We start from the raw sequence: 72089 nt of genomic DNA on the forward strand, positions 1-72089 counted from the left end.
TTCATGGGTGAATCCTCTCCCCTTCATTTAATTCAGTGGCTGACAGCAAGACTCAATTACTCCTGAGTAGTTCCCACTGAAATTATTGGGATACATTGGTAATGACTAAATTGTCCCATTCATTTTGATGGGACTATGTTTTGACGCTTTTGAACTTTGGTGCTAGAAAAGACTTTTGAGGATAACATGTACAGCCAGGAAAACAAACCAATGGATCATAGAACAAATCAATCCAGAATTTTCAATGGAGGCACAAATGACCAGGCTCAAACTATCATACTTTGGACATATTATGCGGAAAGCCAGCTCCCTTGAGAAGTCCATAATGCTGGGGAAAGTTGAAGGAAAGAGAAGAGGACAACCAGCGGCAAGGTGGATGGACTCAATTACAACAGCAATGAATACACCACTGAGAGTCCTTAAAGGCCAAGTTGAAGACAGATCATCCTGGAGAGAATCTATCTATGCGGTCGCTAAAAGTTGACACTGACTTGACAGCACTTAATCAATGTGTGAGTAGTTTAATCTGGCTGCCAGCCAATGATAATATGATTAAAGCATTAGATTTTGACAAGGAAAGGGGACTTTTTTTATTTTATTGTCATTGCTATCTGCCTTGCCCTAGCTTCAAAATGGATGACTAGCAGCCTACAGGATTAATCCTCAATCTTGCCTGCAAAGGTCCCACCACCTAAAAAGAACAGCAACAATTTTGTATAGCTGCCCCATTACAAATTGTTCTTTGAGAGGCTTACAAAATAAAAGAATAAAACAGGTAAAGTAAACATACAATTAATTATGTATTAAAACCTAGTGACTAGGATAGACTTCAGTCCCAGCTTCCCCCATTATATATCTCAGCCTCTTTCTGTGTGCCCACTGAGACCCAAGCAGAGGATTCTTTTAACTATTGTTATCCTCAGTGTGAACAACAAAAGAGACATTGGCATCCATTCCTTTATTATGTCTTCTGGTGCTCAGTCTGATTGCCCTGGGATTATCTTGGTATGTAGACAGGAGTCAGTAGCTGAATTGAGTTGCATAAGGAAATAGCTATAAGAAAGCCTTTGTTGCTGTCTGCAAGGTGGTGGGGAGTTGGTCATGAAAGTTGGTCTCTCAGTTTATATGGGAGTTAATTGACAGAGCCCATGTCATTGTCCTTGCTCAGTTCAAAAGATGGATTGAGAGTTTTGTTTCGCTTTCACCAGGCTTTGCGGGAATTGTTGGAGCCCTCTTTGTGTGGGACCTGTTTTGGTCTCTGATGCTCTATGGAGTACATTTACTGTTGTGGATGGGGGTGATTGCTCTTCTTCGGATTTGTCTTGAGACTTGCCCACTTTTTGTTTTTCTTGGCTTGATGTGTAGTTCTGCTCATTCTGATGAGGGATTCGGGAGCGTCGTTTGGTGCTGCATGTTCTGCTTCTTATTCAACATTATATAATTCATTTCCCCCATGAAAGTTGTATGGTTCCCATCTAATATTATACAATTTATTTTTTCATGAGGAAAAAGAGAGAGTTGTCAGTCAGGGCCATCAGTTTAATGAGTGTAAAAACCGCCAATATTTTCCTGTGAATTTTTCATTGCATGTGCAGTTAACTATGATCTGTTTTCCATGCCAGCAGACATTTAAATGGATATTGTAGAGCAGCTAGGACTTGAGTCATTTTCAAATAAGAATTCCTAATTCACCATTTATTATTTTATTTTTTAAAAAATGGTCTTATCCCCCATCTCTCCCCACCCCACCCCCAGTGCCCTGTGGGTCTCTGAATCTGATGCTACAGAAATGATTCCACCATTTGGTTACTTCACCCCTATCTTTGTAACAGCTGCATTTCAATAATACATCAAAGGCAGCTTTCATTAACTGAATTTAAAGCTGGCCGCCACATATGTTCAAAAGTGCATACTTTAACTTCCTTAAGAAGCTGAAAATATTACATGCAAACATATACAGATGTTGTAACGCATCTGTGGCTTTGTCTGCAATCAGGAACTAGGGACTGGCATTCAGCATTGTGACTCACTGCTGCCGATTTATGTATGGAGAACAAATAGCACATTTTCAGTGTGTGATTTTAGCATTAAGGGGGAAAAATTACACACTTATTTCTGTTGCCTAAAGCTCTGTGGGAAGATCCATTCCAAGTTAATATTCATGATTTCAATAGATAAGAATAAGGATGTGCTTAATCATCCATTGAAATAAATATAACTTAAACATGCTTTGCTTTGGATGGATCACAATATAGATTTCCTATATTAACAGATGCCCTTCCAAAGTGGTGCTTTATATTGGTCAGTCTTTTTCTTACCCCAAATTTCCAGGCTAGTGCAATCTTTAGAAATCTGGCATCATGAGCCAGTGCTGAGGACCATACGTGCTGAGAAGCAGGCTTTCTCATGGGTATTCTGAATTGGATGGGGATCATGCATACAAACTGATGCTGAGTGGGTGCAGTTTCCCAGTCTGGTCCAGCATCAGGGTCTGTGCATGCACAGCTTGTTGAGATAATCAGTAATAACATTTATCAGCTGTTCCTAAGGAGTAATGAGGAGCTGAATTGAATCTTCTCTGCTCCCCTTCCTTATCAAAGAGCTATAGGAAGACTTCATTGAAGTCTGTCAGGAAAGAGCTTTTTACAGATGGTAGAATGGATAAAGTAGGATCCATTTTAAGGTTACATGTTAATGTAAGAAAAACTTGATAATGTATTAAGGCCCACTGGGAGTTTCTTGCTCTCTTTCTCTCATTTTTACTGTCTTTCTGAAATACTAGAATATATTCCAAGCAGTGACACAGTTTATGCTGCATATCGTTTAATGATTTTCAGAATATCTGGGAAAAGTCAAATTCTCCATTTATTTTTAAAACTTAAGTAATAGTGATGCTACAATGCATAGTAGAGAATTAGACATTAGTTTTCCAAGTACACCTCCACATAGTATTTGGGTATTTCATGAGCCCCAGCATACTGAAATTTGTAGTTTTCCAGCACTTTTTGGTCTTGCTACGTCCACAGCTAAATAGTTTTTGAAATATTAAAAGATTAACAAGCTTGACTTGTATTTTTCAGCTGATATTATGGTAAAGTTATCTGAAAGGTGGGTGTCAGATGTTTGGACAGGGGGCGCAATTTCAGTGCTTACCCTAGGCGCTATTTTCCCTAGATACGCCTCTGGGGTGGACCCTGCTCAGCTAAGGGGACTAGTCATGCCTTCTACCACCAGATCAGCTCTCCTCTGTGCATAACTGTCTTCCTGAGGGTTGTGCACTGCAGCCCTCAGAAATATATGTATACAAGTGGAAAGGAGTTTTGGAGGGAGGGGAGAGAGGCAAAATCCCTTCACCTCCTCATCCATTTATACCTGGTTCTCTGCACAAATAAGCCTTCAGTGCAAGCTGAAGAGGGCTTCACAAAGAGCCTTCAGTCCTCCTCCCATCACTAGAGGACTGTGGAGAATATTAGCCTCTGCTTTTTTACCTAATTACTGGAGTTCGTCATTTTTAGTCCCCTAAGGGGTTTTTTGTAGTTCAGCATTAAGAAGGTCAGTTCCTATAGGAGCTTCAGAAGTTCTTGTCCTCTAGGAGGTTCAAAATGTTATTTCCCCTAGGAAGTTCAGAAGGTCAGCCTGGGAAACAAAAACTTAAGATACCAGACAAAGAGATAATTAAGATACTACAGTTTAAGCAACAAACTTCTGATTGGTCAAAATCTTGGAGGGGGGGGGGTCAGAATCAGACTATTTAAACCAGAATGAGGCAGAGGAAAGACAGAAAGAACAAGAAAATCCAAGAGAAAGAGAGTGACGAGAGGCCGCTAAAACCAAAACAAAAACAAAAACAAAACAAGGCATCATCAGAGGAAAAAAGAACATATATAAGTTGGAAGAAACTGATACATAAGGTATCAGTTCAGTATAGCCAGGTTTAGCTAGATGCATTTCACTGTTGTTATGTTGAAACCGTTATGCTCTTATGGTTTGCTGCAAAAGATGCTTCAGAATTTTTCTTGTACAAATCAGCTTATTCATTTGCTTTTCTTTGATAAAAACCTAACTTTGGACCAGTTCAGGCAATACCTTACCAGACCACACAATTAGAAAGGGGATGTGCTGAGAGTGTGTCCATCATGACATCATCCGCAAAATTTCCAATTCTCCCCCCCCAACCCATTTCATTTCATTTATTTATTACAGTCTACGACCAACCAGCAATTACAATAATCAACGGTTACAGGCAATATAACTTAAAATACTCCGATACTAAATAATAATGAATAATGATGAATAACTTGAAGACTACCAACTATCTATCAAAGACTATCAAGGACTACTATCCCAATGGCCTCCCAGTCGGGCCCTTTATTACGTGGAAGGGTCTGCTCATCTGAATGGCAACTCTACATGCAACCCAGACACTTGTTTAAATATTTAGATAGTCTGTAGAACTGCTGTTTGGATGAGTAGCACCCCCATGCAATAAAGGGATGAGCTGGGAGAGCACTGGGACATCCACATATGACATCATGATGGGCACGCTCCTGGTGCATCTCCTTTCTACTTGTATGGGCATGGACTTCATCTTCCATAACAACCCTTTGTTATGCTACCTTAGTCATGCAGTTTGTCCACTACATGTCTGTCTGCCATCCCATGCTACTTGGTACAAGTAAATTGGCTGAGTTATTAAAAAAACCCAACAACTATCAAGGGTTGGAGTGACAGAGAAATATTTGATGAAAAATGACATCTAACCAAATGCACAAAGAATTATATGTGATGTGCAGTAGTTAAGGGGGTAAACTAAACAAGAAGTTGGTTATTTGGGGGGCTTTCCACTCTGGAGCTGAGGCATTTATGAGCCTTGCTTTCAAAATATGGTAGCCTAAATGCCTTGAACTATTCAACAGTAAACCTTAACCATGCTTAAAGTGACAACCAGTAGACATTCTTAAGAGACAGACAGATTATAGAGATTCCAAAATCATTACAGAAAATCCCCAGTGTCTTTCCTGTTCAGGAAATCCTGAAAATCTACAAGGATTTATTTCTGTGTTTAAGCTCTTGACAATCAGTTCTAGTTGCTGCCTCACATCGTTCCAGCGAATGTATAGTTTTAATGTCTATATTGGCAGGATTAAGAATGAATGACATCTACCATGTATGAAGCACTAATGGAGGAAAAGGCAGAGTGTAAATATGAATGGGAGTTATTTCTGAAAAGATGTCAGGCAGAGAATGTCATATAGAACACCAAGAATTTCAAAAACTCTGTCATTATTTTCACTTAAGAACTTTGTAGAGGAGGTACAGGATTGTGGTGCCACTTTTTAGTGTTTCATATACATTCCCAGCATATCCTAGAAACTATCTTTGCTGCCAGTCCATGGAAATGGGTTTATTGGTCATCAGTAAAGCCTACCTCCGGTTTCACATTATGTGCAAATGTGGCCATTGGCAAATTTGGCCTCTAATGGCACAGCGGGGAAGTAACTTGCTTAGGAAGCAAGAGGTTGCCAGTTCAAATCCCTGCTGGTTTCCCAGACTATAGGAAACACCTATATCCGGCAGCAGAGATATAGGAAGATGCTGAAAGGCATCGTTTTGTACTGTGTGGAAGATGGCAATGGCAAACCCCTCCTGTATTCTACCAAAGACAACCACAGGGCTCTGTGGTCGCCAGGAGTCGACACCAACTCGATGGCACAACTTTTCTTTATGAATATTTATATAACACTTTTCAACACAGTTTACACAGAAAAATATATAGTAAATAAATGGTTTACTGTCCTAAAAGGGAGGACAACCCTCTTCATGTGTGGACCTCTCTTCTCCATTAAAATGAATGGGAATACGGTTGCCATGGAGAAGGCAGACTTAAAAAAAATTAGGCTCCATTTCTATGCACACTAAATTGGGAGTACTTCCTGTTGAACTCAGGGGACCTTACTTCCTTGTAAACATCTTTATGATTAGGCTGCTAGTCTGCAATGTGGAAAATGCTAACAACCTGATCCTCTGCTATTTCAAAAGTTTTCCAACTATGTAATAACAACCGAGCACAAAACCCCCAATATTCATAACCAAAATGTCTTGATCATAGATCAAGTTCTAGACATAAACCATGCCCATAATGAGGAAAGATTGGAATGAGAGAGAAGGGTTGCCACTGAATTTTTGTTAATAGTGGGATTTGGATTGAAAGATGTACCGTATTTTACGGACTATAAGACGCTACAGACTATAAGACGCACCTTAATTTTAATCCAGTTTTTCAGAGTTTTAACATATTAAACTGTTAAAACATATAAGACACACCTGAATTTTGGCGGATATTTTTCGAGGAAAAAAGTGAGTCTTATAGTCCATAAAATACGGTAATTCTTGGAATATTGCTCCAAACCTGCAGGGAGCTTTACTAAAATCCACAATACTTTCATCAAATCTGATGCAAATTTATTCAGGAAGCATGCTAGTATTTAAAGTAACACAGCAATAAGCATTTTGTATGATCACATCTGTATTCTTACAATATTTTAACCCTTTCACAGCAAACCACCTACTATTAACTTGTCAAATCACTCAATACTATATTTTCATGTCAGGAAGACCCATTTAACATTTTGAACTTTTGCAGACACATATACACACAACAGTGAATAATTATAAGTAATTTTCATTTGTACTAAAAAAAAGTAACGTTCTCATATTATTTTATTTGTTATTCATTTTTACATTTATATCTCACTCTTCTTCCAAGGAGCCCAGAGTAGTATACATGGTTATGTTTATCCTCACAACAACCCTGTGAGGTAGGTTAGTCTGAGAGATGATACATGACTGGCCCAGAATCACCCAGTGAGTTTCATGGCTGAATGGGGATTTGAACTCGGTTCTTCCTGGTCCTAGTTCCAACACTACACCATTCTCGTGAATTAGCTTGTATACAAAATTTCTTTATTTCCTATATTTATGTTCTGTCTTCCTTTAAATAAAGATCAAGGTGGTTTCTGACATTAAAAGCAATCAACATATACAGAATTTTAAAAGTCATCATAAACCTCACCAATTATTAATAAAACACACAGGGAGGCATTAGATCGGTTCATGATTTCCCTTCCCCAGGCAACAGAAGTTTCAGGGGCAGTACTAAGTTTCCTTTGGATAAGACAGCTTCAGAGACTTCTGCTAACTGGGCAAAGAGGCACCACCCAAAGTGGCGTTTCTCTTTATATTTAGCAGTGGGGAGAGCAACTGGCCCTGTCCAAAAGCAGCACAGCATCCCTCCAGTGGCTGTTTCTGGTGTCTACCATGCATTTCTTTTTAGAATGTGAGCCCTTTGGGGACAGCCCTTCTCATTATTATTATTCTCCACCCCCCTCCCTATGTAAACCACTTTGAGAAAAATTTTGGTGAAAAATGTTATATAGATAAATAAATACTTATAGCATCTTTTTGATTTATTTTTTTTAAATTATACTAGTAAACTGGGCTTGCAGTTTGCAAGCAGTCCTCTTGTACTACAAAAGGACCATGCACTATAATTGAGAGGATGGGTACAAAGAACCTGAGGCTCCCCCCACCGCTCCTCCTCTCCCTATTTTCTTCGTTATCTCCCTCTCTCCGGGGGTCTGCTGGGGAAAGGGGTGAACACGGGCCCTCTCTCACCTAGCTATGATGTCCCTGCATGCACTTTCCTTCCACTCATTGCTAGCTGATGCCCAGGAGGGTTGATGTGTTTAGTGAAATGTATTGATGTCTCTAGCACTTAAACTCATTTGTGGTTTTCGATTTATTAAGTGTGTTTTGTGGAAATCTGACATGAATTGAAATGCAGTGAGCTGAAACAATATAGCTGGTTTGTTTCTTCTTCATTCTGCAAAAGTTACGACTTCCTTTTTGTAAAAATACCTGGGAAAACCAACAAAGTTTTTTGGAAAACATCATTTCGCATGCTTTTCCGATGGGAGAGTTTTTCCTACATTTTCCGGGAAATTAAGGATTTTTTTCCTTGGTTTTTTTTTTTTTTTATTTTTATTTTTCTGGAAGTGTGGGTGAGGTCTGGAACCTACCTGCAAAATGGCATGTTTCTATCTTTTGTGATTTGGTCTGGGAGTTTCATGTCAGCCAGTGAGTGAAGCCCAAGCAGCTGTATATTATAGACACAAATATACAAACAGAGCAGAAGTGGAGGGAAATAGATGTTCTTACAAGCGAAAATGTTTCTTAGTGTGGAGTTCAATAGAGACAGGATTGCTTTAAAAATGCCTCCTTTTCCTTTCCTCTGCAGATTTGACTTGGTGTGGTGAAGAACTTAAGCAGGGGCACCAGGAAAAAAACAGAGGGGGGGCACAGAAGGGGCAAGTACAAGTTGTACCCCTCATGTTAGATTTCTGAAACAGGAATGTGGGGACCAATGGGAGAGGGCAAAATTGAGAGACACCGCTTGCCCACCCTTGCCTTTCCTTTGGAGCTGCCCTTGGCAAACACACATTCTCAGCACATTTTCTCCTATTGATTTTGATAGGATTAACTTTCAAGTCAGCAAACTTAGAGGAATGCTGTCTTATTTTAGTTTCCAGTTTATGATTCAGTTATAATTTCCAGGTGCTGGCAGACAGAACTGTATTTTTTCCCCTGAGTAGTGAATCATTCCCATTGTCTTTAGTAGTTTCATAACAGATAGAAATTTGACATCTCCAGCTACAATAGATCATTACTTAATACAATTGCCAACAAGCAGTTTAAAATCAATAAATTATAAATAATATATTTATCTTTTTATTGGCCAATATAACCCCTCTACCCACTTTCTCTGAATGACCCCCTTCCCTGCCCTGAATGCTCACATTTCCCACCGATATCTAGGGCCACTAATTCTCTTTTGTAGGACTTCTTTACCAGGAGGCTTTACAGACAGGGCTTTTAATTCGAATCCACTCCGGAGAGGAGTATGCCAGTGCACATATTAGGTTTTTTTTACCCCGACGTCCCTGCAGACTATCAGGGACAAGTACACACCCAACTCTGCATTCCCCCAAATTACTGTTAAGAATTACTGCAAATTCTTGCTTGGCCCGAATTATGTCCAGGGTAAAAAAAAATCCTCTATTTGCAGCAGCTTTTCTTTTTTTTTTTTTTTTAGGCCGAGCTTTCTGGTATTCGCCACTGCTTCTCCCGAGATGTCTGGAGTGGCCATTGGCAGTAATTCAGCTTTTTCCAAAACACAATAAAGGGGAGTTTGACAGCTGTGTTGTCTGCTCTGAGTGACTTGCAATTGCAAGCACTGGGGGTGGGGGTGGACACAGACTTCAGTATGGGTGCCAGCTATCATTACTTCCTATCTCCCAAGCACTGAGCAAAACGCCGTCTAAATCCAACCGAAAGCCAAGCGAGGGGGCTGGCAAGGGGAGGGGGAAACGCCCCCCTCCCTCCTTAGAGGATCCACCGCCGCCAGGGAACAAGAGGAGGAGCGAAGGAGCATGCAGGGTGCTGGTTCTGCATCACTAGGCAGTATGTGATCACTGGGGTGGGGGAGGTTTTTTTGGAGACACCAGGAAAAATGCAAGCTTTCTGCAAAGGCTTCTGTGGGGGAGCAGCTGCTTCTTCCCACTAAAGTCTCTGAGCCGGGATGCACGCCTATGCTGGATTCTCAGCTCACAAGCAGAAAGTTCCTTCATGAAGCTGCTTCTTCCCCCTTCTCCTCCTCCTCCTCCTCTCCCCAGCCACATTCTGCTCCCCTTGTAGTAGCACAGGGGGAGAGAGGCAAAAAGAGAGAAAGCTGCACAAAAGCTTCAGTGAATTTCAGCAGCCCCTTCTCTCCGTGACAAGCCACCTGGGATGACTGCTTCTTAACCCTCTGGTTCCCGCTCTTCCGGCAAGAAGTTGCTGTGGTTCATTCCCACAGGGAGGGCGAAGGCTCAGAAGCAGCAGCAGCAGTAACGAACAGGTGCCTAGCTAAGTGTCACACTGTCTCCCATTCTCCATTCTCGAGGGACACATTTCTTCTCCAGAGACATTTGTCAGCAATTTCACTCCGCAAACGCTCCCTCTTGCTCCCTCTGTGAAACTAACGATGACAAAAAGGTCTCTTGCCTGTGATTGGTTGGAGAAAAAACCTGGAGCAAGCTGTAGGAACACACACAGGAAAAAGATTGCAGGGATTGTGGAGAGGAGCTGACCCCATGTGGACTTTCCCATTTAATCCCCAAATTAAACACCTTGCAAATCTGCTGCGAAGATTTAGTAGACAGGCTTCAGATTTAGTAGACATTAGTAGCCAGGCTTCAGACCAAAGGTAGACCAGAAGTGCCCACCCCTTAAAATAAATAACAGTCATGGGGGGCCTAATTGAGTTTGGGACATGGGGAGGGTGGTTAACAGTTTCTCCCTGTGCTATCTTCTCCAAGAAAAAATTGGGTACTATTTGTCTGCTATGGAGGGAAAGGGCTGTTTGGGGAGATATATTTGGCAGGAAAGTGGTGCAGGGGAAAATACTAATTCTCCTTCCCATGCACTGTGGACCCAAGCAGCATCAGGCCCCCAGAGGCTTTTTGATGGCCTTAGCATAATGCATAATTTGGTCCTGACTCAAAAGCTGGATGGCTAGTTGCCATAACAAAGACGTGCAAGCCATGGTGGAAGCCATGTTTTCCTGGAGAGGAGAATGTTTTCCTGGAGAGGAGGCTCCAGGGGATGCGAGCCAAGGACTGGTGGTAGAGAGCAGCGTTCTCTCTAATTTTTTTCATCTGTGTGAGGAATGAGTTTTGTTCTGGGTGGCAGTATCAAGGCAGTGTGCATGCACATGCATTCAGATTGGGGCCTTCCTGATTCAACTTGAGTGGGATTTAAAATTCTCTGAGCAGACATTAAAAAAAAATTGTGAGCATGAACATGTGAGCATGCCTTAGAGGGAGGATTCCCTCTAAGTGAGCATGCCTCCTCTGGCAGGGAGGATTGCTATGGATCCTCCATTGCAAAAACAGATGGGAGGCTATGGGGGAGAGCTAAATGTCAGTGCATTTGAAGGAGGGGCACCCAGCAATGATTCAGAGTGGAGTAGAGGCCTCAGGTGGTGGAGCCATGCAAGTGTGCCACACCCACTGGCCTGCCTCCTCCAGTGCCTGCCTTATTAACATCAACATTAGAAGGTTACCGTACTGCTCCTGTTCTCCCTGCAAAGCAGGAAGCAGGACACAAAAGGGAGAAAGTGTGTGGGCTGCCCCACACTTCCTTCTGCTTCGTGTCCTGCCCCTTGCCTTTGCAAATGGCAGGGAGAGCAGAACTCGGGGCGGGGGAGCAGCTGCCACCAGTTAAGTGTTGGATAAGGGTTTCCTAGGGCACACAGGAAGTGCGGTAAGGGTTGGAGGATCTTGCAAGAAGTGGTGACGTGCAAGGGCATGCAGGGGCAAGAAGGTCACATGGGGTGTGAGGAGGATTGGGGGAAGCTTGTGAGGGCACACATGGTGTGGGGAAGCATTGGGGAGGCAGGGGGCTGTGCATGGGAATGTGTGGAAGCTTGTGAGGGTGCATGGGAAGGGTGGTTGCAAGGTCACGTGGGTGCATCCTGGAGTCCACTACACTTTGCACAGCATGGAGTTCACAGTGGGGACAGTGGTTCACTAAACTACCTCAGGCACTGCTGAGTTTGGGACAGGCCTGCTTGGAAGGGAACCTATCATCTACCTTCCAGCCCCAAAGTTCTCTTCCCCACTCCAGTTCTGTCACCAACAGACAGAAATGATCCCATAAGAACATAAGAACAGCCCTGCTGGATCAGGCCCAAGGTCCATCTAGTCCAGCATCCTGCTTCACATAGTGGCCCACCAGATGCCACCAGAGAGGGAGAAGAATTTCTCTCTGTCCACTTTCTCCACCCATGCATGATTTTATAAACCTCTACCATGTCTCCCCGCAATTGTCTTTTTTCTAAACTAAATAGCCCCAGGTGTTGTGGTCTTGCCTCATAAGAAAGGTGCTCAAGGCAGAAAGGTGCTCATAGGAAACTGAGAGAGAGAGAGAGAGAGAGAGAGAGAGAGAGAGAGAGAGAGAGAGAGTGTCACTCTGAGTGTAAGTGAAAAGTGTTTTTCCTTCAAGTAACCATGGAGATCCAATAATAGGTACTTGGTAAGAGCAAGTGACCGGAGGTGGGGTGGGCGGGTGGGAGGGGAGGTGCTTGCCCTCTCTCTCCTGCCCCCTGGTGCCTCCTATGAGGAACTGGAAACAGGACATCACCTTGTGGTCCAAGATAAGTGAGTTCACACAGGGAGAGGCATTCATCACTGAAAATACATATTGCTCCCTGTCCCTGTATGCTTGAAAGCTTGATCGAACACAGACCGAAAAATGTTTGAAGCACTGTACATTCATCTCACTCAGCAAAAGCAGACTGTGGGTTGGCATCATTTGAAGCATTCCCTTCCTCCCTCCCCTTTCACCCTCCAAACTAAACAATGGTTGGTCATATTGCAAGCCATGCCTTTGACCAAAAATGAGCACATGACTCTGAAGTAATAATATTTCCATAGTACATCTGGGCATGGAGAAACGGATTCATATGTCCTCCATACAACAGGCCCACACCCTCATTCCTGTCCCTCAGTGGCTAAGCAAACAAAATGGATAACCTCTACTAAGCTTATATTAGATTCCTTATTGGGCTATTCAGCCAAAAAGTTAAATGAGCTGAGGAAAGAGGGGAGCAAACATTTTCCACATGGTGATGATGATGATGTGGATTGAGGGTTGGTCCAAGCATGGTTGCTGTTGATTCATAAGTAACCTAAAGTACTTGTGCCACTACCAAAACAAAACTAATTTATCAGATTTATTGGACTTCAAGAAACAGTCAGTTAGGAATAACCTCTGGTTATGTAGCTGTCTATGTTCTACTAGAAAAAACTGACAGCCAAAGAACTAGCATGTTAGTTCAAATCTAAGTGTAGAAAAAATGCTGCTCATCCCCAGTTTTTTGGGCCTCTGCTGCCCTCTTAGGAGAGGCAAGTGACAACGCTGCACTGACAGCAGAAGCCACAGCTGGTAGAATTCCCATGTCAAAATTCAGACTTTAGACCTGGCAAACCTAGGCCTTCTTAGCTTCCTGGCACACAGCCCCACAGCCCTCCAAGCTTCCTTTTCCTACCAGCTCTCTTCCTGCCAGCATATCCCTAAGACTTCTGTTAGGTTTTGCCCCAGACTTGCTTTCATCTTAGCTCCTTTTCCCAACTTTACATCTGTTGGAGCTAGGACCCTGGCAACATCAGCTCTCAGGGCAATGTCTCATAGTGACCACTGGGGAGTTTTAGGGCCATGAATAAAAGTGCTGGACATTTCCCCTCTTTATTCTTCCAGAGTTAGTCTCCATTTTGTCTCTCCAGAAATGGCTGTTTGTTTTGGCCTCTCTCTTCAGCCATGAGCTACAGCTAAAATTAGGCTGTAGGCTTTTCCACATTTGTTTGTAACCTTTTCTTTAAATAAATCCATAGAATTTAAATCTTCTACGAGGAATATTTCCCATTTTTATCAGATTTCTGGTTGTACTAAAGAACTGTCTCAAGACCTCTTGCTTTGCTGCTTTCTCACCAAACTGGTTTTGCTTTGCTATTTGGGGACTGAATGGCCATTCTTCCCCTACAACATCACCACCCAGGGTTTTTTCAGCTTCTTGCTTGTCAGGTCTCTGCCTGTTTTGTTCCACATCTTTCAGTGGCCCTTGTACTCCACTCTCTCCCCATCCTACACCACAGTAGCCACTAGGTCTGTGCACCCCCTAAAATATATGATCAAATTGGATCCAATCCGATAAGTATAGGAATTAGATTTAGTGATCCTTGCCAATATTGTATATCATATCATTATCAGATTTCCAATCAGAAATCTGATAAAAATTGGAAATATTCCCCATAGAATATTTGAATTCCATATTTTAAAATTGGGAATGGCTGGGCAGAGAGCTCTGAAATTTGGCACACATATATGCAAGAGGATTACAACACTCTGTGTACTGAATTGTAAGTAAATCAGTCAATCTTTGATTTTTAATGGGTTTTTTTTAATTAATGCCAAAATTTCACTAGCATCAGAGAATTGCAGCAGAAAAGTGATATCACATCTGAGAATCCACCATTTGCTTTTTAAATTGGTAAAATAAATTAAATTGGCTATATAAGTGAATAAATACACAGGTAGGTAGGCAGCTGGCAGAAGACTGGAGTCATTTTTTGAACTGTAATTGGGAAAAACCTTGCTCTAACTGCCAAATACAGGCTGCAGAACTATTTTGTAGTTCTGATGCTATTTTGTCTCCCAATATTCCAGTATTTTCACCAATATTCCAAGAGAGGCTCGAATAATTCCAATATGATATAGGCTTCTAAGTAACATCTTTATATATAATTCTCTTAAATGTCACTAATCCCATGCGCGGCAGCTCTTATGAGAGCCAGCAAGCAGCTGCCGGATAGGATAGCATTGGGGACAGGGGAGAAAATAGGGATGCCAACTGGTGATGGGCTGGCCCAGCTGCCGGGAGCAGGAGGCAGCAGTGGGCCGGGCCGGCCAGTGGGAGCAGGAGGTGGTGGCTGGCCCGACCCAGCTGGTGGAAGGAGGCAGCTGCTGCCGGGAGTTGGCAGGCAGGCAGGCGGGAGGAGGAGGAGGCGGGCCAGCTTTCTGGCCAGCCCGCCAGCCAGAAAACACCAGGGGGAGAAGGGGGGGAGAAGAAGCAGGCCACCTGCCTGGCCTGCCAGCCTGAAAGTGCAGGGGGGTGAGAAGAAGGCAGTGAGGAGAAGTGGGCCGGCCAGCCAGCCAGAAAGCCGGGCAGGGAGTGTGGGGAGAAAAAGGCAGCGGCGGGGGGTGGGACGGCCAGAGGCACAGATGCTCTGTGCCCGGCCCAGGAAGTATTTGAATTATTTCGGTTATATCTGATATTGCCGATATTGTTCCAATATCGATACTGGATATATCTGACTGCACAAACCCAGTAGCCACCTCCTCGGTCTTCATCCCCAGCTGTTACACAGTACATTTACATGCATTTGATCACAGCTGTCCCTTGTTACAATGGGCTGTCCCATCTCTTCCCTCTCAGAAGGGTGGCAAATCACATGGATTCAACCTGCATGTGGCAGGCTCTCTGCATATACCCTCACTTTGAATGTGACATCTAACTGGTTGGCTTCAGGCAGCTGGAGAGTTGGAGAACTGGGAGTGGGGCAGTGCAATTGCCCCACTCTGTCCTCCCACCATATTTGGGCTTTATGTAGTTACAGGCACATCTTCAACCTTGCCTAAGATGGAAGATATAGCATGTAAGAAACACATAAGCCATGAACAATATCTTTGAGCCACATTAGCCCTATTTAGATGTTATGAAGCACCGTAGTGCTCACACGTACAACTTGATTAGTGGGGAGGAAGTCCCACCCCACAGCTGTCATTCATGTTGAGAATACTCTCTGGTAAGAGAAATCCTTTTTCATTATAGCAGAGTGCACAGAGGCACAACACAGCGGAATTTAGTTAGGCATGTGTGTATGCTGCGAGTAAAGTAACTTGGAGCCAGTTCATAGTTTCAAATCAATATAAGTAGTATTTATTAGAGAACTCCATTCTAGATAGGAAAGTGAGGAGATGGAATCTCTAATCTATCTATCTAGCTGGATGCAGATGGATTCTACATCTCTGCACACATGGTGCAGGGGAGAGGAGCTTGCATGTTGCAAGGTAGAAGGAAGGGTAGAAGAAGGGGAAGGGGAAGGGGAAGGGGAAGAGGAAGAGGAAGGAAGGAAGGAAGGAAGGAAGGAAGGAAGGAAGGAAGGAAGGAAGGAAGGAAGGAAATCCCTGAGATTAGCAATCTACATATCAAAGGGATAGTGTCAGAGTAGTAGAGAAGAGATGACCAATGCCTTGACCCTCTAGCCCTCTGACTCACTAGTCTGTCCTCCTATGTCATTGAGACAAGAGACAGCGCATAGTCCTTCACCTCCACCAATTCACCCCCTTGAGCCTGGCATTCATGCTTATTGCACTGCCAGTCTGAAAAGGGAAGCATGATGGCTGATGTCTCTATGAGCAGCAACCTTGATCCCCTGATTGTAAGAATGAACGCTGGACTTGAGGGGATGAGTTCCAGTGGTGGGGCAGGACTTCCTCCCCACATTTGAAATTGTAAGCATGAGCACCAGAGTGCTCCATAACAGCTGAATGCACCTTATGCAATGTACACATTAAATATTGATAGATTGGTTCATAGATCTATCAGTGCTTATCTATCTATCTATCTACTGAGACATTTCATATCACGTTTTTCCTCTGAGGAGCCCAGAGAGGTGTACATGGTTATGTTTCTCTTCACAACAACTGGTGAGGCATGTTAGGCAGAGAGCGAAGTGACTGGCCTGAGTCACCCAGTGAATTGGGCTGAATGGGGATTTGAACTTGGGTATCCATTATCCTAGTCCAGCACTCTAACCACTACCCCACACAAGCTCTCATTTTGGGGGGATATGCATAAAAGACAGGTGCCTGACTTATAATCTAAAGGACCTTGCCATCTAAAATTTCACATTGAGGAAAGAGCACCAATAGGGCAGGCAAAGTAGATGTCAGAGTAACAAGCTATGACTGTAGCAAATGCAGTTTCACATACTTAGGCTCCATTTTACGTGGGGAAGCAGACTGAGAGGTTTCTAATTAATGATGGCGCTCCTAGGCATAACATTTTCCTGCCCTTGAGAGAGAAGGATGTGAGATCACCGCTGCTGAAGTTGCAAACAATTTCTCCTTTCCTGTTCACATATGGAAATGGCTACCTATCGTAAAGTCCCCAAAAACCACTTCTTTATTTGCTGCAGTCTTCAGTAAGCAACATCCAACACTGGCCTAGAATAATTTCAGACCTAACAGTGAATGTTTGTCCTCCTCAACCTTCTCATTCCATTGTCTTATAACTGCTTGGCCTGTGCACAAACAAGAAGGCTTAAGGGCCATGGCCTTAGCCATTAATTATTCATTTCATTTGTCAATCAGGTATCAATAAACTAGACTTCAGGGTGGTCTAGTAACAACTGAACCTCCTCATGCTGTTTAATATTTAAGGTAAGGGTAAAGTGTGCTGTCAAGTCCATTTCGACTCCTGGCACCCACAGAGCCCTGTGGTTTTCTTTGGTAGAATACAGGAAGGGTTTTCCATTGCCTCCTCCTACACAGTATGAAATGATGCCTCTCAGCATCAATATTTAGAGGTGTCTGAAACCTAAGCTCGCTAAAATCTAGCTGCCAATTCAATACCCCCTCCTCTCCTGGGAAGACTTGCATGGACCTAAAGGAGATTTGGACGCTCTGTGTATCAGAGCCTTGCCGTATGTGCAGACTTGGAAAACACCAGGTACAGGGATGGATCTTTACTCTCATTCAAAATTCCTGAGTCTGGACTGGTGTTGCACCATATGCAGATCTTCCACCATGTGGAATCATGAGAGAGGGGAGCCCCAGTTTCAGGGGTGTATCTAGCATGGGGCAGGCAGGGTACATGCCCCAGGTGCCACTTGAAGTGGGGGTGCCATTTTTTAAAATAAAAAAAATTAAAAATGGCCACCAAAAACAAAATGGCCACAATGCATGCTCAAATGGCCTCTGTGAGGCCCTTGGCCATCCTCGCAGAGGCCATTTGAGCATGTGCAGTGGCCATTTTGTTTTCAGTGGTCAATTTAAAAAAAATTCTTAATGGCCACTGCACATGCTCAAATGGTCCCTGCGAGGCCCTAGAGACCAGAGGGGGGAGGGGAAACCTTTGCAGGACACCCCCCCCCCAGCCTTTAGGAAGCCCCCCAAAGGGGCTACAGGTAAAAAAAATTAAAAATTTTAATTTAAGTCACTGTACACATAATCAGTTTGGCACTATGTACATAGAATCAGGGCTTGTGAATACTGAGCTGAAGCTTATGAGCTAGGATCGTATTCATTTGCTCTTACTTTGCTTCTTGTGATAAGTGAGTTAAATGTGATGTCTTAATAATATGGCTATTAATGGTGAGTTTGTCTTTCAATCAGTGTGAAATCCTTAGTATTAGGGCCCACTGGGAGTTTCTTGCTCTCTTTCTCTCATTTTAACTGTCTTTCTGAAATACTAGAATATATTCCAAGCAGTGACACAGTTTACTCTGCATATCCTTTGATTATTTTCAGAGTATCTGGGAAAAGTCAAATTCTCCATTTATTTTTAAAACTTAAGTAATACTGATGCTACAATGCATAGTAGAGAATTAGACAGGCACTTCTGTTTAGTTTTCCAAGTACACCTCCACATAGTATTTAGGTATTTCATGAGCCCCAGCATACTGAAATTTGTAGTTTTCCAGCACTTTTTGGTCTGGCTACGTACACAGCTAAATAGTTTTTGAAATATTAAAAGATTAACGAGCTTGACTTGTATTTTTCAGCTGATATTATGGTAATGTTATCTGAAAGTTGGGTGTCAGATGTTTAGACAGGGGGCACAATTTCAGTGCTTGCCCTAGGTGCTATTTTCCCTAGATACGCCTTTGCCCAGTTTCCAGCAACCACATGAGAGTGGGGTCACAGTTTCAGGGCACAAGCAAGTGTGGACATGTCCAAATGTGTAGACAGGCTGGCAGAGGGGAGGGCACATTTTGATAGCTTCTTGGTGACAGTCACCAGGTCAGGGAGAGCTGTTGGTGGTAATTCAGTAACCCCTGTTTGGGGCTGCTATTTAAATCCAACCCCGGGTATCACTGCCCTGCTATATGTTTCTGACCCAGCACTCTAGTGCAGTGCCCTACTTAGGTTGCCATCTGGAGTCCTTGTGCTTGTGAACATACATCATTGTAGGTTCTTTTTCAGGGAGCAAGGCACTTAGTGCCCATGCTGTCATCCCATTCCCTTTATCTCTTTCTTACCAGGAGGGGAGAGCAAGGGACAGAGTGGGGAGAGGTAATATCCCTACATGACTTTGCCATTTGACAGGCTGACATGCTAGGGCTGGGGTGTGGTGGTGTCCCTGTTGCCAGGCAACTGCTTTGTTGGATCGGTGACAGGAGGGGTGGAATAAGTGCTTGGAGAGGCAGCCAACGAGAGGTGCCTCAGTTATGGAGCAGTCGTGATTCCAGGCAGGTCTGCACCATCTCTATGGTTGCAGTTCCAGAAACTGCATGGAACCGTGGTTATGGCACCATCCATGTTCAGACATAACAGTGAAGCGGCCAAACCTCAGGTTTTGGCAGCGAACCTTACTGTGAACTGAATATTCAAATTGGAGTTTGGTGAGGCAAACTGCAGGTCACTTTCAGCTCGAAACCGCGGTTGCACAAATTTGAACATAATGGAGTTCCATCCTCTACCCCATTTAAATCTGATTTCATGTTACATCTGAATGCGGCCAGTATAGTCACCAATTCTGATTCCAAAAAAGCAACTAAACCCCAAGGATGCTTTGGTTTTAGCCAACTCTGGATAGAAACACTCAGCTCTCCAGTTCTCTGTGTATCTGAATTCAGACTTGCTTAAAACGCTGCTAACTGAACAAAGAAGTACCTTTTAAAGTGGTGACTCTCTCATGTTTAACAGTGGGAAGCAGCTGCCACTATCCAACCCCAGCACAGCATCCCTCCAGTGATTGTTGTTGGTGTCTACCTTATATTTCTTTTTAGATCGTGAGCCCCTTTGGGACAGGGGGACCGTTTTATTTCTTTTTCTATGCAAACCACTTTATGAACTTTTTTTTTGTTAAAAGGTGATATGGACATACAGTGGTCCCTCAACTTACGAAGCACTCGACATCCGAAGATTTCGACATACGAACGACAAAAAATACCGGAAGTCGTTGCCGGTTTAGATGCGGCTTCCTCGACCTACGAATTTTTAGATGCGGTTTCCTTGACTTACGAGTGTTCCGGACCTCCGTGGATGCGCTTTTCGACTTACGAAAATTCCGACCTATGAACGTGCGTTCGGATCGGATTATCTTCGTAAGTCGAGAGACCACTGTATTAAATAATGATGATGATGATAATGATGATTTTTATACTCCTCCCACTGGGTGAAGGGCATCACTTTCAGGCAGGAGAGAGATATCCAGACATCAGTTAGTACTAGTGCATTTTTGTTAAGTCCCTAACAATCCATTAATAGCCTGGTAATATGCCCATTTGCTATTAATGAGAGATTCATAACATTATATTATAAGAGTTTTCCTATTTATCTTCACAGCAACCATGTGCAGTAGGTGATAGTGACTCTTATTTCATAGATGAGGACCTGAGACAAATTGCTATTTACAGCAAGTCATTGAATGAGTGCAGTAAGCAGGGATTCAAAATCAGCCCCCCACCCCCTGCAGTGATCCCAGTCCAACTCCAGTGCTCTGTTACTATGAATATATACATACCACTTTTCAATGAAAGTTCTTAAAGTGTTTAGATAGCTAAATAGACAGATAAATAAATAAATAGATAGATAGCTAAATAAATAGATAAGATGGTCCCCTGTCCCCAAAGGATTCACAGTCTAAAAAGAAATGCAAGGTAGTCAGCAGCAACAGCCACTGGCGAGACAGTGCACTGGGGTTGGGTAAGGACAGTTGCTCTGCCCCTGCTAAATTTAAGAGAACCACTGTTTTTAAAGATGCTTCTTTGCTCAGTCAGCTGGGTTAGTGTCCTATGTGCTGGACTATATTTTGCTCCTTTATAGCATGGATATTGCTATAACCAACAATTACTTGTTGTGATGTTTTTAATGAGTTCTTTGTGGACAAAATCTCTCATATTCGGGCTGACTTAGATTCAAACTCCATAATTGTTACAGAGTCTGATGCCAAGGAGTCCAGCAGTTCCTCTTATGTGATGACCTTGGATCAGTTTCAGTTACCACCTGCCCTCTTGATCCTTGCCTGACATGGCTTATACTATCTGGCAGGGAGGCTGTTGTAGAGGGTCTGGTAGAGATTATAAATGCTTCTCTGAGGGAGGGCAGGATGCCTCCTTGTCTTAAGGAGGCAATCATTAGACTGCTTCTGAAGAAGCCTGCCTTGGATCACTCAGAGTAAAATAATTACAGGCCTGTCTCCAACCTTCCATGGTTGGGCAGGGTGATTGAGAAGGTGGTGGCCTCCCAGCTTCAGGCGGTCCTGGAGGAAACTGATTATCTAGACCCATTTCAAACTGGCTTTTGGGTGGGCAATGGGGTGGAGACTGCAATGGACGGCCTGATAGATGATCTCCAATTGGGAATTGACAGATGCAGTGTTGGTCCTTTTGGATCTCTTGGCAGCTTTCCATACTATTGACCATAGTATCCTTCTGGAACGTCTGAGGGGATTTGGGGTGGGAGGCATTGCTTTGCAGTGGTTCTGCTCCTACCTCACAGTCAGATTCCAGATGGCCAGTATATACCTATGGCTCTCCAAATTTTTCGAGCAAAGATTGTAGCTCAATTACTTTATGGGGTCCCACTTTGGATTCAGGGAGTAACAACAGAGATGGAGATGGTTCAATCAATATTCCTTAGGGCTATCTTTGGGATACCCAGATGTGTACCTTATTCAGCATTATGTTTGGAATCTGGATCTCTTCCTATTTTCTTTAAAGCATGAGAGCTCACTTTTATCAGATGGATTAAACTTTGCTTGGATATTCGGGAGCCCTCCTATTTTTGTTTCTATGGAGGGACTCCTTTCCTAGCCCCTGGCTGTCATATGTCAACAATAAAATATTGCAAATGGGTCCATCTCCTTCTGAAATTCTACTCATGGGAAATGAGAGGGCGGAGGTTATACTTATCCAACACCCCCACAACATTGAGCACCAGAATCTTGTTTCTAGGGGAAATAGGACCTGTTCTCCTCTACTTTTTGGTATCATGCCCCCTTTGGGGAATAGAGATGCTAAATATTTAGCTTCCCTACACTTTTTAAAGTTTAGGATAGCATTCACTAGGGCCCGTATGAATGTGTTGTCCTCAGCCCTTTTGGAAAAAAGATTCGATAAGGGATTGTCAGATTTTGGCCTATGCCCTTGTGATGCAGGCCTCCTGAAACAGTTTTGCATGTCCTGTTATATTGCTCCCTTTACTTTGATACTAGGAAAGAGCTCATATTTCCTTTGTTAGAGCAATTTCCAGGAAGCACTGACTCCTTTTATTTGAATTTCTGTCTTGAGGATCAAAATAATGAGGTTACCAAGGTGGTAGCAAAATTATTTTATGTTGCTATTAGACTAAGATCTTGTTTAAGGTCTAATTCATAGGAGCTATTGCTTTGTTCTGTTTATTATATTATTATTCACATATTGTGTTTTTAATCCTGTTTTTATCTTTGTATGTTCTCTATACGGCCTATGGCTGTAATAAATTGTTATTATGGTGTCCCTCAGGGCTCCGTATTGTCTCTGATGTTGTTTAACATCTACATGAAACCGCTGGGAGAGATCATCAGGGGATTTGGTGCATGGTGTTATCAATATGCTGATGACACCGAAATCTATTTATCCATGTCAACATCATCAGGAGGGGGCATAACCTCCCCAAATGCCTGTCTGGAGGAGGTAATGGGCTGGATGAGTGATAACAAACTGATGATGAATCCAGATAAGACAGAGGTACTTATTGTGTGGGATTGAAACTCGGGAGATGATTTTGATCTGCCAATTCTGGATGGGGTCATGCTCCTCCAGAAGGATCAGGTATGCAGTCTGGGGGTGCTCCTGGTGTCCCAGGTTGAGGCAGTTGCTAGAGGTGCTTTTTATCAGCTTTGGCTGATACGCCAGCTGTGTCCATTTGTTGAGATGAACAACTTCAAAACTGTGATGCATTTGCTGGTAACCTCTAGGCTGGATTACTGCAATGCACTCTATGTGGGGCTGCCTTTGTACATAATCCGGAAACTGCAGTTGGTTCAGAACGCGGCAGCCAGGTTGCTCTGGTTCATCTATGAGAGAACAGATTGACTTTTATTAGAGAATGTTTAACACATGGTTTACAAGAGCAGTAGTGAATAGAGTTTCCCGATAAAACACGGCCGCGTACTAACGAATGTGTGGTTGCAAAGGCAGAGAGAATACATCACTGTATGCAAGTCCCTATGGGTTTGGGTAGAGTCCAGTTAAAGGAGTTCAGTAAGAGGAGTGTCCAAAAGGTCCAAGGGAGGGACGAATCCCAGCCTGACCTTGCGTGTGGCTGGCAGGGCCGTGCCAGTCTTCTTCTGCCAATTGCAGCCTCTGGGCATGGGTCCTTGATGGCGAAGGGTCTTCTCCAGGTCCAGGGGGTCCTCCAGGGGCGTTGTCAGCAGGAGTTCCTGGCATGGTCAGCCGCTGTGCTGGCATGGTTCGTTTAGCATGCAGATATGCTATAGATCACGTTCCCAAAGCGGGAGGTTACATACATACATACATACATACATGCAGGTCAAGACAGCCATAAGAAAATAAGTGTCCATCTGAGATAGTCGCGAGCTGCAAAGCATTGCAAATGTATGTTAAGTCCTCCTTCGGTTCTGCGCGTATGTGGATCTGGACAGAGTCCAGGATAGAGTCCAAGCCAGGAGAGCGGGGGAATCCGGTCTCAACTTGTGGGTGGGGGGTGGCACATCATCCGGGGTGTCCTCTGGGGGTCTCCAGGTGGTCTGGCATCCTCCTGCAGGGGAAAAAAGAAACCTCGCTGGGCTTGTCCGCAGCTCTGGTGGAGCTCCTCTCTACCAAGGTAGGGTGGAGTGTATGGTGGCTTGCCCCCCCGTGGGCGTGGCAGGGCAAACCGTAGGTGGCTCCCCTCCTCTGGGTTTTAGGAGGGCAGGCCGTTCCCCCGTGGGATGCAGTAGCTTGGCTTGCCCCCCGTGGGCATAGCGGGGCAAGCCGTGTGGGTGGCTCCCCTCCTCTGGGATTTAGGAGGGCAAGCCGTTCCTTTGAGCGCTCAGTGGCCCCTCCCCTCTTGGGTTAGGGGAGCGGACTGGCCCAGTTCCCCCCCTGGGATGTTAGGGGGGCAAACTGGCTCCTGGTACTGGCGGTGTCCCGAGATGTGTTCTATGTAGATGTCTCGGGACCACCAGATGGCGTCAGACACCATCAGTTTGCGCATGAGCTTTGCGTAGCGCTTGCCCACGCCGCAGGCTCTCAGGACTGGCTCGTTGGCGGTGTCCCAGCCCCCCAGGGCCCCGACCAGCAGGGCGTGGACAGAGACCTCATAGCCTCGCTCCCTGAGTGCCTGTGCGAGTGGGGCATACTTCTGGTGCTTCTTCTCTCTGGCCTCCGTCATGGCTACTTTCTGGTTTTCAAAGAGGATGGTGACATCAACCATGACGATTGTCTTCTTCTCCTCATTTCGGACCACAATGTCAGGCCGCAGCTGGCTGCCTGTCCCGGGCACGGCTCGGTTGACAGAAAGAGTGCCTTTGGAGGCAGGGATGGCCTTGGCCAGGCGGTACAGCACTGCATTGTGCCGGTGCTGCCAAGCAGCTGAGTGGGGTGGGCAGCAGCACAGCACGTGGGGAAGAGTCTCATTGGGGTGGCCGCAGCAACGGCAGCGCTTGTCTCCTATGCCTCCTGTCTTGATTGCTCCGTTCAGGGGGACCACGTTGAGGCGGGTGCGATATATAAAGCGCCAGTCTGCAAAGCGCGTGAAGTCACCGCGGGGCATGAAATGGTTGCTGGCGTCCCACTGCGAGGTGACCTCAAACACCTTACCCTGGTCTGGTTTCCGCTTCAGGTCATTGCAGTATTTTTTGCGGATCGTCGATCTGAGGGTGCTCTCCAGGTACCTCCTGTCCCGGGCGGCAAACATCTTCAGTTCTGGGGGGTCTCCACGGATCAGCGCCACCTTCAGCTCTCTCTCCCCTCGATCCCAGGCCCACTGGAAGCCGATGCGTTTGTGCAGCCTCCTGGTAGCATTCCTGGCGCGGGTCCAGAGGGTGGCAAAGTCTCCTCCATCACGGCCAAACTCTCCCTCCAGGCATCCGCTCAGGTATGTGGCCAGGTCTTCCTCGGAAGGGTCTCTGGCCAGTCTCTTTCGTGCTACAGTGTTGAGGACACCCAAGGCCACAGACCTGACGGTGTCATCGGGGCAGGTCAGCAGGCGGAAGGCGTTTCTCTCATGTTGAAAGAACTACACTGGCTGCCGATATGTTTCTGAGCAAAATACAAGGTGCTGGTATTACCTATAAAGCCCTAAATGACTTAGGGCCTGGGTATTTAAGAGAACGTCTTCTTCGCCATGAACTGCACCGCCTGTTAGATCATCTGGAGAGGTTCACCTGTGGCTGCCGCCAACTCGTGTTGCAGCTACTCAAGAATGGGCCTTCTCTGTTGCAGCCCCTGGACTTTGGAATGCATTCCCTGTTGAAATAAGAGCCTCCCCATCTCTGAATTTAATTGTTAATTGATTTAATATTTTAAATGATTTTTAATTGTAAACTGCCCAGAGACGCAAGTTTTGGGCAGCATAGAAATATTTTAAATAAATAAAATAAAATAAATATTGCTTTTTTCCTTTTTGTCCCAAGCCTCATCATTTGTTTGCATTTCTGTTCATCTAGTGCAAAGGTTTTCTAGCAGAACTAGAAAGGTGCGAAGCAGAGCAACAAAAACAAGTAGAATGCCTTTCCTAGGAGAAAAGGTTTAAGAGATTCAGCTTAGAAGAGAGAGAGCTGAGAGTTGACATTGTGGATGTACAGAAGCTCATGAGTGGACTGGAAAAACAGGGGTAATGTTCTGAATATTTCATGTTTGTTGTCACCTAATGGCCACAAGACAGAAAAATTGTTTTGCCAAAGAGTGAGTATGCCCAGGAGCTGGAATTCTTGGATACCTCAGACTAAAATAAAACCCAGTTTTCTGTATTGTATTTCAGCCATAGACTCCACTACGTACAGTTGTCTTTATTCTTTGATGTGAAAGTAACACACAGCACATTAAAACAACTGAAAGAACACCATTTTCACTCTGCACTTTCATGACGTGAAACTCTTTGCCACCAGAAGTAGTGCTGACACAGACTTTCCTAAATCAAAGGACATCACCGGCACATTCAGGTGTATTTTCTTTTCACTTTGCCACCAAGTACATATGATTTCTGAAAATGCACCCTAGTCTACAAAACATTTAAGGAACTGGTTTGCAGTATGCAGGAATTATCTGAGTTCGAGAAAAAGAACATTCTTAAAATCAGTGGTGAACATTCTGCACAGTGAAACCTCGGCAGACACACAAGCACTTCCACAGTTCTCCTGTTTAACAAGCATCAGATTGCTTATCAATTGGCAGGAACTGGTTTGCAAAGCAAAACAACCATTAAAGTGATATGCCTTTGAAAAAGGCTCACAGGGATTTTCAATGTAAAAAATTGCTTTAGAGCATGTGTGCTTCAAAGATATCATTTTAATTACACCCCCAGAGTGTTTGGGAGTCTTGAAGGGCCTTTGTCCGTCTTTGGCAATGCCAGTTAGCCAACCTAGATTTTCCTTAAGTCACATCTGTTTTCAAATTGTAGTTTTATGAGGAAACGGTGGAGTATTTAATGACTAGTTTAATGAGTGGCTTGAAAAGAATCTCTGTAACTGAATGCATTCTTGTGAGTCCATTTGGAAATGTTCCTTTGTTCCTGCCTCACCACCTACCTGCCAATTTTGAACCACATGAAAAGAATGCAATAGAGGAGCGGCCATCTTTGCCAAAAACCAACCCACCTAATCCTCCAAACATATTGCTTGGCAACACTAGAATGAAGCAAACGAGAAGATAATGGAATAGACAACTCTGTGCTGAAAACAGGGCACCCTCTGTGTATGTATATTGCACAATGAATTTGTCTTCCACGAGTCTGGTTTCTGAGATCCTTTGAGATCTGTGTGGGCACACACCTGCAAGGGCAGATCTAAGGGCAAACACCTGCACATGCCAATCTTTATAATGGTACAAGGACTCAGGGGAAAGGATGCAGGAAAGGAGAGAAGTCAAGAGGAACTGACCAGCCCAATCTATTTTGCTTGATGGTGCAAGTTTCATAGACTGCACTTTTCATGCATGGGATATTAGCAGTGGAGGGAACTATTCAGTGTCGTTGTTTTGAGATCTGTGCCAAGGCTTGGTGAAACTGAAGGCTGCAGAAAGTCTCTGCCTATTTTATTACTGACCAACCCCTTGTCTTGACCTTAGAATAAAGAAAAAATGACTGGAGAAGCCCTTCAAACCTTGTGTGCAAAACTGACAAGGCGTTTTAATTTATGTTTTAATATTTGCAAATCACTTAGGCCAATTAAAGCATCCGATGCCAGTCTCATACCATGAATCACTTCCTTTCAGCTATTTCAGTTCTTTTCTTGCAGTTATTTTGAACAACTAATCTGCTGTCTTTAAGCTCCCAGTGGGAGTTCTGCACAAGTAGAAATAGACAAAGCGGGATTAAGAATAAAAGGATTCTGGATTCATAAAAATACAGTATAAAGCAGCAGCAGGGCTTTCACTCTAGCACTCTAGTACTTTCAGAGTCAATTTGCTGTCTCTATGAAGACAAAAAGCAAATCTGATGCCCTCAATATTGTCCCTATTTATAGTGCCTTAACCACCTAAATTTGATACTCTGACACATTCTGCAATATGGAATCAATTTGCTAAATGATGAGACTTGACCTATGTATTTTTATTCTCCAAAATTCTGAATCTGGTTTGTTGAGGGTTTCAGGGACAGAACCTTCATAATTTAAGACATAAACACTTCCTTACTTTCTGCTATAAAAGGAAGAGAAAGCTGACATGATTCATTTCTTCTCAGAGTTTCACTTAATATGATTTCTCTTTAGAGACAAAAAGTATTAGAAAGTACAGTAGTATCCTTCCTAAGTCCTGTGTTGATACTATAATCAGTGTAAAGGGATACTGCTTTATACTTCCACCCACGTTCTTCACATCAATATTTTTTCAATGCAAGTTGAGTTCTTGGCATTATTTGGTCCTTCTCAATCTCTTTCCATCTATGCTATTCTGCTCTATACTATAAGTACCATGTTTTTTGCCAGATGATGTACTGATACTTTCTAATTGGTCCGGCAGGTACAATCCTCCTCCTTGTCATCAGTAACAGCTACTCTGAGATATGTCTCCTCCATTGTTCATATTTTGGGAGACACTGACTGAGGAAGATGGTTAAAACATTAGAAGCATATCTGACTGTCTGCCTACTGCTATTTTCATATAATGAGGATGGCTGGATTGCTCCTGGGCTTAGACAACAGATGTTCATGATGCACCTGCCAAAACATTGCATGAGCACAAAATAATGCATCTGCACTATTGTTTAGCACTGGAAAATTAATGAAACTCAGAATCTTCTTTCTTCTCCACTTCAACCAAGGGTTACAAGGAATGATTTAAAAAGAACTCAAGGGTTTCACATTGGTTTCTTGAACATCAACAACAGCAGTCCTTTTCCAACCGAGCTTCTTGCCCTAGACACTATCAGTTTGAGCATGGCTTCAGAGTAACATGCATGAAAGGACTTTCCTAATTAAAGTTGCAATTAGTTTAAAGGATACTCTACAAGATGGGTTCTCTTGTTCCATATACTGAACATGGACTCATTGAAAATAGTGTAGTCTCTTCTTTATGGAGTGAAGAAAAGGAACAGAAGGATAGCCTTCTGAATGTTTTATCATAGGCCCAATACTGGCTTTATTCTGGTGGAATGGGAACAGCTGCTGTGCTGCTCCTATCTGTGCTGCTTGTGAGGAGCCTGAGCAGGTGGTAGGCTCCTCCACACATTAAAGTCAAACCTCTGGTTGAAAACTGTCATAGGGAGGACCACCACAGGTTCCAAATTCACCCAACCACAAATCCAGGGTGTGTGATGGAAGACAGGGTACACCATTTTTCAAAGTGCACATGATATAATATGGAACAGGAAAGCTACCAGAGTAGGCCCATACTACAGCTGGCACTAGTTCTTGAAGCTTCTTGAGCAACAAAGTATCCTTGTCCCCATCATTGGCCCTGTCGCTTTTCATATAACCACATCCCTTCCCCCTTTAACCCTCTTCCCTTTAAATTATAAATGACTCTCAATTCCAACATCTCTCTCATAATTTCTGACAATGCCAAAAGCTCTCAGCATTAAGGTAAACAAAAATATATCTTATCTTTTCTCTCTCCCCTGCTCTGTAAACATATCAAGACAATACAGCTGTGTTCTGAAGAAATTGGAAGCAGGGGTTCAAATGTAAGCTAACAACTTTGGCTTTTCTACTGTAGCTGAACAATAAATCAAATGGGCCCTTCCTTATAGACAAGATTTATTACTCCCAAGGCACTGTGAAGAACAGCCCTAGAAATTGCAGAGATTGAAGAACACACTTGATTGTAGTGTGTTCCAGGGATTATAGAAAAAACAGATAACCAGAGTTCCTCCTGAAAGAGTTTCATAGCTGCAGAGACTTGGAAACAGTCGCTCTGCTTTGTTATGTTCTGTCCCATTAACGTTGATAGATTTGAACAGGGATAATCATAGAGTGCAATTTGGCCTCTCTTCCAGGGTAAACATTTTTGTATCGGGAAGAATAGAATTTCAAATAGCTGCAGCATGGCCCTCTGAGTGTGTAGCATTGACATAATTCTAGAAAGTTGAAAGGAAATGATCCACAAAAATGAGGGGAAATTATGGTTTGCTAGACATGCAAATATACTACTTCAAAACAGTTGCATATGTCTCTGTTACATATATACAATCCCATTCTGTGTGCTTTTGTATTCAAGCAAACCACTGGGTTTGATTTTTTAAAAAAGCCTAACAGGTTAGAAAAAACTATCATTTTTTTCTATAAGTTATTTCCAGTCACAAGCTAGCTATTATTCATGTACTGAGTTTAAAATTGTTTGTATTAGCAAAAACATAATCTACATTTGTGGTTTAAAAAAAAATACCAGAAAGCTCCTGCTAATGTATTTTGCTTCCTGTCTCGGATTACAAAAAGAGGGATGTTGTCAAACATCTGATAGCTCACAATACATAGCTGGTCGGCTGTATTCATCTTGGGTGCCTCACAAGTTGTGCAGGTCTGTAGTAATAGGAGTATTTCTCCAGTTAAAAGGCCTCCCAGCATGTTTATTATGGAATCCGTTTTCCAGCAGTTTTTGTAACACAGCCATTAAAAATCTTACAGGGTAGAAAAAATGTTTAAAAAGTTATCAGCTGAGATACCACTATAGGGAACTGCTGCACAAATAGGAATTTTACAGGATTTTTGAAAACCAATATATAAATATTATGAAAAAGCATTAAGTACTCTGAGGTAGGAACTTCAAAATTGAAGTTACCAGGGAGTTTGCTACCAGGGAGCAAAGTTTAGAACAAAATAAATAGAATTCGCTCTTAACAAACATGGATTTTCTAACAGTATTCTTCCTTTGTAATCACTGTACCAGGAACGATTCTTCACTTTTTATGGAGCTTTTTTAAGTCTTTGGTTTCTGTAAATTGTTTCTTTGCCATATTGAAGCACTTCAAAATAAAGCTGAGCTGATCCTGCCAAAGTGTCATGGAACTATTTTGCCTGTTTGTGTATCAAATTTGATCTTATCGCATTTGTAAAAAGCAACAAACTTTCAAGGCACTTCCAGACCGGGAACCCACAAGTCACATGGGCTTGTGCTGTTCCCTACAGGTTTAGCACAAGAAGCACCATTTAAAATGCCAGCGTGCTCAGGAACCACTGCATAAAATAATCTCCACAACTTTCTTTCTTTTTCCCCACCTTCTGGGTACTTATTCCTTGGGTTCAGAGGCGTATCTAGGGAAAATAGCGCCTAGGGCAAGCACTGAAATTGCGCCCCTTGTCCAAACATCCGACACCCATCTTTCAGATAACTTTACCATAATATCAGCTGAAAAATACAAGTCAAGCTCGTTAATCTTTTAGTTTTTCAAAAACAATTTAGAAAACTACAAATTTCAGTATGCTGGGGCTCATGAAATACCCAAATACTATGTGGAGGTATACTTGGAAAACTAATGTCTAATTCTCTACTATGCATTGTAGCATCACTATTACATAAGTTTTAAAAAAATTGAAAATTGGATTTTGCCCAGATACTCTGGAAAATAATTAAAGGATATGCAGAGTAAACTGTGTCACTGCTTGGAATATATTCTAGTCTTTCAGAAAGACAGTTAAAATGAGAGAAAGAGACAAAGAAACTCCCAGTGGGCCTTAATACTGAGGCTAATTAATACTAATTTCACACTGATTGAAAGACAAACTCACCATTAATAGCCATATTATTAATACATCACATTTAACTCACTTATAACAAGAAGCAAAGAGCAAATGAATACAATCCTAGCTCATAAGCTTCAGCTCATTATTCATAAGCCCTGATTCTCTGTACATAGTGCCAAACTGAATATGTGTACAGTGACATATTATATTAATAAAAAACATAAAAAAAAACAAAACCTGTAGCCCCTAAAGGCTGTGGGGTGGGTCTGCAAAGGTTCCCGCTCCCCTCGCTGGCCTCTAGGGCTTTGCAGGGACCATTTGAGCATTTAATTTTTAAAAATGGTGCCTCCCCTTCAAGTGGCGCCCGGGGCACGTGCCCTGCCTGCTCTACCCCTAGATATGCCCCTGCTTGGGTTTCATGTAAATTGTAAAACTAGGGGGCTGTTCACATGAGCAGCACTACCCAACCTTGCACAGCCCTACCCAGGTAGGGCTGCTTGTGAGGAACATAGGAACATTGGAAGCTGCCATATATTGAGTCAGACCATTGGTATATCTAGCTTAGTATTGTCTACACAGACTGGCAGCAACTTCTTCAAGGTTTCAGGCAGGAATCTCTCTCAGCCCTATCTTGGAGATGCCAAGGAGGGAACTTGGAACCTTCTGCTTTTCCCAGAGCAGCTCCATCCCCTGAGGGGAATATCTCAGTGCTCACATTTCTAGTCACCCATTCAAATGCAACCAGGGCAGACCCTGCTTAGCTAAGGGGACAAGTCATGCTTCCTACCATAAGACCAGCTCTCTCTCCCTGGGACAGCATGCCTGAATATTTTACCTGGCCTATTACCAAGGTAAAAAAGCATGAGCACACCCTTCTACCCCAAACTCTTTCGGGTAGTGAAATCCAAAACGGATTGTGAGGTGCTCCAAAGGATTTCTCCAAACTGGGGGAGTAGGCGACAAAGTGGCAAATGCGGTTCAGTGCTGGCAAATGTAAAGTTATGCACATTGGGACGAAAAACCCCAAATTCAAGTATACACTGATGGGATCTGAGCTGTTGGTGACAGACCAGAAGAGGGATCTTGGGGTCGTGGTGGACAGCTTGTTGAAAGTGTTGACTCAGTGTGCAGCAGCTGTGAAAAAGGCCAATTCCATGCTAGGGAACATTAGGAAGGGGATTGAAAATAAAACTGCTAGTATTATAATGCCCTGATACAAAACTATGGTGCAGCCACACCTGGAGTACTGAGTACAATTCTGGTCACCACATCTAAGAAAGGACATTGGAGAACTGGAAAGGTGCAGAAGAGGGCAACCCAGATGATCAGGGGCCTAGAGCACCTTCCTTATGAAGTAAGGCTACAACACCTGGGGCTATTTAGTTTAGAAAAAAGACGACTGCGGGAAGACATGATAGAGGGCTGTAAAATCATGCATGGTTTGGAGAAAGTGAATAGAGAGAAATTCTTCTCCCTCTCACATAACACTAGAACCAGGGGTCATCCCATGAAATTTATTGCCAGGAAATCTAGGACCAACGAACGAAAGTACTTTTTCACACAACGCATAATCCACTTGTGGAATTGTTTGCCACGAGATGTGGTGACAGCCAACAACCTGGATGGCTTTAAGAGGGGTTTCGATAACTTCATGGAGGAGAGGTCTATCAATGGCTACTAGATGGAGGGCTATAGGCCACCTCCGGCCTTAAAGGCAGGATTCCTCTGGGTCTGATCCAGCGGGGCTGTTCTTATGTTCTTATGTTCAGTCCCTGGTTCTGTGCACGTTCGGCCTGCCTGCATCGCAAGCATGCACTAAGCTGGCAGCAAGAGCCACTGGCATCAGGGGAATCCACCAATGCACTGCATTCCCAGCACGATGCACTGTGGGCTGCCCAAAGACTTGCTCCTCCGGCTCCCAGCTTTGCGGCTTGCTGTGGCTCCAATTGTGTGCCACAGGAAGCATCAGAGCCTACTGGAGAGGGTTGATCATGTGTGGGGAGGCAGTCAGGAGTCTGTCTCCCTGACAACCCTCCCGATTTTGGTTGTGAGAAGTGCAGGGTGCTATTATGTAGCATATTTATTGTAGATAAAGATGCAACTGTTTCATACGTTGTGGCTAAATTCTATTATGTGGTCACCAGATTAAGAACTTCAAAAGAATAGAATACAGCTTTGGGTTCCTTACTGTTAATTTTAAATTATGCCTATACACTTACGCCTTTCCAATGCCATTATTTTATTTTATTTTTACATGTAATTATTATTAATCAAAAGCTGCTAGCCATTTATGTGTAACTGACTTTCTATTGATATTTTTCCTTTTAACTATGTAACAATTTTTATTTCTTTTTTGGTCAAAGACCGTAAATAAAGGATGATGATGTCTCAATTTCATTTTCCATATGACGATAGGAGTGTGCATCCATTTTGTAATTAATGGAAACATGAACTGAACAGGACCCATATGGTTTATTTCTCATTTGTTCCAAAACACACACCAGAAAGCTATGAGCAACCTGTATGCATTTGCTGTTTGGCTCATTTGGAACATCCCTTCATTTGAGTCACTGGAGTACTAGAGGCTTCTCTGTAGCATGGCAGAGCAGCAGGCTTTTCTTTCTTTTTAAAAACTGTATTTAAAGTTTTAAAACTGTATTTAAAGTTTTAAAAGAGTGGCCTATTCCCTACTGGCAGTTGACTCCCAAAGGCTGCCATTTTTTTTACCCACAATGTCTGAGAGATTGTGCCATTCCAAGGCATTTTTGGAAAGAAATGGCAGCTGCCACAAAACATGGCAGTTTCACTGCTGGAGAGATGGCTTTCAGAAAGATAGGCTTGGGTGGGGTGTCATGTGTACTCTGTCATAAGAACATAAGAACAGCTCTGCTGGATCAGGGTGATCTAGTCCAGCGTCCTGTTTCACACAGTGCCCCACCAGATGCCTCTGGGAAGCCCAAAGGCAAAAGCTGAGGTCATACCCTCTCTCCTGCAGTTACTCCCCTACAACCGGTACTGCCTCTGAGACTGGAGGTGGCCTACAGCCCTCAGACTAGTAGCCATTGATGGACCTGTCCTCCTGACCTGTCATTAAGCCCAAGTACAAAATTTAGTAATAAGTATGGAATTTGGAAAGACACCTAATGGTGCAGCAGGGTAATTACTTGCTTAGCAAGCAAGAAGTTGCTGGTTCGAATCCTTGCTGGTATGTTTCCCAGACTATGGGAAACACCTATATCAGGCAGCAGTGATATAGGAAGGTGCTGAAAGGAATCATCTCACACTGCATGGGAGGAAGCAATGGCAAACCCCTCCTGTATTCTACCAAAGAAAACCACATGGCTCTGTGGTCGCCAGGAATCGACACCCACTCAATGGCACAACTTTACAACTTTACAGAATTCAGAATTTGAATTTCCAGGGCCCCAAAAAATGGATGAGAGGGAAGTCATGATTGCTTAGCAACTGTAAAGGCTAACTCACAGTGCTTTCATTTTGTGAAAGGAAATTAAGAGGGTGGTACTGGAGGTAGCAAGAGTGTGTAAGATGGAGAATAATTTTGGGGCACAGAACCCCATTGAGAATTGTGGGATCTAGTGATCTAGTGGGAATAGCATCATGGTTGTCCCTGTATGATCAAATTAGTTGCACCTGCATATGGCTCTACTCTTCATTTCAGATTTCAACTCTGCTCCTGCTGACCTAGCCTTGACTCTGCCCTTCTTCAACATGTTTATTCAGTCCTGTTAGCCAGTAAATATAAATAACTATTAGCATCACATCTTGATTTATATAGGCAAGAATATGGTACAAAGGGAGAGCTACTCAATATAGTATGGCTCCAGAACCAAGGGAGCATTGAGAAAATGTTTTGATGTTTTCTACACTGACATTTGACATTTTTAAAATTTTGTCTGGTAGCCTTTGAAAGAAAAACTTCCCCAAAATCAGAGTTTTGATGAATGGTAAATTATGATGAGATGTTATTTAACTGACAGGATAATGCAAAGAACAAACTGTTTCCCAGAAAACTGGAAGAGAGTGTATGACATGCTTGTTATAGCCCCACTGCCAACCGACAATCTTTAATAGCAATAGCTTTCTGTTTTCTTGGGGTGGGGAAGGAAAGAGGATGTGAACAGCCATAAAGACATTATGCACTCAATGAAAGGTGTGAACAGCAATTGTACATTCCACTGCCCATTATGTGCCCTTTAACTTCCTTTGTTCTTAAAGCAACCATCTGTCAAGCCACCAAACCTAGTTATATAAGGATATCTAGTTTATTTTATGTTCTCTCTGAACCTCAATAACACCCATGTACCGTAATTTTCGGCCGAAACGCCACATCAGCATAAACACTGCAGTAAGGAAAAAAGTCTGAAAAATTGCAGAAACCCAGCAGAAATGCCGCATCAGCATAAACACCACAGTTAGAAGGAGATACCATGCATTATTTTTCCAGCTGTGTTGAACACTTAAAATTTTACTACAGCTTTATCCTGAATTCTAGTGTAAAGGCCGCAGGCGGCAATAAACAACTTTTAATAATGCACCCACCATGGCCATTCTACCCAAAATTACGGTAGTACAACTCCTAAAAGTGCCAGACTGTTCAGCCTACATAACAACGCAAGGTACAGGAGTGCTATCATCTGTTTTATTTCATCACCGTAGCTACAGTCCCCACCTTCTGAACTACAAAAATAACTTCATTAGGTACCCACTGTCTTGTTATATGTTGACTCAAAATCACTCAGCTCTCAAGTAGCCTTATGTGGGGCCAAATAAAGTGGCGTTTTGACCATATCCGATTGTACTGTGTAACTAATTAACAGCAGGGGCATAGCCCCCATTGGGCAACCGGGTTCAAAGAACCCGGGCCGCTGCCCTGCCTCGCGGCCCCGACATACACCCCACATCTGACATCAGATGCGGGCATGGGGGGGTTGGTTTAGCTCCCGAGCGGAGCCGTGCAGCGCACGGCACCATTCTGGAGTTAAATGGCCATCACTGCGTTTGCAGCATGGCCAGGAGCAGATCTTCCCTGCTTTCATGGCAAGGAGGCCGCTTCTGGCCCCACTGCAAATGCAGTGCTGGCCCCAGTCTAGCTCCCAAATGGGGCTGCACGGCCCCGTTTGGGAGTTAGATGTCCAGCACTGTGTTTGCAGCACGGCCAGGAGAGGCTCTCCCTGCCTTTAAGGGAGAATGCAGCGAATGCGAATGCAGCGCTGGCTTGAATCTAACTCCCAAACGGAGCCACACAGCCCTGTTTGGGAGCCAGACCACACACCCCGCATCTGACATCAGACATAGGGAGTGGGGCGAGCAGAGCCACAGTGGCAGCTGGACACAGGCCGCCACTGGTCTGGCTCCACTACTGATTAATAGCTAATGAATGGGAAGAAATATAATCTGATAGCTAATAACAATACATTTATCATGTACATGGTAGCATTATTTGCTCTACCTACAAGAAAGCCACATCTTTTTTAAAAAAAAAAAAAATCCTGCCCCGCCGAGGCAACATTTAACTACAGGGGGGATAATTTGTTTTAAAATAATATCTGTCTAGAATTTTATGGATATAATTATATCTTATGATTGTGATTATGTATAATCCTATGTGTTATACACAATAATATGTTTTATGATTGACAATAAAAAAATTAGCCAAATGAATGTATGGAATGCTATCAGTCAATCAATCAATTCTTTATTGCAGTCATCTGCCTGCAGAGCTCAACAAACAAGCAAAATGAAATGATTGGTTTACAAGCCATGAAGTTGAAACAAAAATTTAGACAAATTAGCCAAGTGTTGATGATTTTTACAATCTATAAAATAATTTTTTGCACAGAATGATATGCCCTGCATCAGTTCTGAGACTTTCCCTTTTATAAACAAAAGAACTGGATAATGGGAGTTATTATTGCTTTACATTCTTAGGAGAAAACTAGAACTTGAAGAGACTTTTCAGCCTTCATGAAGTTACTCTCACTTGGCAAAGAGACACATATAAGCTCATTACATGTATGGTTGCTAGATGGCAACCTGGAATTTGTGCCTATTGCTTTAACACTTCCACATCTACACAAGAGGGTGTCACTGTGGCTACACATACACTCACCCGATTCTCCCCTAGACCTTTTGCCTACTTTCTTTCTGGCTTGCGGGAGCAAAGAGATCCCTGGCATTGACTCACCACAGATGAGAGGAGATGGTGGGCAAAATAACTACTACTACTACCACTATTACTACTACTGCTACAACTACTTATATGCCAACATATACCAACTTTTCAGCAAATGTCCTCAAAGTGGTTTGCACAGAAAAATAATAATTATAAATAAGATGGTTCCCTGCCCAGAAGTGCTCACAATCTAAAAAGAAACACAAGACACCAGTAACAGTCGCTGGAGGGATGTTGCTGGTGTTGGACAGGGATAGTTGCTCTTCCCCTAAATATAATAGTGCCTCCACTGGAACCTGAGGAGGATCAAGGTAGGAGAAGTTACAAATGCATTATCTTTTACAGCCAAGGATCAGCTTAAAGAGGCAGTTCAAATTGTGACCCACATACCTTATTATGTTCCAGTAACTTATTATGAGAAATTTTAAAGCATCCTTTCAAATTCTACTACTTTAACCCACTCATTTACACTGTAAGAAGAATCATGGTATAATGATGGCAAAATTGAGTTATTGTTGGGATTTTGCCATGGGCATTGTCCCAGTTCTTTATGTGGGGCATGCTTGTCTGTGTGTGAATGTGTCTGCAAGGCCTGTTGAATGTAGACCCCCCCCCAGCTATTTTTAACTACAACTCCCATAATCCCCAATCACAGTGGCCAATAGCCAGGGATTATGGGAATTGTAGGCCAACATCTGCAGGAGGGCTGAAGTTGAGCAGCCCTATGTACTGGCTTGGGGTGGAGTCACAGTTTGCTGGAGTCCTCCTTACTTGCTGTCTTGAATTCAAACTGAGAGGTTCTCCCTCTCTCTGAATAAGAGACTGTTAGTCTGTTTGTTTTTTGTGGTTTTTGCCTATGTTTTAGTTAGTAATAAATATCAAACTTTTAGTTAGTAATAAATATCAAACTTTTGTTTCCCAGTTAAAGTTGCTTCCTGTATAATTACTTATAGAGGATATTTTCTCTGCAACATAGTGCAGAACTAATAAATAAAATACAGGTTTATCAAGAAGAATTCATGCACATTATCTTATATACCAAATGAATAAGCTTGTGAATTTCTTTATAATGCATGTATGCATTTTACTGACACCCAACAGAGGTCATTAACCCCTGAGAAGCATGTGAAACTTCACCAGGAAACACATTTAATTGAGTTTATCACTGAGCTCCAAGAAAGAAAGATTTAAAAACCTAATTATGTCCCTTATCAGCTAAAATAAGAGTATAATGTTAACTCCTCAGGAGTTCATCCCCAAAATGTAATGTTATCACTACTTGCACAAGTTATCCATGTGATTAGGAAACAAAGGGTTGACATCCTGTAAGTCATGCAGAAACAACACTAAGCAACTCTGTTTGGAAGCAAAGGGAAACTGCCAAAATGAACAAAGGAAAGGGTTGCATTACTAAACATATATGGAATTATGTGTTCATTGTTTTGAAGCTGTTTAATGCCAGCGGCCACAGTTCCCCCTTTTACAAACCATCAATTATTAGAAAGAATAACATTCTTAATTACAATGAGAGCAAGCAGATAGTTTGAAAATGTGGGTTAGGTTATGAACAAATTTTTCAGTTCAAAATACTTTTACTCACAAACAGAGACAGAAGAATGGCCCTACACCAATCGTGAATGGGAAGGCCTCCCCTCCATAGGGCATATTCTGAGCCCTGGCCACTGAGTGAGAGTCAGAAAAAGCAAGGGATCCCAGCTGCAGTGTTTTCTCAACACCTGGCCTGCTTGTGTTCAACATCTAACCTGCTTTCCCAAAACATAGAGGCTCTGAACACAAGAAGTGTGGAGAGTCATAAGGGGTTTGGCGGGGAGAGCAGGTCAGGCCCACTCTGCCTGCACACCAGCAGCTAGCAGAGAGGAGAGCTGGTCTTGTGGTAGCAAGCATGACTTGTCCCCATAGCTAAGCAGGGTCTGCCCTGGTTGCATCTGAATGGGAGACTTGATGTGTGAGCACTGCAAGATATTCCCCTCAGGGGATGAAGCCGCTCCGGGAAGAGCAAAAGGTTTCAAGTTCCCTCCCTGGCTTCTCCAAGATAGGGCTGAGAGAGATTCCTGCCTGCAACCTTGGAGAAGCCGCTGCCCGTCTGTGAAGACAATACTGAGCTAGATAGACCAATGGTCTGACTCAGTATATGGCAGTTTCCTATGTTCCTATGTTCCTAGCCCGCCCTGGGCAGCCACATTGGCCACCCACACGATTACCAGATCCGACATGGAGTCAGTAGGGGCGGTGGGGATCGGGGGCTGCCAGGACCCAGGAAGTCCCAGAATGCCCTGCACGAGTGCATGGTGCATTCTGGGGAGGCCCCCCTGCCGCATTGGAAGGCTTGCTGTAGCCTCCCAGTCGGGGGGGGGGGTCTCCTCCATGTTGCCATGACTCACGATCGAAAAAAATGGAGTTAGTGGATTGCTCGCGCCACTAACCTCATTTAATGGAGGCACAATTAGGCAGGCTAGCCCCTGGGAGCTGCACAGCTCCTGGCAGTTCACACACACGGGGGGAAACTGGGCTGGGCTCCCTTAGCCCAGTTTCCTCTGTGCGTGTGAATAGCCTCCTAACTTGTTGCACTCCCCCATCACTGTAAATGTTCATGTTCTTAAACGTCTGTTCCTCAGTAAGCCCTGCCACAGTCAGCAGGCCTAACTAGTAAGATCTTTGGGTCTAAATGTGGTGACTAAGCTACTTCCTGAAGGAAGTTTATATGATTCAGATGAAGAGTGGGTGATTCACGGATGGATGTGTTTGTCTAGTTTCTGACCCCTGTCATGTTACTTATCCTAAATTATAGTATGACATAATGGATTATAGCAGAGCTGATATGAACATTGACTCATATGTGAAATTTGACATATGCATAATATTTGGCCACTCAAATTTTAGAATAAGAAATGATGATGCAACTTTCAAATACACATTTTGAATGTAAAATTTTAAGCTCATCTGAAATTTAGACTTTGGATTACATTGGGTCTTTTTGACTTATTTACAGTCATGTTAGTCACTCTGAGTGCCCCATCACTGGGATGGAAAGGCAGGATAGAAAATTTTGAAATGAATAATAAAGAACATCAGCAAATCCCAATATGCCTATATTTGTTACCTCTCTTTCCCTCCCCATCTCCTCTGCTTCACCACACTAGGGATGTGCACGAAACCAGCTTTGCCACTTCTGTTCGAATCCGAATCGGATTTAAACTGATCCAGCCCGGGTTGGTTTTGGTTCTAGTCAAACCTTTTTAAACCAGTTCTGAGCTCTACTGGTAAAAGGGAATCTGGTGAGGATTTCCTTTTACGAGTAAAGGGTCAGAGGGGCTTCCCGGAGGATAGAGCAGGCAGGCAGGGAGTCATTTAATACTTACAAGCAGCACTGGCAGTGGCTGTAGGGGGGCACAGAGGGTAGCGGCCCGCCCCCACCCCCGCCATCCTTCCCCTGAGTAGTCAGAGCCAGCAGTGGCACAGTTCTGGCCTCTGGGCATGCGTGGAGGCTATTTTAGTGACCTCCACACATGCACAGAGGCCATTTGCATGACTACACAGCGAGCCGGCTTGCACAGCCCTACACCATACTCATCCCTTAATGGCTTGGCTCCATATAGATGTTTCTCCTTTAACTTTCCATATGTAAATGTTGATGTTGAATATTCTGCAGATATTCTCTGGATGCTCAGAGATTCTACAGCAGTTTTCTAAGTATCTCATATGTGCATTTGACATCCAATGATATTTTATTTCAGCATTTGATATCTGACAGTTGATATTTGCTTGTACTAAATCAAGGAATTTAGTATTTGACAGCATTGATAGCTGATATGGAAGGCGATATCCTAGCCATTTTCAAACGTTCTACCTTTAGAGAACATTTTTCACTGCTGCCAAGGAACCCCTAACATGTCTGCTGTTAGGACCAAGGGGTCTGGCCTGGTACCAGCCTCAAGGATCCAAATGGAGAGACTGTGGTCTGTGTCAATTCCAGGTTTCCTTGCAAGTGACTCTTCAGTTAGAGGCCTGTTGTCCCCTAGGTGAATTGATCATGAAGAGAAAAAGGAACAAGCAAATTCTGCCTTACATAACTGTGATTGCCTTGAACATTAGGAACATAGGAAGCTGCCATATACCGAGGCTATTCCCACGATCAACAGAAAGTGGGCTAAGGGAGCTTGTCCGCTTTCCATTGATCATGGGAACCACTGGGCTTGCGGGCGAGCCTGGTGCTCCCAAGGCGGCTAGCCTGCCTACAACACCCTCTCTTAAAATGAGGTTAATGGAGCAAGCACTCCATTAACCCCATTTTGTTGCTTGTATGTCACCGGAGCACACAGTGACACATGAGTAGACCCTCAGCCAGGAGGCTGCAAGCAGCCTCCCGGGCTCAGGAGTCTCTCCAGGATGCCCTGCGCCCTCATGTGGGGCATCCTGGGACTTCCAGGGGCCACGCGGCCCCCCATCCCCACAGCCCCCTCTGGCTCCATGATGGAGCTGGCAGTCGTGTGGGCAGCTGATCTGGCCACCCAGGGCTCCGCCACCGATCTCTAAGCCTGCTCTCCCCACAGACCTCATTGAGGCGCTTCACAACAAGCATGTGGAGTGCCTCACTGAGTCAGACCATTGCTCCATCTCGCTCAGTATTGTCTACCCTGACTGGCAGTGGCTTCTCCAAGGGTGCAGGCTGGAATCTCTCTCAGTCTTATCTTGGAGATTCCAGGGAGGGAACTTGGAACCTCAGATGCTCTTTCCAGAGTGGCTCCATCCCCTGAGGGGAATATCTTACAGTGCTCACATTTCTAGTCTCCCTTTCATAAGCAACCAGGGTAGCTTGGCTTATTTCTAAGTCAAAGTAAACATGAGCTATGGGTCACTTGCCCATCTATAAAAACCACCCTGAGTCTGTGAAATGTAGAAAAGGAAGTAAAGGAAACATTTTAGATTACTATCAAAAAATTAAGCTCAAACTCAGACATTTGAATAGCAAGTATCTGAGCAAAGCCTTTGCAAACCTTTTAAATCCTGATTAAGCTTTACAAATTATTCCCTTGATATTCACTTTTCAAAATGATTTATAGCTTTTCAAGACAATGCTTTTTTAATGCTCTGGATTGAATGCATGCATTTAGAAGATGATTAGAGCAATCAAGAATTAGCAACTGGAACCACATTGCTTTAGTAGGCACCAATTACCAGCAGAGTTATTCTCCCCACTTCCTCCTCAATAGCTATATTTTTATGTGATGTATTTTAAATGTATCCCCAATGACCATTCCATGATTAAGAGGACAATTTCATCTGTTTACATTGTTATAAAATGCACAAGGATGGGATAAGCTGAGTTGCTTTACTGAATGAAATGAGGCTTAGCATTGCTGGGAACCATTTGTTAACAAAAGCCGAAGGGCCCAAACAAAGCTACACACTACAGCCTGGGTGCTTTCCAGATTAGACCCTGCAATAGGGTTACGACGTATCTCTGAAATGTGCTCCCGCACTTCCTGTGTTGTGACACCACAGTCCCTACACTGACAGCAGGGTGCTGTTCAAATTTCCAATGCCTTGTTTTGGATTTAATCACTGCAATATAGTGCTATAACATTGTATATTCAGCATTAAAATGTTTCTGGTTTTTTGGGTTGTTAGTTTTTGTGGGACTGCTCCCCCTGTGGGCGCTTTGCTATTTATGTTTTGATTGCAATTTGCCTGAAAGGAAGCATTTTGCCGCTGTTGATAGGCTAATCTGGAAAGCGCCCTGAAATCTGTTAAAGTTCTAGTGGACAACATAGATAATTGAAATGATGCACAAAGTTGGACCCAAATAGCTTAGGACCAACATATCTGTCCATCCATCTCCTTTATTCTGTCCCATTACAATAACTGAGCCAGATCAATGGAGTGCACAATCTTAATAATACCATCTGTGCTTCAGATCCCATCATCAAAGGCCCAAAGAGATGAGTTCACTTGTTCCTTTTAAAAATATGCCCAGCTCTTGTGTAGAAAGAAAGGAAATGAAAGAAGGAAGGAAGGAGAGGGAGAGAGGGAGGGAAAGGCTGTAATAATCTCTTTTAATCAAGTTTTATTTATTTATTTATTTATTTATTTATTTTTACATTTATATCCCGCTCTTCCTCCAAGGAGCCCAGAGCGGTATACTACATACTTGAGTTTCTCTTTCACAACAACCCTGTGAAGAAGGCTAGGCTGAGAGAGAAGTGACTGGCCCAGAGTCACCCAGCTAGTATTATGGCTGAATGGGGATTTGAACTCGGGTCTCCCCAGTCCTAGTCCAGCACTCTAACCACTACACCACGCTGGCTCTCAATTTATACAGTGTGGATGTAGCTTTGGTGGTGTACTATGCCACTGAAGCTCTTCAGGGTTAAAATTATATTTACAATGTTGCCTTCTGCAAATCCATTGCAAGATGAAGACACAAAAAAGATTTCATAGGAGACATTAAGCCATTGTAGTGGGGTTGCCAGTGTTACCAGGTTTGTTATGAAGTGTGGTTGTTACCATCATTCATGACTTTAAGCCCATTCACAATGAGTGTACAGATCTGTACACATGTATGGCAATTCAAACGTTATGCTGAATGCAGGTAAAGAAGTACACTTCCATTCTGTTTGAAGGGCCTATATCCAAGTTCACTTTTAAAATGATCAAAGGGACAGTACTTCACACAAACGCATGTACGTGTGAACAGACATCTTTACACTGACGAGCCCCTGGTGGCGCAGTGTTAAAACTGCCGCCCTGTAACCAGAAGGTTACAAGTTCGATCCTGACCAGGGGCTCAAGGTTGACTCAGCCTTCCATCCTTCCGAGGTCGGTAAAATGAGTACCCAGAATGTTGGGGGGCAATATGCTAAAATCATTGTAAACCGCTTAGAGAGCTTCCAGCTATAAATGTCAGTGCTGTTGCTATTGCTATTGCTATTGCTACACTCGTACACCATGAAGTCTTAATTGGGCTTGGATTAAAGTGGGGAAGTTAACTCAGTTGGGTGCAAACTTGCATGCAGCCAAATTACAAACTATGGTATCAGGAAAGATGGTTGTGGGTAGGACACACCAGAGTTGGGATGCTCAGGAGGGAGTGACAGTGCACAAGCACTTTCTTTGAAAGCAAAGTGGAGTTTTATTGAAGAATAGAAATTTACAGAACAAAAACAGTAGTTATTCCTTCAGTTGCTGGCAAGGATCTCAATGATCTTCCCTTAAGGGATTAAAGCTCTAAGAATGGTACTGGATCACTTCCGAAATGTATTCACAAGTTAGTGGGGTGGGGGTGGGGGTAAGGGAGAGGGGCAATAGGCAGAGAGAGTAAGGATAGTGATAGAGACACAGATCTGTTGCTACCTATTCCTAGGTTGATGGATCAGGTTTCTAGGGGCGCAAATGCCGTCTTCCTTCATGGAAAAGGAGGTATAGAGGTGAGTCTCATGATCAGTGAGACCCGCCAGAGGGGGTTCTGCAGGAGAGTGGGCTCTTGCAGCAGACGATCAAGGCAGCAGCCCAGGCAGCCGGATCGGCCACCCACATGACTGCTGGCTCCATCATGGAGCTCCATCATGGAGCCAGCAGGGGCTGTGGGGATTGGGGGCCACGCGACCCCCGGAAGTTCCAGGATTGAAGGACCCCTGAGCCCGGGAGTCTCCTCACGTGTTGCCGTGGCACAGAGGCATGCCACAGCAATGCACGACCAGGAAGCCCGGGTTAGTGGATCGCTCGCTCCGCTAACCTAGCCTAAGGGAAGGGCTACTTTGGCGGGCTAGCCACCAGGGAACCACCGGGCCCGCCTGCGAGCCCGCTGGTTCCCACGATGACTGGAAAGTGGGTTGAACTCCCTTAGCCTGCTTTCCAGTGATGGTGAGAATACCCTCACTATCTGTTAGTTACAGGGGGTGGAAGCAGAGAGACTCAAGGTCACGGGGAAATGCAGGGTGTTTACTGAGGGCCAAGTTCTGGCTGCTCTGGGAGGCACACTAAAAGATCTCCCAGGGGAAAGGGGGGAGCAAAAAGAAAACCAAAATGTCCCAGGCAAGAAAGCAATCTCTATGTGTGCAGACAGAGTGAGATGCCTCTGAGTTGGTGGCAGCAGCAAAACAACAAACAATAAGGCCGTTCACAGACCAAAGTGGGGAGGGCTGAGGGGCAGGCAGGATCCTACTTCCTTCCAGAACCCAAACTGGACTCTGCCACCTGGAGACCTAGATGAGCGGCATGGCAGCATGGCAATTAGGAGGTTGTGGGGAGGAAGCTAGGCCACCAGATATCCCACAATACATTGCGTGAGCAGTGCAGTGCATTGGGAAATCTCCCTGCTCCTCTATGACCAAGATGGCTGCCAGCAGCCCAGGAGCAGCCGTCAGCAGCACAAGCACTCACATGGCCAAGCAGTGAGGTAGGAGGCACACACTTGTCCTCCCACCTCACTTTTCGCCTGGGTTAAAAAACAGGGTTACCTGAGGAGGAGGAGCAGGATTGGGAGCGATCCTGGTGCTTCACACATCTCAGGCTGATTAACTCTAAAGTTCCTATCAGAGGGAGGGAGGTTTGACTTTGGTTTCCTGGCTTATTTGGATATGTGCTCATTAAGAGAATGAAACTGCATTCTGAACCTGTGCCAGAGAACATCTGATGCATTCTAGGCACTCTGTGAATGCCCAGGGGCAGAGGCTATCAGAGCAGTATTTCCTCATCCCATACAATCACACCCATGACCTAGGAACACCAAGAATACCCCATCAGAATGACTATTCACTTCTCCATTGGAGGAATGCAACCAGGCAGTGACCTCTGTGAGAGCAGGGACAGTGATACAGCTATTATGAAAAGAAAATATTTGATCTGGGGTGCAATCAAGACAGGCAAGCATGGCAACATAAGATCTCAAAATATGGGATGCAATTGATCTTTATCTATTATTATTATTATTATTATTATTATTATTATTTCAATTTCTATACCGCCCTTCCAAAAATGGCTCAGGGCGGTTTTTACACAGAGAAATAATAAATAAATAAGATGGATCCCTGTCTCCAAAGGGCTCACAATCTAAAAAGAAACAAAAGATACACACCAGCAACAGTCACTGGAGATACTGTGCTGGGGGTAAATAGGGCCAGTTACTCTCCCCCTGCTAAATAAAGAGAATCACCATGTTAAAAGGTGCCTCTTTGCCAAGTTAGCAGGGGCACCAAGTTAGCAAGTCTATACAATGCAATACTATTGATCCTGTCTTTCTGACTTAGGAGCATCCATTTCAAGCACAGGAAGGAACATCAAAAAGCAATACTTTTCATGAGAAGCCCCATGCACTGTGTGCTATAGTAATCAAGTCTCAATATGACCAGTACATGGGCGATTGTGGCCATGTCTGCTTTTTCTAGCAAAGGGCACAGCCAGCACACAGCCTTCACTATGGCTAATTGCTGTTGATAGACTTTGCCTACCTGCATCTATCCAATCCTTTTAAAAATGCATCTAAGGCAGGGTCATTGCTACATCTTGCGACAATGGATTCATTGAATCAAATTACTAATGATCCAGCAAAGTTTAAGCACTTTAAAGTCTCACTGATGTCCATGGGAAGAGTTAAGCACACTGTGTCTGTGATGATGCTTATAAGAACTGTGTGATGCCTGAATTCTTTCCCTATGTATTTCTGTTTCTTTTCCTTTTAATTTCCTGCACATGTGTTTTGTTCTGGTGAATGATTTTTTAAAGCCACATCAGTATTGTAAACATGGTATGTGACCAACCTGGCTACGGATAAGCAGCATTTTGCAATTGAGTTGATCGCTAAGTTTGCATTTTTAGCTGCTAAGATAAGTAAGCAATTTATATTGAATTCTTTCTGGGCATTTTAAATGTTGTTTTAAATGTGTTTAAGCTTTGTAAATGATCATAAATCTAATCATTGTCCATTTATTGGAGTCCTTGTGTATCTGCTTTATTTGTTTTTATGGGGTTATATTTTTGTTTGAACATTTACCAGCTGAAGTTCTGTAGACAGTTGATAACATTTAGATTTTGCATGGCAGACAACTGTTTCTCTCCTTTTCTCTTTTTTTTTAAAAAAATGCAATAAAATAAACCTTTTTTATCAGTCTCAATCTTTGAAATAGACATTTGTGAAAAGTCTTTGCTCATCAAGTGGTTTTCCATGTAAACAAATGCAGTGAGGAGAAGAGAAGGGCTGTGCAACCCAATCCGAGGCATGTTTATGCAGACATGTGTTTAGGTTATTGGCAGGTGCCTCAATGGAAAAGAGCTGGGCATATTTTTAAAAGGAACAAAAGAACAACGCTATCAACTACTAGCAAAAGTAATTCCTTTTGAATTGTTGGAGAGATGAATGGTGAGGGCTGTATCCTAAGTCACCAGAAGGAGAGCTGCAGGTCCTCAAGAAGCCTTCAGCATTCTCAGTGTCGACAAAGTGCACAGCAGCTGTGAAAAAGGCAAATCCCAGGCTAGGGATCCTTAGGAAGGGAATTGAAAATAACAGTGCTAATATTATGATGCCCTTATACAAATCTATGGTGTGGCCACATTTGGAGTACTGTGTACAATTCTGGTCATTGTATCTTAAGGACATTGTAGAACTGCAAAAGGTGCAGAAGAGGGCAATCAAGATGGTCAGGTGGCTGGAGCATCTTCCTTATGAGGTAAGGCTACAGCATGTAGGGCTTTTTAGTGTGGAAAAGAGGCAACTATGGGTAGGCATGATAGAGATGTATAAAATCATTCATGGAGTAAAGAGAATGGACAGAGATACATTTTTCTCCCTCTCTCACAACACTAGAAGCAGGGGTCATCCCATGAAACTGAAGGCCAGGAAATTTAGGACCAACAGAAGGAAGTACTTTTTCACATAGCACATAATGAATCTATGGAATTCTCTGCCACAGGATGTGGTGATGGCCACTAGTTTGGTTTAAAAGGGTCTTAGACAAATTCATGGAGTTCAGGTCTACCAATGGCTACTAGTCTGGTGGCTATAGGCCACCTCCAGCCTCAGAGGCAAGATTCCTCTGATTACCAGTTGCAGAGGAGCAGCAAGAGAAAGGGCACAACCTTACCTCCTGCCTGTGGGCTTCTTAGAAACATCTGGTGGGCCACTGTGTGAAACACTGTGTGAAACTGTGTGAAACAGTTCCTTGGGCCTGATCCAGCAGAACTGTTCTTATGTTATGATACTTTCCACAGAGAACCAGGTGTAGAGGGGAGGGTGAGCAATTTTTGCATCTTTCTCTTCCCTCCAAAAGCCTTTTCCACTTGTACAAATATGTTCCTGAGGGCTGCATGAAACTCAGGAACAGATTTGTACAAGTTAAAAGAGCTTTTGGAGAGAGAAGAGATCTGAATATCGCTTCTCCCCACTCCTCCATGCCTGGTCTGCTGCAGAGAGAAGCCTTCAGTACAGGTACACTGAAGGCTTCAGGTGAAGAGAGGTGGTCACTTCAGCCAGCAGATGGTTGGGGCACCAGCAAAATGGCAAGATGCCATCCAACTCCCTGCTTTTGAGGGGGGGGGAAGAGGGGGAGGAGGGTGCATGGGAGGGCTGTAGCATGTGACACGCTGCCTCAAGCACACAGAGGTCTTGAGCTGCCACTGTCAAGTCCTGTATTGTTTATATTATCAAGTCGCCCACACTAAGGCTCCCTACATAGGCTTTTCCATTGTCTTTAGTTTTTTCCTCTAGCATTTTTCCTAGTGTAGTCTATTTTTCTTCTGTTGCACAAAAAAGGCCCTAGTGGTGCCAAAGAAGGAGGATGGAGGAAGATCAAAGGATATGGACAGACATGTTATGAGAACAGTTGTTGGCTTGAGAAACAAAGAAGGACTGTTAGGTGGAAAAAATGAGCCATGAATCTCAGGAGCTATCTGCTCTATGGGCGCTCTCTTTATTTCTGCTCTCTTAGTAGCCCAACATGGCCTGGATTGTGTCAGTTAATCAAAAGGAGGAAGTCAGAAATGTTTAGGATCCTGTCTTGGAGCAGGGGACTGGATGTCTTGCTCTTCTGGTCTCTTTGATATTCCAGCCCTGTGATTCTAGGCACAACAGCATTTATTTATTTTTTTGCATTTTTAAAATTAGTTTTCTACATATCAATGTGACTTCCCGTTCATCTTTCAACACAATTATACTGCAACATCCATATTTGCTCTCATGTAAATATTTTCTTCGTATTTATATATCTGGTTATTATGTCCTAATCCTTGTTTTCATCATCATTGTAATCTATTAGTTTCACTACAGGCACAACAGCATTTTTTGATCAAACAGGGCCTGCATAACACAAGTGGAGAAGCAATGAAGATAGATACCATGTGCTCTTCCAGTTTGTTCTATATCTTTCCCTGATGCAAAGCCAAAGTAATATCAAATTAAAAGAAACAGTGAGCCATGCTAAGCATTACATAGACCCATTTCAAAACTGGTTTTCAGGCAGGCTACAGGGTGGAGACAGCCTTGGTCAACCTGTTGGATGATCTCCAATTAGGAATTGACAGAGGGAATGTGAGTCTGTTGGTCCTTTTGGATCTCACGGTGGCTTTAGATACTATCAACCATAGTAACCTTCTGGAGCGTCTGAGTGGGTTGGGAGTGGAAGGCACTGCTTTGCAGTGGTTCCACTCCTACCTTTAAGGCAGATTTCAGATGGTGTCTCTTAGAGAGTGTTGTTCTTCAAAACATGAATTTTTATTATGGCATCCCCCAGGGCTCCATACTGGCTCCAATGCTTTTTAACATCTACTTGAAACTACTGGGAGAAATCATCAGGAGATATGGTGCAGGGTGTTATCAGTATGCTGATGACACCCAAATCTATTTCTCCATTTCAACATCATCGGGAAAAGGCATAACCTCCCTAAATGCCTGCCTGGAGGTGGTGATGGGCTGGATGAGGGAGACTGAATCCAGATAAGATGGAAGTACTTATTGTGTGGGCTCAGAACTTGAGAGATGGTTTTGATCTGCCTGTTCTGGAACAGGTACGCAGTCTAGGGGTGCTTTTGGATTAAAACCATTCCCTGGTGTCTCAGGTTGAGGCAGTGGCCAGAGGTAGCCAGCTGCATCCATTTCTTGAAAAATGACCTAAGAACAATGGTACATATGCTGGTAACCTCCAGACCTGACTGCTGCAATGCACTCTGTGTGAGGCTGTATGTAGTCTAGAAACTGTAGTTAGTACAGAATGTAGCAGTCAGGTTGGTCTCTGCGTCATCTCAGAGAGACCATATTGCACCTATACTAAAAGAGCTACATGAGCTACCAATACGTTTCTGGATAAAATGCAAGGTGCTGGTTATGACATATGATGCCCTAAGCAGCTTAGGCCCTGGGTATTTAAGAGAACATCTTCTTCACTATGAGCCCCATCACCCCTTGGGATCATCTGGAGAGGTTCGTCTGCAGTTGTCACCAGCTTCTGTGGTGGCTATGCAGCGATAGGCCTTCATTGTTGCTGTCCCGAGACTCTGGAATGTGCTCCCTGCTGAAATAAGAGCCTCCCCATCTCTGACGACTTTTTAAAAGTCCCTAAAGACTCATTTTTTTCACCCAAGCTTTTAAACTTAACTGTGGTTTTAAATGGTTTTAATTTTTAATTTGTTTTTATGTTGTAAACCGCCCAGAGACAGAGGTTTGGTGCGGTCCACAAATATGAGAAATAAATAAATAAATAAATAAATAAATAAATAAATAAATAAATAAAATATTGTTTTAGCGCTACAAAATTATCAGGGAAGTCTTGCTCAGCTGCCAGGAACTCTGCAAGAGGTAGACGTATGCACAGAGACAGAATGCCTCCCACTTTCCTTGATCACACTGGATCTTCCAATTTGTGCTCTATATTTAGAAGACAGTGTGTCACACCACACAAGAAGCCCAGTAACCAAGAAACAGAGGCTCAAAACTGTCTCCTATAACTATAAAGTGTGTGCGTTGCATATAGCCTAAGTGGCACAGTGGGGAAATTCTTGACTAACAAGCAGAAGGTTGCCGGTTCGAATCCCCGCTGCTACTATATCGGGCAGCAGTGATATAGGAAGATGCTGAAAGGCATCATCTCATACTGCATGGGAGGAGGCAATGGTAAACCCCTCCTGTATCCTACCAAAGAAAACCACAGGGCTCTGTGGGTGCCAGGAGTCAAAACTGACTTGATGGCAGGGCACATTTAACCTATATGTTGCATATATTTTGCAGATAAGAAACTGAAACTAATACAGAGACTTATCCAAATAGTGAATTTGTGAATAAGATTCTTATATGAATGCAGTATTATCACTCCAGCTTCAGCAGAGGGAAGAAGAAAGAGGAAGAGAGTGTTCCACCTGCCCTGTGTTATTTTCCCCTGGATGGTGGTGAGTAGGGGTGTGCACAAAACTGAGTTGCCCGGTTCAGTTTAAGTCCGAACCCTCCCCAGTTTGATTCGGTTAGTGGGGCTCGCAATTGGAAAAAAAATAAAATAAAAATAATTTGCTGCTGCTGCTCCATTGGACTTCTCTGAGGCCATGTGTGGGTGGGTGGGGGTCCTCCATAGGTTCCTCCTCCCCCACCGGTCTTCGTTAATGTCCAAATCGCCCAGTCTGGGTGGTCTTTGGTCTGTTCTGGGACTGCTCTCTGTGGCGGCAGCCATTTTGGAGGCCGCTGCACATGCCCAGTGGGCCTCTGTTGTTGGCAGAGCTGTAGCTTCCAAGAGGAGGGCCCAGAGTGCTGACTCAGGAGTTTTTGCTGAATCCTGCATCATTTCCTAGGCTGGCAGGGTCACCCCTTTGGGAACCACAAGGATTCCACTCTGCTGGCTGGGAGTAATTTTTTAAAAGCTGTTTTAATTATGTTCCTGAGTGAGGATATGAACCCGGGGAGAGCTGGGTATGCTTCAATTAGAGTGATTACAGGTAGGGGAAGGTATGGTGTAGGGTCTTACTCACATCAGAAGAGGGTAAGAGTGATTCAGCATCTTATTCCTATCCCTTCTTCTGGTTGTTCCCATAATGGGAGGGTTCCTGGCTGCTTTACCAGCCTGTCCTTTAGCCTGCTGGTGCTGCTGTTTAATGCCAGGTCAGTCCAGAATAAGATCTCTATTATCTGTGATTTAATTGTGGAGGAAGGGGTCGATCTGGTTTGTATTATGGAGACCTGCATGGGAGAGCTGGGAGAGAGAAGTCTTTCCCAGCTGTGTCCACCTGGATATTGAGTGCAGCATCAGCATAGGCTGAAGGGCCAGGGAGCGGGGCTCACTGTAATTTCTAAATCCTCTCCAGGCCCCCTGTCCAAGTGAGTGCCAGTTCAGAGTGGTGATCTCTCGGGGTATTGGGCTCTCGGGGCAGAGTGGGGATTCTGTTGGTGTACCACCCACCCTGCTGCCCAGCTGTCTCCCTGCCATGGAAGTGGTCTCGGATTTGTTGTTGAAGACTCCCAGAATGATTGTTCTGGGTGACTTTAACATCCATGCTGAGATTGCCTTGTGGCTCAAGATTTCATGGCTGCCTGCTATAACAACCATGGTGCTGTCCCAACATGTTGTTGTTCCAACACATGAATTGGGGCACACTCTGGATCTGGTTTTTTCAACTGGACAGGAGGGTGATGATTTGAAAGTGGGGGATATGTCAGCTATGACCTTGCCATAGTCAGATCACTTTCTTCTGAGGTTTAGAGTCTTAGCAGCTAAAGCTCTCTAAAAGGGAGGGGAGCCTATAAAAATGGTCCATCCCTGGAGACTGATGACTTCGAATGATTCCTGAGGGCTCTGGGGGATTTTTCAGCTGGTATGGCAGGTGCTCCTGTTGAAGCTCTAGTTGCTCTCTGGAATGGAGAGATGACTCAGGCGATGGGATGACCTATTCAGAGAGAGAGACAGAGGGAGTACAACCTTGTTAATTTTCTTGGATCTCTCAGCAGCTTTCAATACCATTGACCATAAGAACATAAGAACAGCCCTGCTGTATCAGGCCCAAGGCCCATCTAGTCCAGCATCCTGTTTCGCACAGTGGCCCACCAGATGCCTCTGGAAGCTACAGGCAGGAGTTGAGGGCATGCCCTCTCTCCTGCTGTTACTCCCCTGCAGCTGGTACTCAGAGGCATCCTGCCTTTGAGGCTGGAGGTGGCCTATAGCCCTCCAACTAGTAGCCATTGATAGACCTCTCCTCCATAAAGTTATCCAAACCCTTCTTAAAGCCATCCAGGTTGTTGGCTGTCACCACATCTCATGGCAGAGAATTCCATAAGTTTATTATTCATTCATTCATTCATTCATTCTATTTCTATACCGCCCTTCCAAAAATGGCTCAGGGCGGTTTACACAGAGAAATAATAAATAAATATAAGATGAATTCCTGTCCCCAAAGGGCTCACAATCTAAAAAGAAACATAAGACAGACACCAGCAACAGTCACTGGAGGTACTGTGCTGGGAGTGGATAGGGCCAGTTACTCTCCCCCTGCTAAATAAAAGAGACTCTCCATGGCCCATGGTATCCTTTTGAATAGGCTGGCTGAGTTGGATGTGAGAGGCACTTTTTGGAGGTGGTTCCACTCCTGCCTCGAGGCCCGTTCCCAAAAGGTGGTGCTGTGGAACTAGTGCTCAACCCCTTGGCAGTTATGCTATGGGGTTCTGCAAAGTTCCATTCTTTCCCCTATGTTGTTAAACATCAAGGTGAAATCACTGAGAGAGGTCATCAGGAGATTTGGCTTGAGGTGTCATCAATATGCAGATGACACTTAGTTGTATCTCTCTTTTTCATCAGATGCAGGTGAAGCGGTGACTGTCCTGAAACGGTGCTTGGATGCAGTAATGGACTGGATGAGGGTGAATAAGCTGAGACTCAATCCAGACAAGACTGAAGTACTGTTGGTTGGTGGTTCCTCTGCCTGGGTGAATGATGTTCAGCCTGTTCTTGATGGAGTTGCACGCCCCCTGAAGGACCAGGTTCACATTCTGGGAGTGCTCCTTGATCCAGCGCCATCACTAGAGGTTCAAGTGGCCTCTATGGCTCAGAGCGCCTTTTATCAGCTTCGTCTGATATGCCAACTACAACCTTACTTGGAAAGAGAAAGCTTGGCCACAGTTACTCATGCTCTGGTAACCTCTTGCTTAGATTACTGCAATGCATTGTACATGGGGCTGCCCTTGAAAATAGTCCGGAAACTGCAGCTGGTACAAAATAGGGCTGCAAGATTATTAACTGGGACTGGACGTTTTGATCATATTATGCCAATGCTTAATCAGCTGCATTGGCTCCCAATCCATTTCTGGACCCAATTCAAAGTGCTGGTTTTAACCTTTAAAGCCCTAAAAGCCCTAGATGCCCCATATGTCCCTACCCATACCTTAAGATCTTCTTCGGAGGCCCTCCTCCAAGTTTCCCTGCCAAATGAGATGAGGCGGGTGGCTATCAGGGAGAGGGCCTTTTCGGTGGTTGCACCCTGTTTATATAATAGCCTCCCCAGTGAGGTTTGCCTGGCTCCATCACTTTGTTCTTTTAGACACCAGGTAAAGACCTTTTTGTTCACCCAGGCCTTTTAAATTTGGGTTTTTAAATTGGGGTTCTCAGATTTGATCTGATTTTAAACTAATTTAAAACTGAGTTTTTAAGCTGCTTTGTATGTATTTCGTCCCCCCTAAACCTTTTTTTTGTCTGTTATGATATAGTGTGTTATGTCCTTTTATTTCATGTTTTAATGCTCTGTTGTGAGAATTTGTTACAGGGCAACTAAAAAATAAAGTTATTGTTATTGTTGTTGTTGTTGGACACAGACAACGTCCATGCAGCAAAAGTCAAGTCAGTCCTAAGGGAAAAAACCACACTCAGGACACTTACCAACTGAATTGCTATCCATATGACAGCCCAAAGCACAGATAGCTAAAATTTACATAAAACATTATGCCACTGAAAGGTTCCTTTTGCTTATCTAAGAATATCTGATTTTATAGCCAACTTTTATTTTGCTCGCTGTGCTACAGTCTACCCCTCACAGCAATAGTTGGTCATTTCCAGATAAATATGGAAAGAATTACTCATGTAGGGCTCATGTGTGAGGAGTAAACATAACATTAGTTGCATTTCAAGGATGGGCCTTCCCCTCTGCCACTTTTGATTGCTTAGATTCTTCCCTGCCACAATGGCATTGTCTGCTTGATTCCTGCAGATGTTGATTTCTTTCCAAGCTGAATAGCTTTGCATCAGATCAGAAAGGAAGATCTTGCCTGACAGCTCTGAGAACCTTGGCTTGCTTGCTGTTTGGAATTTTAGTAGTGCCAGGCTCACAAATATCTATACTTTGAAGTTATATAGTAATATATTTTGATTTGGTATGGAGCCTGACCAAATATGTCTAGATATGTGTCTGAGCAAATTGAATACAAACTTTCCCTCTAAAAATGGAAACTAACATCATTCACACTAACATCATTCATTCTAACATCATTCTCACAATCAGCCAACCAGGGTAGGAGTGGGGAAACCCAGGTAGAGAGGTTCATGTGGAGCCATGGGCCAACTCACCTTCCCCCAGTGAGTGACTAAATGTTGCTGAGAGCATGGACCGCGCTTCCAGATGATTCATATTGTGCCATGCAGCGCAGAGCTCTGGAGGTCAAGACCATGGATCCTGGCCTCCAGGTATCCCACAATACACCACGTGACATGTGCGGTGCATTGGGGGATTCCTTCGGGAGATGGGTGCTCTAGGCACCCATCTCTGTGTCCTCTCAGGCTGAATGCGACCCAAGAGAACACATGATCCCAGAGTGGGGGGAAGCGCTCGCGTCTTTAGCCCTGGCTAAAAGCCAGGTTAAAAAGGCAATGCTGCCCCACTGGGTTTGGGCTTGATCCTGGGCAGTCTCGTGCACAGTCTAACCCAGGCTGTGCTTCCCTAACCTGGGTTAGGCTGTGCTTGAGACAGCCTCAAGGTAAGAGGGGGAAAGTCCCATCTTACCTCGCAGCCTTGGTCATATTCACGACTGGGGTTGTTTGCAGGACTTCCCAGCACCCAGCTCCCTTCTAACCATTGAATGCTGCCTATAGAGTGGCCAGGAAGCTGGGAGCTGCTGCATTGACACAGGCAGACTCTCTGCTGGCCGTTGAATGCAGTGTGGGATAATGGAGGACTTCCTCCTCCAGATCCTTACTGTAGAGATCTCCGCTACACTGATCGTGTGGGTGCATGGTGCAGTGCAGTGCAGTGCAGCAGAACACAAGTAAGCCTTTAGTCATGTGGGAGAAGATAGGTATAATCCTGCCTTCCCTAAAGCCTTTTCTAGCCCCAGTTATTTTGGCCATGTGAATGACCTTTCTGAGTTTCATTTGAAATCCTCTGATCTCTCTAATACCCTAAAAGCAGCTTATTGCATCTTTTAGTCAAGTATCCCTTGAGAATATCACAGTTTTCATTAGAGCTGACTGAATTAGGAAGCCATAACAATTTGGTGAGCTGGTCCACAATACCGATGGACTAAGACAAGAGTGTGATCCAAGCAGGCATAAGACCTCCACTTGAACCTCATCCTTGGGAGGAGAAGCTTTGTCCTCATGCTGCATGTTAGTCCACAGAAGTCTTTGGCCAATTCCACTTCAGAAAATGCTCATATCTCCTCTGGTGCCAAAGCACAACTTCCAAGCATATGTCTTGCAATCTGCTCTCTACATCTGTCTCAGAACCCAGCGTTTTGGTCAAAGAATGTTTCAACATTTCGGTTCAAATTTATGAACATGATCTCATGAAGGGAATTGCAATGAAGCAGTCCTTTATTAAAGACAGAAAGCTTGGAAATTATTTTTAAAGCTAAATGATAATTTCACAGAGAAACATTGCTCTTTTGCTTAAGGCTTGGAAAAGAGTTTTTCTTTGTTTACCATGTGTTGCTGGGCTCCTGCATAGGACAATCTTTGAAACATTTCACACAGACAAGGTCCATGCAGTCAGTGCTAAGCGGGGGGAACCATACTCTGGACACTCTTGGTAATATTAAAATAAATAGTGATTGGGGAGGGGGAAATTCATCTGGGTTGTAAATGTGGTTTAGTGTGCAATAGGAACACTGCAAAACATGCTGTATAACATGGTTTGTACAGAACCATGTGTGAAGAAATTAGTAAGGATTTGAATGCAGCTGCATAAAAGGGGAGCAGTCTACCCCCTCTGGCTACAAGCAGACATATAATTTACCCAAGACTTGTGTCATGGCTGTGCAGGGATTTGAACCCAGAACTTAACCCTGGGGCCACACCACTACACTGATAAATACAAAGATAACTGGAATATAACTGGAAATGTGAAGGATTCTGAGGGCACCTTATAGAGAAAACATATGCTGGAAAAGCAAGAGTCTCACAGTCAGGGGTGTAGCTATAATTGAGAGGATGGGTTCAAAGAACTTGGGCCCCCAAGCTCCTGAGGGGCCCCCAACTCCACCCCTCCCCTCATTATATCCCTCTCTCCAAGGGGCCACAGCAGAGAGGAGTGAACATGGGGCCCCTCTCCCCTAGCTATGCCCCTGCTCACAGAGCAACATATAAGGTGTGTATGCGTTGGCAAAACTGTATGGGAAAGTAAGCAAGGAGCCTGTCGTCACATCAAGCTATCACTTCCACGCTGTTTAGGCTTCCAGTCATTCAGTAACTGTGACCTATTGGATATATATGGGTGCACTTCAGACTAGTTTCCTAACTCCTTTTATGGCCTGAGCAAGGATGAATGCATGGGAAATACAGTCCCCAAAATACATTTAGATAAGTTATTTTGGAGATTTTTGCCAACAAGGGACCCTTTCCAAAGCTTCAGCATTCCTCAGTACATTTGAAGTCGAACTCCTTCTGCTCGGTAACCTCCTAAACGGTTGCCCACCCGGCTCTCAGACTTGCCTTGCACTAGAAGGTATTAAGAGCAAAATAAATGTGTTGTTAAGAAAGTGATTTATATTGTTCATCTTTAGACAAAGCAATATTTCTCATACTATGAGATGGTGGGCAGGAGTTTATGTCATGTTTCAAGCATGCTTGAAAACCTTAGCACTTCATTGGAAAAGCTCTGCATCCTAAGCCCCGATGTGTGAAGGCAAGCTGGGGTGACTTGGTGGTGAGGGGAATTGTAGTCTGTGGATGTCCAGGCACTGCTTTCATGACCTCATAGGTTCCAGGACTGAGAACATCTGGCACAGAAAATAAATTCTAGGGCTGCCAAGCTCAGGTTCAGATTCAGTTCAGACCTTTTCAAGAAAGTGTGCTGACCCATTCTTGGGACAGCACACTTCATAGGAGCAAGTATTGGGAGGTATCCAAGGGGTCCTCTTAGCAAAGGCCCCATCCTAACATAGATACACCTGTTAAGAGATCGGAGATCAGCCAAGACCTAAATCATGTGTGATTTGATACATGCTCTCAGTGCCACATGAAACATCCTGGCAGCAAGTCTTTCCTTTTAACTTTGAATATTTTTTCTAAATATCAGCTGTGATCTGTGACTATACAAATTCCTTGTCTTTCCATTTGATGCATGCATAACACTCCTGATCCAGTGAAAGGTGAGCCCTTTCCAGAAGTTATTTCCTTGCATTCACTGAATGCAGGGAGAGTGGGACCAAGACTGTGCTGGGGGGTAGCCACACACCTCACACATGCTAACATGCTCCTTGGCCACACTCCTAAACATCTCTAACTCTGGTGACTCTGGGCCAGTCACTTCTCTCTCAGCCTAACCTACTTCACAGGGTTGTTGTGAAAGAGAAACTCAAGTATGTAGTACACTGCTCTGGAAAGTTAAAGGACTTTGTGCTGTCTCTTGCCTCAGACAGTGGAGGACAGACTAGTAAGTCAGAGGGCTAGAGGGTCAAGATATTTGTCATCCCTTCTCCACTGCTCTGATGCTATCCCTTTGAAATGTAGATTGCTAATCTCAGGGGATTCAATTTCCTTCCTCCTCCTCTCTCTTGCTACCTGGCTGCCTACCTTGCAACATGGCAAGTCTCTTGCCCTGCACCATATGTGCAGAGAAGATGAAGAATCCATCTGCATCCACTTAGATAGATAAATTAGAGATCCTAAATCCTCACTTTCCTATCTAGAATGGATTTCCTTAATAAATGCCTTTTATATTGATTTGAAACTAGCAATTGGCTCCAAGTTACTTTACTCTCAGCACACACGCATGCCTAACTAATCTACCGCTGTGTTTGTGCCTCTGTGCACTCTGCTATATTGAGAAAGGGATTCTCTCACCACAGAGAATTTCCAACATTTCCAGAAGTTATTTCCTTGCATTCACTGAATGCAGGGAGAGTGGGACCAAGACTGTGCTGGGGGGTAGCCACACACCTCACACATGCTAACATGCTCCTTGGCCACACTCCTAAACATCTCTAACTCTGGTGACTCTGGGCCAGTCACTTCTCTCTCAGCCTAACCTACTTCACAGGGTTGTTGTGAAAGAGAAACTCAAGTATGTAGTACACTGCTCTGGGCTCCTTGGAGGAAGAGCGGGATATAAATGTAAAAATCATCATCATCTCTGCATTCAGTGCTTGTCTGGAGAGGCAAAGGCTGAATGCAGGTAGAGTCTCTCTGGGGGACTTCGAAACTGGCCAGCCAGGGTTCTCGAAGGCAGGGAGAAACTCTCCTTATGTTAAGTGCTTGCCTCTGTAGACAAGCAGTGAAGATGGAGACGGCCAGGAGTGTGGCCAGGGAATGTGTTGATGTGGGGGTTGGGCAGTTGGCACACCCTCACTCTCCCTTTGCCTGCATTCAGAGAATGTGAGCAAATAATGTCCGATGAGGGTCTTAACTGAGCTTAAATTTGTTGCAGCTAACTTAAGTCCTACGGATTTCAGTGCAACTGAATTTCTCTGGATCAAAGCTAACTAAGTTAGAAGCAATAAATAACCATTTTAGTTATTTTTTGCAGCCTTTTTTTCCATTTACAAGCAGTTACCTTATGAAGAAAGATATCAGGCAAGGCTTGATCTCACTTGGCTAGCATTGTACAGATGCAGAGCACGATGTTCGGACAGCTTGCCCAACTTTCCAGTGATCATATCTCAAGTCCAACATTGACAAGGCATGCTGCCATGTCTTCATTCCTGTTACACCCAAGACACATATCAACATGAAGGGCAACAAAGTTCATGGCAGTTCTTTAGAAAAGTTGGCTTGAAGAAGGTTTGCACACCTGCTGAATGCCATTTCTCTTGGTAAAAGGATGTGCATCCATTGAGCGAATTACATTGCATCTGTATTAACTTTTTCAGAAAGTATATGACAAGGACAGCTTTTTATAAAGTGTCAAGGAGCATGCTTTTCATTTATTTTAAAGCAATTTTTATGTTAAGTACAGTTACAGTAAATACAATTACACAAACTTTGTTTATTACATTTGTATACTGCCCTATCCATCCAAAGGCTCTGGGGCAGTGTAAAGTAAAGTGTGCCATCAAGTCGATTTCAACTCCTGTCACCCACAGAGCCCTGTGGTTGTCTTTGGTAGAATACAGAGGGGTTTGCCATTGCCTCCTCCCGCATAGTATGAGATGATGCCTTTCATCATCTTCCTATATCACAGCTGCCCGATATAGTTGCAGCAGTGGTTCAAACTGGCAACCTTCTGCTTCTTAGTCAAGCATATCCTCGCTGCACCACTTAAGGTGCATTTAAGGACAGTGTACAAAAAAGCCAACACAAAACAAACAAACAACCATTTAAAACAATCAGCTTAAAACAATGCATTAAAAATAGATTAAAACCACTTAAACAACATTTAAGAACAATTTTAAAACCTTGGAAGGCCAGGCCAAACAAATAAGTTATAAGGGCTCTCTTAAAGGTCAACAATGAGCCCAAAACTACGAATCTTTGCCTAGGAGCAGCTGCAGAAAAGGCACGGTTCTGAGTCACCACCAGATGTACCTGTGGTAACCGGTGATGGGCCTCTCCAGATGAGCTCACCATGTGGTAGGGGTCATACAGAAGAAGGCACTCTCTCAGGTAACCCGGACCTAAGCCCTGAGGGGCTTTAAAGGTAATAACCAGCACTTTGTATTTTGCCTGGAAACATACTGGCAGCTAGTGCAACCGTTTTAAAACAGGCATAATATGGTCTCTCTGGGTTATCCCAGAGAACTGCCTCATTTTGAACTAACTGAAATTTCCGAACTACGTAAAAATGCAGCCTCTCATAGAGCGCATTGCAATAGCCAAGCCTGAGAGTTACCAGCTGATGCACTGCTATTCTGAGATCATTCTCTTCAAGGAATGGGCACAGCTGTCGAATCAGCCGGATCTGATGGAAAGAGCTCCTGGCCATGGCCTCCACCTGAGATACCAGGCTGAGGCCTGGATCCAAGAGCGCTCCCAAGCTGCGAACCTCTTCCTTCTGGGGGAGTGTAACCTCATCCAGCACAGGAAGATCTAACTCATCCCTCAAATTCTGATACCCCACAATCAGCACCTCCATCTTGCTTGGATTCAGCTTCATCTAGTTAATTAAGAACATAAGAACATAAGAACAGCCCTGCTGGATCAGGCCCAAGGCCCATCTAGTCCAGCATCCTGTTTCGCACAGTGGCCCACCAGATGCCACTGGAATCCACAGACAGGAGTTGAGGGCGTGCCCTCTCTCCTGCCATTACTCCCCTGCAACTGGTACTCAGAGGCATCCTGCCTTTGAGGCTAGAGGTGGCCCACAGCCAAATCTATTTCTCCTTGTTATCGCCGCCATCATCATCATCAGGATATGGCACTCACTTCCTAAATGATCACTTCCTAATTACTGCCGGTAGGCAGGCATTTAAGAAGTGAGTGCCAGATGATGATGATGATGATGATGATGATGATGATGATGATGGCGCTGACAAGGAGAAATAGATTTGGGTGTCATCAGCATATTGATAACACCAAATCTCCTGATGACCTCACCCAGAAGTTTCATGTAGATATTATTAAGCATTGGTGACAGAATGGACTGAGGGACTCCATACAATAACTCCCATTTTGAAGAGTCACCAAGCTCCCATCACCAAGCTCCATCATCTGGAATCTATCTGAGAGATAGGAGCAGAACCATTGCAAAGCAGTGACTCCTATCCCCAACTCCTCCAGGCGATCCAGAAGGATACCATGGTCGATGGTATCAAACGCTGCTGAGAGATCCAAAAGAACCAGCAAAATCCCACTGCTTCTGTTGATTCCCTGGTAATCAGGCTGACCAGGGCTGTCTCAACCCCATAGGAAGGGGGTTGAAATGGGTCTAGATAATTAGATAAATGGGTCTAGATAATAAGTTTCCTCCAAGACTGCCTGGAGCTGGTTAGCCATCACTTTCTCAATCAGCTTGTTCAACCATGGGAGGTTAGAGCCTATAACTATCCATCGCTGAGGGACCTAGGGAAGGCTTCTTAAGAAGTGGTCTAACCATTGTCTCCTTCAAACAAGGGGCCATCCTACCCTCCCTCACTGATGAGTTAATTATATTAATTAGGCCACCTCCCACAATTTTCCTGCTAGATAGAAGCAGCCAAGTTGGGCAAGGATCCAGAGAACAAGTAGGCCACACCACTCCTAGTAGCTTGTCCATGTCTTCAGGTGTCACAAATTAAAACTGATCCAATCTAATTCTGCAAGGAGGATTGCTAGACACCCCGTTAATAGACTCTGCAAAAATAGTAGAGTCGGTTGGCCCAAATACAAGAGATTTTATCCACAAAGAACCACAAAATATATCTATAATAAAATAAGCATACGAATATGCTGCAACTCAGCAATGAGATAATGATAATCTTTTCACAAATGATTTGTCTTGTACCTTGAAACATTGGCTGATGTTCTGCACAGTGTCCTGTGTTCAGTGACAGCTCAAGATCCCTGTGTGCCTGGGGCAGAGTGCCAAATGTTGCTCCCCCCTTCTGCATTCCCTCCTACCACATCTTTATTAAAAATATTAAATTTTTAAAATATTAATACATTATTAATAATGCCATATTAAAAGTGGAGAGCAAAGGGCATTTTGCTGCTTCACTTGGGTCCTAATAATATGCTGCCTGAGGTAACCACTTCACCTCGCCTCATGAAAGGGCCATCCCTGGTTTTAATGAAGTGTACATGTATCTGCTCGCAAACACAAGAATTACACAAATGGAACTGCACAATGGTACAGCCACTGGAAGTAATGGTCATATCATCACACAACTATGTTTGTGCAATTCTTGGATTTGCACAAAAGCGGTATTGTGCAACTGCATGTATGCTGTGTTAAAATGCACACAGGACACTGTGCAGAATGTAAGCCAATGACTCGTAACATATACTATAATGGGGGGAAGTGATGTCACCTAAGATGACAGATGCCTAGTCCCAAAGTTCCGGTTCCCAGAAAGCAATTATTGCTTTGCTTTGCACTGAATGGCTTTCTTTGTTAACCAAAATGGGCAAGTCTGATGCTAAAACACCTAAAGATTCTACCAACAAAAGAAAAGATCTCGAAAACTTCCTCATGGCTCAGCAAATGGCTGAAACCTCTTTGCATCTCCAACAACAAGGTAAAGACAAAATGGCTGCTCAATACCTCCCAAATGCCTCAATTGATATAAATGATCATACCAATGAGACCCAGTTAGTTTTGAAAGAGATATCCCAGGTAAATCCCAACATCTTAGAACAGATACAGTTATTATTGCAGCCATTATAAACTAAACTGACTGAACTTGAACATAAAACACTGAGACAGCTCAAGTATATGATATGGCTATAGAGTTAGGCACAACCTTCCAGTCAGAAATACAAATATTACAAAAGAATGAAGAGGACTATCTCCTCCGTATAGAAAATCTGGGAAATCAATTGCATAAAATTCATTGTGCTTCAGAAGTTTTGATGAACATCTTGAGGGACCAGATATTATTTCTTTTGTCTCTAAGTGGCTTAGCAAAGAGCTCCATCAGGAAGAAGGTCTTTATGCAACCATTACTAATGCTTTTAGGGTGGGTCCTCTGGTATCTAGCCCTAACAACCATCCAAGAGATATTGTGGCAAAAATTTTGGATGCTCATTCAAAAAACAAAATTCTCCAAGAACGCAGAAAGAGAGGGTAGTTCCAACATCAAAACAAGCATATTTTAGTTTCCCCAGATATCTCTCCAGAGACTCTAAAAAGGAGAAGATCAATGTATTTAATGAATTTAATGGATTTAAGCCCAGCCTTTGTCTCAGAGCAAGTCCACGTGGGGGGAAGAAAAATGCTGATTCATTCCTGCCATGTTTGCTCAACAAGGTTGTCCTTCTGGTAATCGCTGCCACAACACACAAATTATTACAGAGTTTGCCCCCCCTGGATTTGGGTGAATGTCCAGGGAACTCTCCTCCTCATTTTCCCAAATGGAAAAATACAAAAACCTACCACATGCAGCCTACACGTGGTGAGAAAACCTGGTAATTGCTGAACAATTAACCTTGAAGCATGTCTGCACCAGAGTAAAACCCCATTTTCCTGAGTAAAAAATCCACTCAGAGGCAGGTGAAATTACAAAGCATAGAAAGAGAAAGCTTTATTCAAAAGACTACAAACTGCTTCGGTCTGAGGCTCTAGCAGCTTCAGTTAACAGATTTTTTAAAAGGAACACTCAGTACTTTCAAGAATAATTCAAAAAGAGCACTCCAGTTGATAGTTGGAGTGGTACACTTTAAAATCTTGGTTACCCAGTTGCAAAGATAATTCAAAAAGCACCCCCAGTTGTAAGGAACCTTTAAAAAGCACCTTTAAAGGTTACAGAGACTTTTGCAGTGCCCTGGATGGATAAAAAGGGCATGGGTACAACATTCTTACGTTACAGATAAAACACAATAGGCCAGTTGTAAGGATCTGCAAAGCACTAAAATAAAGAAATCTGACTCCAGCTACCTAACAAACAGTTCCCTGGCTAAACCCTTCTCTGAAGCCAAGCCCTGGCTTCCTCCCTGAACTCACCAAAACCATGGTAGAGACTTCAGGCCCCTGCAGAGTTCCTGGTTGCTGCCATGGCTTAGCCAGCCAAACTGTTGCGTCCCCTGCCTGGCTCCAACTGAGGACAAAGAACCCCTTCACTTCCTGCCGCCAGGCCCTCTAAGTCCTGCTCACTGGGTGCTGAGTGGCTGATCCCCAGAGGTCACTGCCTGACAGTCAGGACAGGGTTACCTTCTTTAGGGGAAAAGGAAAAGCTCTTCCTGAATGACCACAACAAGCTCAAATTGCTTATCGATGGGGATTTCCTTTCTCTTTACAAGTCCGGCACAAGGGAAAACTGCTGACAGCTAATGATAATGATTCCAGTAAAGATATCCTCATTGCCTTAGGTCTTCAAGTGCAGTCTTCAGAAATGCAGTGGAAGACCTCCTAAAGAAATTCAAATGGCAAACTCAACAGCATTCTAAGTAGTGCATCGCAAAGAACTCCGTCCTGTTTTCATCTTCATGACTCTTCAGAATACCTGAATCCACATTTAGAACAACTGAATCCACAAATAGAATCATCATTTACTATAATACTTCTGTTGTTGGTGTTGGTATTGTTATTATTTTCCCTTTTTTATTATAAGTCATTCAGTTTTTTGGCATCACCTGGGACAGGAATAAGATCTAGGTTTTCCTCCCTATGTGATTAAAGATCTGTAACAAAACTCCAATGTTTTTACACTTGACTGTTGTCAAATTGGTTTGTCATCCTTCTGATGACTGGGTAGTTAAGGGGGGTGGGATTAAGGAAGTTCGCACAGCCAGCCAAACAAACTTAACTTCAAAAGCTAATAAGTCTCACTCAATTACCAATACAGTCAAGTTATCTTACAATATGTGCTTAACGTTTTATACTGTGTCTCTATAGAAAAAACATTCACTTGGTGTCAATATGTTTGGTAACTTGAAAATAATTTCAGCTGTAATGGACTAGGGTCACTAGGGTGATCAGCCCTCCTCTCCCCTAAAGAGTGAACCAGAAGTGAACCCTGTACTGTCTGTCACGCAGTGACCTCTAGGGATCAGCCACTCAGCACACGGTGACCGGGACCTAGAGGGTCTGGCAACAGGAAGTGAAGGGGGTCTTTGTTCTCAGAAGGAGCCGGGAGGACGATGAGAGAAGATGGGGAGCAGGCTTCGTGAGCACCAGCCATGAAGTCTGGCTGCCCCATGGCCAACAGCCAGCCTGGAGACCTCTAATGGAAGGACATCTGCAGATCCTTGAGAGACAGGATTGCAGGAAACTTGGATTATCTCCTGGAGTTTGGGGTGAGTTCAAGTGAAAAGGAAGTCAAGGGCTTCGGCTTTGGGGGAAAGTTTAGCCAGGGAACCGTGTGTTAGGTAGCCTGCATTAGATTTCTTTTGATTTTGTGCTTTTGCAAATCTTTACAATTGGGTTTTTTTGTTTTTTGTTTTTGTAACATAATAAATCAAGGCAAACTGAGCCAATGCCCTTTTCCCTCTAGGGCATTGTAAAAGTCTCTGTAAACTCTCAAGGGGGCTTTTTGTATTTTCTTGCATTTTTGTTCTATGGAACTGGGTAACCGTGATTTTAAAGTGTGCCATTCCAAACACCAGCTGGAGTGATCTTTGGAAGTAATCTTGTAAAGCACTGAGTATTTCTTTTTACCTGTAACTCAAAGCTGAGAATGCCTCAAACTGAAGCAGTCTGTAGTATTTTGAATAAAGTTTTTCTCTTTTTGTTCTTTGCTTTTTACCTGTCTCTGAGTGGATTTTTAACTCAGGAAAAAGGGGTTTTACTCTGGTGCAAACATTTTATTTATTTATTTATTTATTTGAAACATTTGATATACCGCCCACTCCAAAGACTCTGGGTAGTTTACAAAAACATGCAAAACAAGACAGCATTAAAATTACATTCTAAATAAAAATAAAGTAACTAATGGAGGGGTGGGATAGATAAACTACAGGGTAAAAGCCTGGCGAAAAAGAAAAGTATTCAATAAGGATTTAAAAATCGACAAAGAAGGAGCTAAACGAATCTGCAGGGGAAGGGAATTCCAGTGAAGTAGGGCGGCAACCGAGAAGGCCCTTACCTCAGTGTTAATTGTTTAGCAACCTACTGAGTTTTGTCTCCACATGTAGGCTGCACGTGGAAGGTTTACTGTACTTTTCCATTTGTAAATGAGAAGGAGAGTTTCCCTGGAATTTTGCCCACACTGGTGGGGACACTAAACTCTGTTAAAAAGTGGGCATGGTGGCAGTGATTACCAATGGAACAATTTTAAGTTTTAAAGGAACAGCCTTTGTTGAGCAAACATGGAGGGAAAGACGCAGCATTTTTCTTTCCCCAACGCGGGCTTGCCTTGAGACAAAGGCTGGGCTTTAATCCACTATTCGCTACAGTCACCTATTAAAAGCACTGGGTGATTACTTTTAATTTAATGGGTTTTAATTAAAAGTAAAACTGTAATGGACTAAGGTCACCCATTAAAATGTCCAGAGTGTATAAGACAATATGCAAACAACACCCTGATGTGGTCTTCCTTCAAGAAATCCACACGAAAAATACTATAAATAAAATCTTGAGCTCATATTGCTTCCGGAACTTCAAAATCAAGAGGTGTAGCCATTTTAATATCAAGAGATTGCCCTTTCCAGATATCTAAAATACACAAAGATCCAAATGGCCAATACATTTTTGCTGAGAGCTCAGTTGCCTACAAACCCTTGATATTATGCTCTATTTATGCCCTTTAATGTTGGGCAGTATAAATTTCTTAAAGCCATATTTAAAAAGTTGCAAGCAACCAAAATAAAAAATTGGATTGTGGGTGGAGATTTTAACGCTTACAGAGATCCTGCACAGCATGGGACAAATCTTGTGGACAAAAACATACCTAACACCTATCTAAAGGACCATTCACAATATTTTTAGAAAAATACAGTTTAATAAATACATGGAGGACAACTCATCCAACAGAGAGAGACTAAACTTATCTTTCTGCTGGACATCAAACATACTCTATTCTAGGCTATATATGTATAACAGATTCTCTCCAACAATATTTACAGGATGCCCTAATAGGTGAAAAGACTTGGGCAGATCATAATTGGGTATGATCTGAACAGGTAAATAACAAAAGGATGTTTTTTTGGTGGTTGAATACCTCTTTATTAAATAACAAGTTTATCACAACACAGAAAGAAAGATGAATGAATATTTTGATTTTAATCTAAAATGTAACATTGAACTAAACACTGTGTAGGAAACTTTTAAGGCTAAGTTAAGGGGTAAATGCATCAGCCAAGCTGCACAGGTATATAAAATCAGGCATGCTGAAAGACAAAAGATTTTGAAAGATGTCAGCACTTTAGAGTGCCAACATAAACAATATGAAAACAAGAAAACCTTTAGCAAAATCTAGAAAGCTAGATCTAAACTGAAACTCTTGGATACTTATTAAATCCAGAAACAATTATTTTACACCCAGCATGAAAAAGGAGCATGTGCCAGTAAACATTTAGCAAAAAGGTAAATAGTAAACTTCAGTCCTGGGTCATCAAAACACTTACATCTCAATCATATTAAAAATGTCAAACCCGGAAGACACCCTGATAGAATTTGTCAATTATTTTATTTTTTATTGTATTTTTAAAAAAATTTACATTCATTTTAATTTTTTTACATTTATAATTATATATTACATTTATATTCCTCTCTTCCTCCAAGGAGCCCAGAGCAAGATTGTTTCTCCTTACAATAACCCTTTGAATTAAGTTAGGCTGAGAGAGAAGTGACTGGCCCAGAGTCACCCAGCAAGAATCATAGCTGAATGGGGATTTGAACTCGGGTCTCCCCGGTCCTAGTCCAGCACTCTAACCACTACATAACATTGGTTTTTTAAATCAAAATCCATACTCCTCAGAGAAAACTCATCCAGAAGCAATTATCGACTGTATAAAATACTCAACTACAGTGCACATTCCTACCAAACCATATAGAATTAATGGAGGTTCCTTTCCCAGAAAACAAAATAGATGCTGCTATGACGTCTCATAAACTTGGGAAATCTTCGGGACCAGATGGCTTTCCATCAGATTTTTTTTTAAAAAAATTCAAACACCTTCTTCTTAAACCATTAGTTCTGCTATATAACAATATCCTGGAAAAGGGTGATATCCCTCAATCCTGGGAAGAAGCCAACATGATTATGATTCTTAAACTGGACAGAGACACCACAAATCTATAGACCCATATCCCTTCTTAACCAGGATGCTAAAGTGTTCACAGCAATACTATTCAAGAGACTTAATAACTTCATTGGAAATTACATTAATTCAGACCAATCAGGGTTTGTCCCAAATAGAAACATAACGGACAGTATCTATTATATTAATTCTCCTGGGTGTGCCTTGGAATGTGCGTCCCAGTGCCCAGCTGATTGGACACGCCTGATTGGCTGAGGCACACCCAGGAGGATTGGTCGCCACGGCAGTGGCAGGCCTGACCACAGAGGCCAGAGGCAGTGGTGGGCCCAGCCCAGCTGTGGAGGCAAGGCCCAGGAATGGGGGGGGAGAGAGGGCGGGGAAGAAGTGGAAGTGGGGAGGAGAGGCAGCTGGGCCTGGAAGTTGAGACTGGGGCAGAAGGTGGGGGGGGAAGAGGTAACCGCCGGCCCCAAAGAGCACACAGATGCTTTGTGCGGGGTTGGCTAGATTGTAGAATTTTGGAAATCATTCACTTGCCAACAAAAAATAAAAAAGCTTTAACTATCTTAGCACTGGATGCAGAGAAATTATTTGATAGATTAGAACCTGGATAACTCTACTATTTACCTGAAAAATTAAAATCTGGACCTAAATTCAGGACAGTAATTTGAGTGCTTTATAATTCACCAACAGCTAGCCTCTTAGTAAATGGACTTAAATTAACAGAATTTAATATACACAGAGGCACAAGGCAAGGGTGCCCTTTGTCTCCAATACTGTTTGCCTTGTCTATCTAACCCTTCACTAATGCAATACAATCTTCTTCAACCATCAAAATAATTGGAAACATGACACACATCATTAGTCTATTTGCCGACAACATTACCCTATATCTTTCTAACCCAGACTCGGAAATTCCTGAAATTAAGAAAATATTAAAAGATTTTAGAAAGGCCTTGGGTTTCAAAATCAACTTTAACAAATCCATTGTTGCATCTTACAATCTCAGCACGAAATCAGAAACACTGCCAAATCAAACTCAGCAGTTTAAGCAAGATACTAAAAAATGGAGATCTTTAGACATCTGGACACCAACAAATGATTCCTCTCCTATTGAGATCAATCACAAACCTTTGTTCCAAAAAATGAAACATGATTTATTCAACTGGAATAAGTTGAATTTGTCTCTGCTCCAAAGAGCTCTGCTGGTGAAAATGGTGATTCTATCAAAATTTCTATTCCTTTTTCAAGCTCTTCCTTGCCCTATCCATTGTTCTCAATTAAAGGTTTGGCAGCAATCACTTGACAGCTTCCTGTGGTGCAATAAAAAAAACCCAGAGTCCAGAGAGCCATCTTGAGACAACAAGCCAAGAGTGGTAGGTTGAAAACATGTGACCTACATTTATACAATGAGTTGGCTCTTCTGGTGCAAATACCTGAGCTTCTGTTGTCATATTATTCACAACCCTGGGCAATCACTGAGAAGCAGAACTGTTTCCCCCACAACAGCAAGACTTGAGGGATAGACCATTATCTACATTAGACAATACCTATCTACTCAATACTTTACAATGTTGGGATAAATGGAGATATCAAATTACTCCACCTCCTTCCTCAATAGCCACAATTTTTGGCCAACACTCTTTTCCACCTGGAAAACAATTTAAAGCCTTTCAAACCTGGAAAAAGCCTGGACTCAACAAACACTACTTGTTTATTAACAGAGTCAAGATATTCACAAAACCAGAACTGGCCACCCAAACCAACAGTTAACATTTGCCATGGTTTGAATACCTACATTTTTCAAACCTCATTGTATCAAATTCATGCATAACAAAATTCAATCAATCAATCATCTTTATTACAGTCCAAGACCAGCATAAGACAGAACTGTAAGGCATGATTCATAATAATAAAATCAAGTTATGGAACCATAAAACTATAATACTTTAAAATTGCTATTCTAATACTATAATTTACCAGTCTGGGCAGGTGGCAGGAGACAGACAGGTGAACTCTGAAAAAATCTACAATTTTGAGGAGCACTCATACCATTCCCAGACCTCCTGTGGAATTAAAGAAGAAAATGCTAAGAGAGAAGCATAGAATCAAATATGGAACGCCCTCCAAACTGCTGAAACTGTCTCCAAATTGAAGTGATGCTACTTTACACAACCCTAGAAAGCATTAACACTATGACAGAGTCCATATGTGTGAATGTGGATGTTACACTTTATATGTTAATATATTCAAATATATTGAATATATTAACATATAAAGAAGCATGTTTTCTCAGGCTTTTAATTAAAATTAATTTTAAACTGTTTTTATCCTGTGAAATTATAATTGTGTTACTCTGTGCATTGTTTTTAATTTTATTCTGTGAAAGTGTTTTGTTTGTTTATATTTTTATATTGTAATTTGGCTTGTGTACATTGCCTCTCTCTCGCTCTCTCATTTGTTTATTTATTTATTTATATAATTTGTTAGTTTATTTATATAATTTAATTTAATTTAATTT

At 43.3% G+C, this 72089-nt stretch overlaps 1 protein-coding gene across 1 annotated transcript; it reads left to right on the forward strand.

The window, feature by feature from the left end:
• The first annotated feature begins 218 nt into the window (after positions 1–218).
• Positions 219–55072, forward strand: LOC128340742 (uncharacterized). Its single transcript, XM_053286296.1, has 2 exons — positions 219–512; positions 54176–55072. The coding sequence occupies exons 1-2, from the start codon at positions 509–511 to the stop codon at positions 54952–54954; spliced, it is 783 nt and encodes a 260-aa protein (XP_053142271.1). The 5' UTR covers positions 219–508; the 3' UTR covers positions 54955–55072.
• The last annotated feature ends 17017 nt before the right edge of the window (positions 55073–72089 follow it).

The sequence above is a fragment of the Hemicordylus capensis genome, chromosome 1, assembly GCF_027244095.1.
Source record: "Hemicordylus capensis ecotype Gifberg chromosome 1, rHemCap1.1.pri, whole genome shotgun sequence".
Lineage (NCBI taxonomy): Eukaryota > Metazoa > Chordata > Lepidosauria > Squamata > Cordylidae > Hemicordylus > Hemicordylus capensis.